This window comes from Arachis ipaensis, chromosome B7 (genome assembly GCF_059453495.1).
Source record: "Arachis ipaensis isolate K30076 ecotype BB chromosome B7, ASM5945349v1, whole genome shotgun sequence".
NCBI lineage: Eukaryota > Viridiplantae > Streptophyta > Magnoliopsida > Fabales > Fabaceae > Arachis > Arachis ipaensis.
This window is the reverse complement of record NC_142442.1, coordinates 79,247,602-79,319,690: the sequence shown is the minus strand read 5'-3', so window position 1 is coordinate 79,319,690 and position 72,089 is coordinate 79,247,602. Positions and strand designations below refer to the sequence as shown.

At 36.1% G+C, this 72,089-nt stretch overlaps 1 pseudogene; it reads left to right on the top strand.

Moving 5' to 3' along the window:
* Nucleotides 1–51,640: 51,640 nt before the first annotated feature.
* LOC148553109 (uncharacterized) lies at nt 51,641–67,974 on the top strand (annotated as a pseudogene).
* Nucleotides 67,975–72,089: the final 4,115 nt, after the last annotated feature.

Genomic DNA, 72,089 nt, shown 5'->3' with positions numbered 1-72,089 from the left:
TATTAATTATGTAGAGTATTGAATTTGACATTTATTTATAAAGAGTACTAAAATTGACCTTTACTAATTTTTTAAATTATTGTAAAAAGATTAATTAATTTAATATTATTCATTGTCATATGATTGGCATATAAAAGATGTAAAAAAATTTATACTTACCAATGGTAGAATGAAAAATCTCTACGTATATTTTGTTAATTTTTTTTTTTATTTTTAATATATTTTATATTAAAAAATATTATTTTTTATTAATTATTAGATTGACATATAACACAATAAATAAATATAATAAATATAGTAAGATACGAACTTTGTCAATTGATTTTTTAAATAATCTGGCAACTTAAGATAAGAACTTTGTTAATTGATTTTGTTAATCTCTTTCTTATTTTTAATCTATTTTATATTGGATAATATTATTTTTTATTAATTACATTTAAATGTCTTAAGATAAAAACTGTATTATATATTTTTCGTTATTTCAACTTTCATGATTATTTCGTTCTCTTTATTTTTCTATGTCATAGGCCAAGTAAGTTTTAATTTATTATTTTTCTTATATATATATTCTATTTAAAAAATTATTTTATTTTTTTAGGTTTTCTAATATGTTTTATTGTATTTTTCTTTTACTTTAAAAATTTTATGGTATGAAGATCTTCCGTTAAACGATTCTAACCATATGATCAAAGAAGAAGTACAAGATAATAAGTTTGAATTTTGGTAATTTACTGAGTCTAATTGAAATAAACACATTGAAATATAATAAACAGAATCGTTAATGCAACATTTATTAATGAATAATTACTAAAAAAAATATTATCTATACCAATATATAATGGGATATGGAATTGTGGTATCCAATTTTTTCTTTTCTTCTTATTTTACCCCTGTTTTCTTTTTATTAAAAATTGGCTTTATCCTATGACAGGACTTAAAAACAGATTTCAATAAAAAAAACTGCTACTACGTACTCAATTCTTTTTATTTTATTTTATTTTTTTAAAAACTGGCTTTAACCCACGACAGATTTAAAACTGATTCACTTTCAACCCACGACAGAATTTAAAGTTGATTCACTTTCAATAAAAAAAACTATTAATACGTACTCAATTTAAATACCGATTCACTTTCAATAACAAAAACTTCTGCGCCTTCAATCGTACTTTATTCAAGAGAGTTAAATATCTGTTTCACTTTCAATCATGCTCTTGCAATCATTTTTCTTCTTTGTGTCTTGCTACTTTATGTTCTGACAAATATAATTGAAAAATTCAACGAATCAGCAATCATATTATATCAACTAATATAATTCCTATTCCAAATCTATTGTCAAGTACATAATTAACTACAATTAGACAAATGGTAAGAGCCACCCATCATCATCATTATCATCATTTTGTTTCAGGTAACATAAAACTTAACATGTATTATGATAATTTAATTTTTTTGGCTATAAATTCAATTTTTGCTTAATATCTGTATTCTACTCTTTGAAAAATCTAGAATTGAAAGCGCATGATAATGGAGTTGGTCCAAATAACAGACGTCATAGTAACATAATTGGTTGGTATTCTATAACAAAATTGATTAAATTAATATATACTATTTATATATTTCTGATGCTTATTATTTAACTTAAAAAAAGTTACATATATAACAGAGCACTCCTTAATAAAAAATACAAAAAGTTACTAAAATTTGGTGTCCAATTTTTTTTAGACTTCGTATATCCTTACATAATTTATTTCATAAAATAAATTTAGTGGACAAAATAATAATTTTTTAATATTTCATCTTTATCATATAGTATATAAATAATTAAAAAATTAAAATAAACAATGTTCATAAAACTAATAATAACAAATAGAATAAAGAGAAAAAATATTAACATATCGCTTATTTTTTGTCATGTGTATTTTTTAATTTGAGTGATTAAATATATTTTACAAAGTAATAACTATAAAATGAAAATAAATTTATTGCTCTAAATTATTAAAAGAAGTATTGAGTACTCTTTAACTAAAACTTTTATTATAAATTTATTACAAAGAAAATATATTTATGTTTCAAATTAATATAGATGCTTGGGATAAAATATTAAAAATAAAAAAATATGCATTTGCATTCTCATATTAAAAAAATAAATAAAGTCATTTTAAACACAAAAATACTACGTTATAAGATAATTATAAAAAGTTGTCAAACATAATAATTTGGGAAATCAAAATAATATTTATATATTGTGTTAAATTAATGTAACATAATTATTTTTAATATACTTTAATTTAATTTTTTTAGTTTTTATTTTAATTTATATATTTTCATATCTTAAAATTTTGGTAATAATATATATATTTTATAATTTTAAAATAAAACCAGGAGAATTCTGACTTAAATACAAACATAATGATAGAAGAAAAATACAAGAATATTGATATTTCATCTCATATATTTAAATACATGGCATAAATAAAAATTAATCCTTCTTATTATAAAATTATTTTCCATTTAAAAATTTAACAAATGCCAAAATTTGATCACAGTAAAATGGGTCATAACTTTATAAAAAATCTAAATACTATATTAAATATTACAAACAGTGATTGGATAAATAATTTTCAAATTCTAAAATTAAAAACATAGATAACGCTTTACATATTTATATGAGTTACTGAATCAATTTTTATTGAATAACTATCTTAAATATCAATTATCAAAAAATGCTACTATATCAGCCAATAGTAATAATAATCATGAGACACGTAACATTATTTATTATTAAAAAATATATTAATTTAATAATATTAAATATGTAATAAATTCCTAATGTGAAATGTTAAAATATAAACACAAAAAATAAAGATAAATTAGAGTATAACAAATAAACTATTTTTTAAAAGATATTTCTGCAATCTTAACGGACAAAATACTCATCATATTGTTAATTTATCATAATAAATTAAAAAAATAAATTTAAAAATGTCACAAATTAATGGACGATATTCAAACTTTGAAAAAAATCAATGAAAAAAATATAATAAAAGAATATTATTTTTAAAATATTCTCTGTTTCAGAATAAAATTAAACACATTTAAAATAATTAAAATCACCTTTATACGCGACATAAAAGTTAACTTTAATCATGATAACTAATTTTAATCTTATGAATTCAAATTATGCTTATTATCTGTATTGCTCTTTAAAAATATAGGTCTGGAATCACATTATAATGAAGTTGTTCAAGTAAAAGATGTGGTGATGTCCTAACTGGTTAGTACCCTATATATTCAAAACATGTAATAACGTCGTTTTAAGTCATTTTGCCTATACATTAAATATTAATATAGAAGATTAACAAAATTAATTAACTTAATTTATGCGATTTGATTTGGTTTCTGAGAACTAATTTTTAATTCTTTTAAGATAATCTAAAACATATTAAGTTTGTATTTTTTTTTTTGGTATTAGTGTAGGTCGAGACATACACCACTGCTACTAATTCAATGACTCAATCAATCTCTTATAATGAACCAGTTACAAACAATACTAAAAGCCATGCAAATATGAAGTTAGTACTCACTTACTCTACTTATATTTTTAATATTTTATCTTCATCGCATAATATTCATTTAAAATATTTTTTGTATTGAATAAATTAAGAGGTTTGATATTGTGCACTACTATATAAAATGCCTAATGTTAAACAAAATTATGAATTCTATAATAAAAAAAATAAAACAAATAATTAACAAATACTATAAATTTTAAATAGGCAATACATTCATAAGACTAATAATAACAATAACTTTGTAATAAACTTTTGGTAACAACATATATCTTTTAAAATTAAATAGTAAAATTAGAAAAGATCTACCTTAAACACAAAATAACAACTATTATAAAATAGTACAAAAATATGTCTTATTTTATCTCATGTATTTATTAATGTATTGTATAAATTATATGGATCCTTTTTATTATAGAATCTTTACCCAATTAAAAATTTAATAGATAGTAAAATTTGGTCATGGAAAAATGTGTTCTAATTTTTTAAAAAATATCAAAATACTATATTAAATATTATAAGTCAATAGGTAACTAAACTAAAAATCCTCAAATTAAAAATATAGATAACATTGTATATATTTTTATGAGTTACCGGATAAATTTTTATTGAATAACTAATTTAAGTACAAACTAAAAAAATGCTACTACAAATATTATTTAATGGCAATAACCGTAATACACATAACATCATTTAGTGATAAAAAATAAATATTAATGAAATTACAGTAACTAAATAATAAGTCCTTGATGATAAAAAAATTATCAAATTAAAATTTAATAATGTATGGAATATAACATAAACACAAAAAAAAACAAAATAAAGTACAATGAATAAACTAATTTTTAAAAATATTTTCGTAATTTTAGCGGACAAAAACTTCATCATATCGTTATTTTGTCATAATAAATTTAAAAAATTAAATTAAAAATATTATAAATTAATTGACGACATTCAAAATTTTTAAAGAAATACAATAGAAGCATTATCATTCTGAAAATACTTTTTGTATATTTTAGAATAGTTGAGAATAAAAATTTACTCTATCGAATATTTCACCTCATATATTACCTAAAACTTTAAACTATGACGATTTTATATTACCTCTTTATTGTGTGGTTTTATAATTTAACATTTTAAAGTGTTTTATAGTAATTTTAATTTCAATAAAATATGATATAAATCAGATCACGTCAATATTAAAATAAAAAAATATTTATCTAATAAATTTGAGAAGTAAATAATATATTAACAGAAAAATAAAATTAATTTCTTAAAAACAATAGAAAAGCGGCTGAACAGGCACGATAGTGCCTGTTGAGCCGCTAGTAATAATAATAATAATAATAATATTGTATGGACACAAGATTAATTAGTTAACCAATTGAATTTTAAATATTATATTTTATTTTTTACTCATATTTTTATTCATTAGTTACTTTACTTTTTATATTTACAATAAAAAATAGAATGTAAAAAAGAAAAAAAATATTGATTTTTATCTATTTTATTTATTTAAATTTATAATTAAATTTGATATAATTGTAGTAAGTATCTATAATTAATAGTAATATGATACTATAACTTTAAGTTGTATAATATAATAAAAAAGAACGTAGCAATTTATATTTACTTCCTATATAGCAATAATATTATATATATTTATATATCTCTTCTTTTAGCTCTTTTCTAAAAATATTGGCACATAATTAATGTAGATATATAACATATATACTGAGCAATTATCTCTATTGAATTAATCATAAAGGTTAATAAAAGATAATAACATAATTTTTACTTAATTGTAGCAAGTATCTCCACTAAAAATTAAAATTGCTCTATTAAAAAAAATTGTATATAATTTGCGTATGAATGAGGCTTGGATTGGAGACTATATATCGATATCAAACATAAAAACTTATTGCACGCATTGTGGAATAAAAAATAAATAAAAAAATATGTATATATAATTATAACAAAAAAATATTTAATATATGTGATTTAAATACTTTTATGTATAATTAATATATATGTATGTATAAATAAAAAAATATTTAGAATTATTTAACAAAATTAATACATACGTATGCATAAATAAAGAAATTACTGTAATTTATGAAGATTATATATGAATTTTTTTTAAATAAATTTATTTTAATTATATTACAATTAACTTATGAATAATATATAATTATATTATTTTATGAAAATATCTTTATTATAGTTATATCAAATCAATATTCAATGCATCATTAAACTAATTATCAATCATCGATATTTTTATTTATTCTAATCATATTAATTGATATAGTTCTAATTCTCATTCATGTGCAATAATTTTATTAGTAGATAGTTGTATCTACAATAATTATTAGTTGTATCCACAATTTTATTAGTAGATAATTGTATCCACAATAATTCATGTTATAATTCTCACTCATTCTAATAATGGTTCGTTAATTATATAGTTCTTTATCTTCTGCTTTAATTAGTGGATAATAATGATAATAATATTGTATGGACACAAGATTAATTAGTTAATAAATTGAATTTTAATTATTATGTTATATTTTTTACTTATATTTTTATTCATTAGTTATTTTATTTTTTATATTTGCAGTAAAGATTGAATTAAAAAAAATAATATTGATTGTTATCTATTTTATTTATTTAGAGTCATAATTAAATTTGATATAATTGTAGCAAGTATCTATGATTAATAATAACATGATACTATAACTTTAAGTTGTATAATATAATAAAAAAGAACGTAGCAATTTATATCTACTTCCTATAGAGCAATAATCTTATATATATATATATATATATATATATATATATATATATATATTTAGTTCTTTCTTATAAATATTGGCACATAATTAACGTAGATAACATATATATTGAGCAAGTATCTCCATTGAATTATTCATAAAGATTGATAAAAGATAATGACATAATTTTTATCTAATTGTAGTTAGTATCTCCATTAAAAATATTGGCTAATTATTATCGTATACAATGAGTGTGTGTGTCTATATATATATATATATATATATATATATATATATATATATATATATATATATATATAAAGAATAATAGTGAATTGTAATAATTATTTATCATCTAAAAGATTTGTACCTTAGACATAGTTCTTTTCTCTGTTTATTATTTTTCGTACCTAATGGCCTACGATTCTATCAACAGTATTTTCTATAGTAGATTATGTAATGAAAAAGTTTGGACAATAAAGGTAAGAGTAATTAACGAGTAAAAATGGTCTGCGAGTGTTGTTGCAAGATCACGGACACTTGGAAGATAATTGCACAATGAATGTGGTATATAGAGAAGTTTTTGAGAGCTTATAATAAAAAAGTAATAACGAAATCTCTTAATTAAATATATTAATTTATTAAAATTTATTACTATCAATTTAAAAAAATTGATAAATTCTAGGTGCTAATGGGATAATGCATTCTTATTGTACATTTTATAGCTTGAGAATATTAAAATTATCATAAAAAAATTCGTATTATTTTATTCTCCTGATAAACAATTTTATAATTACGTTACACGTTCGTGGCTATTCCAATTTATACATAATCTTCTCCGACATGAGATAGAGTGAGAGGGCCTATTCCACCTCAGATGGTAGAAGGGGCAACTCAGCCTTGTCTTTCCTTTTATTTTATGTATATATTTTGCAGGCATCAAATGATAGTGTTGAGTTGTTATTTAGTGGATTTAAATTATTTATTGTTTATTGGAGAACTTTCTGCATTAGAATTCTCTAATAATTTGTTGTTCATTTTTAGTTGATTTTGATATGTTCTTACACATATAACAATTTGTTGGTGGATTTAGGTATTACTAGATTATTTATGGTCACATTCAGTATATATGTTTGATTTATTGAAAAAAAGTAGATTATTAAAATTGTTTAATAATTATTTTAGAGTTAATACAATTAACACTAAATTAAGAAAAAATAAACAATGCATAACTCATTATTTTTTTATTAGTCAAATTATTATAATTCAAATTAATTTTAACAAAACAACTTAAAATTATAATTTCAATTTTATCACGTGCATGGCACGGATAATTATACTTGTTAAATAATTTTAATTAAGGTTGACATTAATAATTAAAAATAAGATTAAAAAATTTGTTTTGGTTAAATATTTGAACAAATTAAATCATTATTAAAATTAAAAATGTCGACATTTAATAATTTAATATAAATTAGAACAATTATATAATAATAAAGTTAGATAAAATTAGACCAAATCTATCATTTAATAATTAATGTCATCGTAAATTCATTATTTTATTCCCATCATTACCATAATTGATAACCTCTTTAAGAAAATAACAATAATCAAATAATTATATAAAAATAATATATTTCATAAAATTAAAAAATAAGATCGAATCGTATTTAATTATATATAATATATGATTAAGTCACATCTAATATATATCATAGCTATATTTATACTGGATTCATTCCCATATTGGATTATCATTGATCACCATTTATATTATCAATATTTACACTATTAAGATTATTAATATTTCATTTCAAATTGTTCATATTCTTGTATAATATTAATTGGACTAACATTATTAGAGAATAAAAAATTATTCTTTTAGAATCTTAGATACTTCAAAAGAAAAAACATACTCTTCAACATTTATATATTTTATATTTTAGAATTATTTCATGTAAAACTTAAATTTTATTATGTAATATTCATATCCACTATTTTCTTATTGAGTATATATTCAAACGAACAAATATATTAGAAGAAATAACCTTTTTAAAATATATCAAAATAAAAAGAAATTATATTAAAGAATCTAAAAAATATTTAAAATAATAGAAATAAACAGTATATTATTCAATACGAAAGCATATCATCTTTAATGTTTTTTAAAATATTTTTTATTATAATTTTATGGTGGTATATAACAATAATAGACTAAGTTAATTCGTTTAATATCATTTATAATATCTTTTCTTATCAATATATATACAAAAAATATACTAAGATAAGATATACATTTATCTAGCTATTAGTATTATTGTATATAATTATCCACAAAATCTACAAAAGACAGGACAAAAAAACAAAGAGAAAGACAACAACCTTCATCCCTAATATTTTATCACTCAATCCACAAATTATAAATTACTACATTTTAATAGCTCGCAAAAAATCTATTTTCTTTTTTAATAAAATAGGTACTTAGACGCTAGTCTCACTTAATACTTAAGGGTACTGCAAAAAGAGGTAAAAATAAAATAACACCAAGAAAACAATATTTAAAATCATATTCATATCATATATATTATTATGTTACCAATCATATAATTAATAATAAATAAATTAAATTAAATAGTCTTGTCTTATTTATAATTATATTACCAATCAATATATAATACTAAATAAATTAAATTAGATTAAATTATGTGATATTTGGATAACTAAATAAATATTAATTCAATTAATTAATTATAATTGATTGAATTTAAAAAATTAAAGAAAATTAATTAAAAAATACTTCCAAAAATATGCCACATCAATTCATTAACTGCAAAAAATAATATAAGATTGAGATAATAAAAACATGATTTTGATGTTATATAAATAATAAATAATTAAAGTGTAAAGGAGCATTTTATATTTTGTTATTTTTTTTGTGTTATTCTTTCAGTTTTATAATTTTGTGAGAAAATAGAAGAATTCTTCAACAAAATCCTGATGTTTTTTGGCTATATTATTTTTAACATGTTTCTTGTAACATCCTATTACACAAAATTTTACGCTAAGCCATAAAATAGAGGTGGTGTGGTATTATGACCTGCAAAATAAAAAAAACATACATATAATAATTAAAAGAATATAGTATTCGAAGAGTCTTGAAGGTTGGTTTAAGCAAATTCGTGAAAAATAAAAGCGCAACACTCAAGATAACGGTTACTTGCGAACGAAGAAAAGCAAAGATACATATATAAAATAAGAGTGGAGTGTAAAGGATATAAAATATTCAAACTCAGGGCTCAAACTGCAAAGTTAAGGTTGGCCGGAAGATATCTACATACATATATACAAGCCCAAAGTACACCAAGACAGAAGACAAAAATTCTATTTTTCCACGTCGACCTCCAATAGGGACAAACACAAGTTATATATATATATATATATATATATATATATAGGAAAGTCTACAAATTTAAATACATAATAACAGTCCAAAATATAATAACCCAAAAGCTAGACTCTGCTTGCTCAGAACTCCAGACGTTCAGCGAGGTGTCTGTCGTCTTGCATCTAAAAATAACAATATTTGTATGGAAAGCTCAAAATTATAATTTAAAACTATAACAGGGTAATCTATCTAGGGCACTGAGGTTCGAATCCAATTTCTAACTTAACCCTTCACAAGTTCTCCAATTTCTCCAATCCTCCAAAACTCCAGTGAAACTGCCCTCGTCACTCCTCCGCCAGATAATGGGCCTCTCAGATGTTCAAATACAATCAATACAAAGAAAGCACATACATATAGAGTACATGTTCGGCAATTAGGCGAATAGCAATTAGACATAAGTGAATAATTAGGCAATCTAAGATAATGAATACTCAAGCAAAACATTCAAATGCATATGATGTAAGCCTGTCCTATGGCTGATGATATCATCTGTCGGTTACATAGTCAGCCCGATATGTTCTGGTAGCTAACCGTGGATAGTCCCTTTGTACGCGCATCCCCAAATGTAAAATTAACCATGGAAAGAATCCCAAGCTGACATGGGAGAGATAATACCCCAAACTCAAAAATATCCATGAGAAGAATCCCAAGCTGACATGGGGGGAGACAACACCCCAAGCCCAATTCATATATATGAGCATGCCCATAGGAGAACCCGATGAGTTAAAGCGTCCAGTCACATCTTACGTACCGAGGGTCAACAATTGTCTCTAATATGCAAGCCAAATAGACTTTCAACTCATCATTTGTCAATTGTCATTATCATCTTCAATTGTCTCACTCATCATTCTCAATATTGTATTATACTCAAAATTGCCTCATTCATTACTTTCGTTATTTCATCAAATCAAGTCTCCCCTTCTTCAACTCCTCTGGTACCAATTCTATCTTCTTTCACTCACTAACTCTTACTTTGTAACCCAAATCCTCATTAATAAATCTTAAACGGAGTTTTCAGAGGTTTGAAAACTCAAAAAAATATTTAATAGTTCAAAAATAGTGAATTTCCATCAAAACAGTGGTTCTGAAATTTTACAGGCTTGTTGGGAAGGTCAAACAGTGAAAAATAGAGTTTTAGTAAAAAACAAAGTGTTGTGCGTACGCACGCAACATAGTGACCTTCCCTTCCGGTGCGTATGCACACTTGCAAAATTCTTAGCATGTGCGTACGCACCCCCCTCTTGCACGAGCCAAAACGTATTCTCTGTTCTGTGCGTATGCACACTAGTGTGCCTACGCACACAGACTAGAATTCCTAGATTTCTACAACTTAGGAAAATTCAATTTTTGGTACATAACTTCCGACATCCATAACTTTCTCTACAAAATTCTATTTTCCACAAGCTTTATACCGTTGTAAAGCTCTTGAAATTATCTTTGTATTTGAAATAAATTTCATTCAAATCCAGAATTTGAGACTTAAGTTATGGTCCACCAAAATTAGTTTAAAATTAAGTTTTTCATAAAAATCACAAACTCCATTTTCACAATTTCCATTTCAAAACCAAAGTGTTTTCAAGTTCCAATTCAAACCAACCATATCTAAAACATACCTAATCACTTCTCGTTTATTCCATGACCCATCATCATCCAAGTTCACCAAATTCATCCCCTTAATTCATAATCAACACAACTTCATACTCAATCATCAATATATCATTATTATTCATGAATATCATCATTTCATCAACCATCAATCATAAGCAACAAACACCAGTGCATTCTTAAACTAATTCAACATTGTTCATTAAGACTACTAAACATTAACATAATCATACACTCCAACCTATCTTATGGTCATCTAACCTAATTTTTCACAAGACATTACATATTATCTACGAGAAACTAAAACCATACCTTGGCCAATTCCTCCCTAGCTCAAAACACCATAAGTTATCACCGTTCCGCAAATGCTCACAGCCCCAAATAGTCCACCAAACAGAAAATTCAGTTACTGCAGCCCAAATTCAGCTTACTGACACTACCAATTAGACTCTAATTCCATCAACATGCCTCAAAAACCCATAATTCACATCTAATACCAATAAACATTACTCAATCAATAGGAATTTTACTATACCACATATTTTTCACAAGGGTTAGAGTTATCTCACCTTACCAATGCGAAATTAAAACAAGACTCAACAATATCTCAAGATTAATATGCTCCTAAACGTCAAAATTCAACAAAAACCTCAACACTAAGGCTCAAGAATTTTGAAATTATAGGAGGAGTAGCTGAGTGAGAAAATGTGACTTACCAACTAAATTATTCTGTGAATTTTGTAAAGCTTGACGCATTGATCACGTGGTCGCAAATGATGCAGCGATTGGAGCTCCGGATCAAAAGTTATCTTCATTTCAAATCAAACCAAGGGTTTGTGATTTTGGAAATGTTCTTCCCCATTTTGGCTGAGCTTTCAGCGTGTTTCATATCATATAGGGAGAGATAATGTGCTAAAGTTTAATATTAGTGGAATTTGGGTTGGGCTTTGGGATTAAGAAAGATTTGAAAATAAGGTAAGAGATTTGAAAAGATTTGAAATTAGAAAAGATAAGATGAGAAATTAAAAAGATTTGAAAAAGATAAGATTTGAAATTGATTTTTTGAAAAAGATCTGATTTTAAAGTTTGAATTTTGAGATTTTAAAATTTTAAATTTTGAAAATTGAAATTTTGAATTTTGAAATAAGATAAGATAAAAAAATTTGAATTTTGAAGAAAGATAAAAAGATAAGATAAGATTTTGAAAAAGATAAGATTTTTTTTATTTTGAAGATATTTGAATTTTGAAATTTAAAACTAAGATAAGATAAGATAAAAAATTTGAAATTAAAATCTGAATTTTTAATTAAATATTTCGAAAAATTGATTAAAAGAGAAGAAAAGATATTTTTTATTTTTGAAATTAATGAAGAAAGAGAAAAATAAGTAAAAGACACAAAACTTAAAATTTTTAGATCAAACGCACCTAGTTTTCGAAAATTTAAAGAAAAACACAAAGGGACACCAAACTTAAAAAAATTAAGATCAAAACAAAAAGAAAACACAAGAACACTTTGAAGATTAAGAAGAACACCAAGAACAAAACTAAAAAATTCAAAGAACACAAGAACATGCAAAAGACACCAAACTTAAAATTTTTGAAAACCAAACACAAAATTTTCGAAAAATCAAAAGAAAGGACACAAGAAGACACCAAACTTAAAGATTGACAAAAGATTTAAACAAAGATTTTATTTTTGAAAAATTTTAGAAAGAAAGACTCAAGGAATTCGAAAATTACCAAGAACACAAACAAAAAGACTCAAACCAAGATCAAAGATTAAACAAAGAAAAGAATTTTTTTTAAAAAAGTTTTTGATTTTTTTTGTGAAAATAACGAAGAATAAAATAAAAAATAAAAGACTCAAACAAAATTAAAGACAATACCTTATCTAGGGAATAAGATAATCCGTCAGCTGTCGAAACTCGAACAATCCCCGGCAACGGCAACAAAAACTTGGTGCACAAATCTCCACACTTTGTACAACTGTACCAGCAAGTTCACTGGGTCATCCAAGTAATACCTGAGTGAGTCAGGGTCGATCCTACGAGGATTGTGGTTTGAAGAAAGCTATGATTATCTTGCAGGTCTTAGTAATGCAAAATCAAGAAGTTGTTAGTTTGAATGCATATGAGGAATAGTGTATAAAATACTTTGTAAATTTAAATGTAACCAGTGATAAGAAGATGGTTAAGGATTGGAGTTGCTTTGTCTTTCTGGATTAACTCTGGTATTACTGTCTCCTTTGCTTGTGAATGATTTCTTCTATGGCAGGCTGTATGTGATCAACGCCGTATGACTGCGGTCATTAATCTCCTCTGCTTCAGATTAAACACCGTATGGCCGTGGTCATCCAATCTAAACGAGGGTGAAGCTCTAGCAGTTCATTCTATTTGAGGATCCTACTCAAAATGCCACAGACAAGGTCGAATTTTTCGGATCAGAGAATGCTGGTTCTTTGGGTTCTAACCTCTACCACAGAGACCCTAATCTCCCCGTAAATCGACTGAACTGGTATCTCGAGAAGTCTCCAACGAAGTCATGGATTAGCCGTCTGAGAGATGTATAATCAAGCTGGTGGTTCGATGCTTTCCAGTCACGTATTTACACGAACCCAAAAGACACGGGTGGTTGTCCGGCACGCGGTCTTAGTATGATGAACAGAGCTGATTGTCACGGATCATCCCATTCACCATGTTGAAGAACGAATATACATCTTAGAATTAAATTAAACACGGATTGAATAGAAACAGTAATACTTTTATTAATTCATAGAACTCAGCAGGGCTCCTCCCCTCAACCTAGGAGGTTTAGAAACTCAAACTGATAGAAAATACAATGATGAACAAAAATATGGTGTAAAGTTCTCCTAGAAGATGTAAATCTAATCCCTTAAATACTAAACTAATGACTAGTAAGGGTAAAACATTCTTTTTAGTGCTAAAATCTACTCCTGGGGCACACTTGGTGAGTGTTTGGGCTGAGCTTTGATGAGATCCACGTGCTAGAAGGCCTCTAGGGCGTTGAACGCTAGCTAGGGGGTCCTCTTTGGGCGTTTGGATGCTGGTATCTTCTCCTTGGGCACTGGATGCCTGAAAAGGGGTAGGAGGCTGGCGTTGGATGCCAGTTTCGGGCCTTCTATTCTGAAGCAAAGTATGGACTATTATACATTTCTGGAAAGCTCTGGAAGTCAGCTTTCTATAGTCGTTGAGAATGCTCCACTTGGACTTCTGTAGCTCTAGAAAGCTCTTCCGAGTGCAAGGAGGTTAGATTCGGACAGCATCTGCTGTTCTTTCTCTGTCTCTAAATCAGACTTTTGCTCCAACTCCTCAATTTCAGCCAGAAATTACATGAGGTTGCATAAAAATACACAAACTCAAATTAGAATAAAAAAATGTGAATTTAACATTAAAACCAATGAAAACTTAATAAAAACTAAATAAAACATGATAAAAACTATATGAAAATGATGCCAAAAAGCGTATAAAATACCGGCTCATCACGTGGCTCTTAGAGCCATCAAAATGGGCGAAGCCCATCGGGTCGGCTTGTTTATCCATTAAATGGGCGGACTTTTGCCTCTAATTCAGGCCCGTTTAAATTTCGGGCTAAACAGACTGAGACCGATTAACCCGAAAAAAATTGCGGGTTAGATGGGCTAGCCCATGGGCTAAACGGGGGCTCACATAAATTTTGTTTTCTTTTTTAAACCAAAATTTTATATTTTAGCTAAATGTCATTCGAAAAATCTGATCCGTACAAAAATAACAGATTTAGAGAATAATTAGGCCAATAAACCATGGACCATAAGCCTAATTGACCAAATACCAATAGTCCAATACTATGCAAGCTAAAAAAAAATAACTCAAAAAATAACACAACCCATATACAATATAAGAGTATAAAACTAAAAAAACTCTCTCTAAGCCAGATAGCCACTCACTAAAAATTCAAACGTACGAAGGAAAAAGAGAAAGCACTCTGGAGTAGCCATAAATCCCTAATTTTTTGACATAGCACCACAGCCTCACAAATTTATGCGTGTGTCCATCCTTCTTCCAGAGACAGTAACTTCTTTGTCGGTGTCATCGATGAGCATTCCCACCATTAGAGCCTTGCGAGGCTCTCATCACTGTTAGCCCCTTAGTTTTCGTTACTTCATCCATTCTTCACTCACCTTCTACTCTTCTTTAGTTTTCGTAGCTTTTGGTCATCACACTCATCAATTTTCAGCCAATTATTGTAAGATTACTTTCTTGTCTTAATAATAAAATATGCATGCTATTTCTTTTCTCATAAATCTTAGGTTCTCAACGTTTTGATAAACAGTCTGACACTAACATTAATTATTATCTATTATATTTTATTTTGGGTTATTTTGTAATAATATTTTTTGTAAATAGTAAAGATTAATCCGATTTTGTGTTTTTATTTTTGGTTAGTGATTTATTTTGGAGTTATGAATGACTATGCAAGAGATATTGTTGATCCAAATGCTGAGGTAGAACAAATTTTCTTGGACTCAAACTCTGATGATGACTTTGATGATCTTTTTGACGATAAAGTCCCGCCGGAAGTCACTCAAGCGACAACTCTTGTAAGTATTTCACCTACTGCTATTGATGTGTCAAATTCTAAAAAGAGAAAAAGGTTAACTACATCTAATGTATGGGATAGTTTTATAAAAATAGTTGGAAAAGATGGCAAAACAAGGTGCAAATGTAAAAGGTATGGAAAAGAATACAAAGGTGGGGATAGTACTCATGGTACCTCTACATTGAGACGACATATTCCTATGTGCCGTGAACTACCCAAATTTCATGATTCGAGAAAAATGATGCTTAATAAAGTTGGGAGGTTAAGGGCTAGACAAGTTGATCTTGTGGTTTTTCGTGAATTAATTGTAAAAGCAATCATAGAACATGATTTACCTTTTTCATTTATTGAATATAAAATAATTAGGGATGTTTTTAAGTACTTGAATCCTGATGTAAGATATTTTTTCAAAACACTACTGTAGCTGATATTTTCAAATTTTATATTCTTGAAAAAGAAAAGTTAAAATGCCAGTTAGAAAAATTTTGAAGTAGGATATATTTAACTACTGATCTTTGGACGTCATGCACAACAGAGGGTTATATGACTTTGACTGCCCATTATGTTGATTCTAGGTGAAAATTAAATTCTAAAATACTCTTATTTTCTCACATGTCCCCTTCACATATGGGACATCAATTAGAAAATAAAGTGCTTGAGTGGTTATCTGAATGGGAAATAGAGAAGAAAATATTTTTAATAACCTTAAACAATCCTTCATCAAATGATAGCATGCAAACTTTACTTAAGCAAAATCTCCTTTTAAGTGATGGGTTATTGTGTAATAGGAACCTTTTCCATGTGAGGTATTGTGCTCATATCTTAAACTTGATAGTTCAAGATGGGTTGAAGGTTGCTAGTTCTACTTTTCATAATATCAGAGAGAGTATCAAGTATGTGAGAGCATCGAAGGCACGAGCTGTCCAATTTAGAGATGTTCTTAAGTCACTTGAAATTTTTTACATTAGAGTGAACTTAGATATGCCTACTAGATGGAATTCTACTTTCTTGATGTTGGAGAGTGCTTTGAGATGTGAGCATAGTTTTGTTAGACTCTCTTTGAAGGATAACAATTTCAAAGATTGTTCATCTGAAGAAGAGTGAAAAAGAGGAAGAGAAATTTGTAAATTTCTTAATCCATTTTATAAAATGACTAGCTTGATGTCTGGTCAATCTTATCGTACTTCAAATTTATAATTTATGCAAATTTGGAGGATTGAGTGTTTGCTGAAAGAATACTCCATTAGTGAGGATGAGCTCATAAGAAATATGGTGCAACCAATGAAAGCCAAATTTGATAAGTATTGGAGCAATTATTCCATGATTTTCTTTCTAGGAGCTATTCTCGATCTTTGAATAAAATTTCAAGTTTTGGAATATTGTTTGAATAAAGTGGATCAATGTACTGCTAATGAGAAATTGACCACTACCAAGAAGAAGTTGTATTTGTTGTTTGAAGCATATTCAGAAATTTTGTCACATAATACCTCTTCTAATGCTTCTAGTGGTCAAACAAGAATTCCAACTTCTAAAGAAGATGATTCACTTTCATTTGATGTGCCTGATGTAAGTTTTATTTCTACTGTGTATTATGTTAATATAATTTTCTTTTATATGTTTCTATCAATATGTTACTTTCTTAACTATTTTATTATTTTTTTGAATATTGTAGGAGTTGAGAAATATAAATTTTTAAACTAATGCTTCACAAAGAAAGTCTTCTTTAGATATCTATTTGGATGAGTCAAATCTTGATATAAATTGTAAAATAGATGTCTTGTAATATTGGAGGTCTCAAGCCTATTGCTTTTTTGATTTAGCTTCCATGGCTTGTGATATGCTTAGTATTCCAATAAGTACGTAGCTTTGGAATCGGCCTTTTTCATTGGTGCACATGTCCTAAATAAGTATAGAAATTATATTTTGGATAACAATGTGCAAGCTCTTATTTGTGGTCGTAATTGGATACATGGATTTGAAGATGATGGTAATTCACTTTTTAAATTTATTTTGTTAACTTCTATTGACATTAAATAATGAATGACTTGCATATTGTATTTGTTTAGTTTTCCACTAACTAATTTTAAATTATAGATGCTGAATTTGAGTGTGAAAATGAAAGTGACAAAGAACATGATAAAGATAAAGTGGATTCAATTAATATGATGCCTAGTATTTTATTAGTATTGTCTAATTGTTTCAAACCATGCATTTTTTAATTCAATTCTATTGAAATTCTTTTTCTGCCACTAAATCACTAACTTTCCATTGCTGGTGTTGACTAATTTGGTGGATTGGATAAAAGATTTTGTAATTACATTGCTTGCTGCGTTTGTAATATATTTGCATGTCATGTAATCTGTTAAACACTTTCTTTTCACTTTTGTGTGGCTTTTTGGTAGAATTATGATGTTTGATAAACCACAATTTTATGGTTTATCTTGTGTTCAATTGAGTGGTTTTTATCAAGCCTTTGCACACTTATTTATACAATTTGCATGAGTTTACAATTCCTTCCTAATTTTGTTCTATGGTTGAAAAACTTACTTCCTAAGCACCTAAATTATGTATTTTAACTCCCCTTTTATACCATTCGATGCCGTGATCTGTGTGTTAAGTGTTTTCAGGCTATATAGGGCAGGAATGGCTTAGAGGATGGAGAGGAAGCTTGTAAAAATGGAAGGAACACAAGAAATAAAGGAGACAACCAGCGAGGAGCGACGCGCACGCATGGCTCATGCATGCACGTGAATTGGAGTTTGCAAGGCGACACGTGCGCGTACCTGACGCGTACGCATGACACGCGAAGATGACCAGCGACGCGTACGCGTGACTGACGCGTACGCGTGACATGCGCCACGTGCAAAAAATACAGAAAATGCTAGGGGCGATTTTGGGCCGAGTTTGGACCCAGTTTTTGGCCCAGAAACACAGACAAGAGCCAGGGGACAAGCAGAGACTCAACACACATTCTCATTCGCATAGTTTTTTAGTTTCAGTTTGGAATCTTAGAGAGAATTCTAATACTTCCTCTAGGTTTTCTTCACATTCATAGTTTTTTAGAGTTTTATGCTTTTGATTTGGATATTGAGAAGAGTCACTACCTCCATTGAAGTTTTCATTATTCTAGTTTGTTTTCTTATTCCTTTACTCTTTTATTGCCCATTAACCCTGTTCAGATACATATGTTTATGATTTTGGGATTTATTAATACAAAGAACTATTTTTACCTTCAATTGATTTTTAGTTATTATTTTATTTGATTTATCATGTCTTCCTTTTATTCCCTTTATATGTCTGTGAACGTTGTATTCATGTCAATGGAGTAGACTCCCAACTTGACTTGGGAGTTGATTGAAAGGAGACCCTTGAGTTGGAATACTCAAGTGTCGGTTTTAATTAGAAGTTGTTGGCTAATTCTCTATTTACTAACTTTAATCCTTCTATAAGGAGAGGATTAGGACTTGTGAATAAGAGTTAGCTCAATTACTTGACTTTCCCTTATTCGGTAAGGGTTAACTAAGTAAAAACAATAACCTTTTACTATCATACTTGAGAAAATCCAACAAGGATAGAACTTCTGATTAATCTTCTCCCAGTCAAGGCTTTTTACTTTGAATGCATAAATCTCTTTTAATTTACATTGATTTAATTTACAATCACTTATTTTTCTGTTCTCCAACTCTTAAAATTTCTCGAAAAATTCCTTACTAATAAAATAGCACTCTTTTGTCAACTCGTTGGGAGACGACCTGGGATTCCTATTCCCAGTATTTTTATTCTAAATTTGTGACAACCCTTTTAAATAGATAAGCGGAATTTTCGTTAGTTAATAACTGTACTTGCAACGCTGTTCTTATTACATATTCTTAATTGGCAATTTTCCGCTCGTTCAATTTTTGGCGCCATTGCCGGGTTGTTGCAATTGTGTGCTAAATTATTGGTTGCTGTACATATTTTTAATTTTTGCATATTTTATTTTATTTTATTACCATGAGCTGTATGTTTCTTTCATTGAATGACGCGTTCACTACCTGACTCGAGCTTAGCCGTGTTTGATCCTGAAATTGAAAGAACTATTTCACGTATTAGGCGAGCTCGGCGTCAGTTAGCCTCTGAGGGTGGTGAAGTGGTTCTTACCAATTCACCAATCTTATCTGAGGGCGAATCTGAAGCGCCATCTGAGGAAGAAACAAGCTCCTCTTCTACTGATTTTGTTGATTTACGTGCAGATAATATGGCGGAGCCCAGAAGGATTACTCTCTAGGAAGTAGGAGCTCCAGACTTTACACTGCAACCGTATCAAGTGCGCCAAATCTGGCTGCAGATTTTGAACTGAAGACTGCGCTAATCAACTTACTGTCCAAATTTCATGGCTTACCTGCTCAAGAGCCTATCAAGCACCTCAGAGATTTTCAGACAGCCTGCTCAACTACTAGGCGTTATGGTGCAGATGAAACTACTATTTGGCTATATGCCATCCCATTTTCTCTTGAGGGAAAGGCAAGGGAGTGGTTCTACACTCAACCTGAAGCAGTCGTTACCAATTGGGATCTGCTCAGAAGGAAATTTCTGGAAAAGTACTTTCCAGCTGAAGTTACAGATAGACTGAGGAAAGAAATTTCCTGCATCATCCAAGGCAAGTCAGAGACCCTTTATGAATATTGGGAACACTTCAAGAATCTCCTAGACTCATGCCCCCACCACAAGATTGACTATTTGGTGTTGATCAGCTACTTCACAAAAGGCATGAAGCCTCAGGATAAGACTACATTAGATGCTACAAGTAATGGTTCTCTTAAGAAGTACAAGATGGTGACAGAAGCTTGGAAACTGATCACCGATCTAGCTGAGTCTACCCGGAATGTCAGGCACATGAATAACCATCCCAAGGCAATTACGGAGGTTTCCTCTAGTAGTGAGACTCCTGCTCTCACACAGACTCTGGGAGAGATGACCAACATACTGAAGTAGCTACAGCTGAATCAACAACAATCTCAGCCTCCCCCACAATAACAGAGTCAATAACTGGTTCCTCAGAGAGTTTGCAGAATATATGCCTGTTATACTCATTACACTGATGAGTGCCCATAGCTCCAACAAGAAGACAACACCTTGGTAGCTACTCATAACTTCTATGACCGCTCGAATCAAGGATACTATCAACAGGGCGGCAAATATAACCAAGGTGAAAACTACAACCAAGGTTGGCAAGACAACTCCAAACAGGGGTGGAGAGATAATTCCAACCAAGGATGGAGGGACAACTACAACCGAGGAGGCAGAGACAATAGTGGAAATCAGAGGTGGAACAACAATAATAATAGACAGTAGAACCCTCCTTACCAACAGCAAAACCAAAACCAGTGCACTATCAATGGTCTTACCTCCACTTTACAAGCTCTCATCTCCCGACTGGAACTGCCTTCTACTCCCAACAATCAACCTTCAAGCTCCAGTGCACTACCTTCTCAACCTTTGCCCAACCCCAAAGGTGGAATTAATGCCATCACTTTGAAGTCCGGTACCTCACTGCCAGAGAGGAGTCATGAGGAGCCAAGCTCAAAGGAAGATACCCAAGCTGAAGACATTATTGAGGTCGAGGATGTTGAAGAAGAAGAGGAAGTACAAAACATGGTTGAAGAAGAAGAGACTCAACCAAGGAATGGAGTACCAAAAGAAGATGAAGTTACCAGAGAGGCCATTCCTATTCTATTTCCACACCTTGCTAGGAAATCCAGAAAGCAGATGGAGCTAGACCCCAAGATGGTGGAGATCTTCAAAAAGGTTGAGGTAACCATTCCCCTTTTTGATGTCATTCGCCAGGTACCTAAATATGCAAAGTTTCTAAAAGATTTATGCATGAATAAAGATAAATTATAGGATTTAGAAACTATTCCTTTAGGTAGCTCTATATATGCTTTAATGGGTAATATACCAAAAAATATAGTGATCCAAGCCCATGCATGGTAACTATTACTATAAAGGGTGTAAAATTTTCTAACTGCATGTGTGATTTAGGCGCGTGTGTTAGTATAATGCCATTATCTGTATATGATGCTTTGAGGCTCCCTCCCTTAGAAAGGTCGGCAGCACGTTTTGTTTTGGCAGATAAAAGCATTATCTCTGTGGTTGGAATTACTGAGGACGTGCTGGTGAGCATTAAGGGGCTTACATTTCCTATTGACTTCTATATTTTGGAGATGCCCCCTAATGACTCAGGAAGACCATCATCCATCCTCTTTGGAAGACCATTTCTGAAAACTTCAAAGTACAAGTTGGATGCATTCTCAGGAACTTACTCGTTTGAGAGAGATGGCAGAGCAGTGAGCTTCAACCTGGATGAAGCTATGAAGCATCCTCCAGAAGATCATTCCATCTTTCAGTGTAATATCATTGATGAAACTGTAGCTGCAGTTCACCAAGAAGAAGTAGAAGAAATGCACATGGAGCAAGGTGAAAGTGTGGGGAAGCCCCCTGAACAAGATGGAGACACCTTGCCGCCATCACTAGCTCCAGATGATCAAGTGCCTAGCTATGAGCAGAAAATGGAGTTAAATCTCCTTCCACCCCACCTCAAGTATGCTTACCTTGAGGATCATCAGAAGCTCCCAGTTATCATTGCAAGGGAACTCACTTCCCAATAGGAGGAGCAGTTGCTTAGTGTGCTGAGAAGACACAAGAAGGCTATTGGGTGGAGTTTGGAAGACATAGTAGGTATCAGCCCTCAAGTTTGTAAACACAGGATACTTTTAGAAGAGGGAGCAAGGCCTGTCCGTCAACCTCAGAGGTGGCTGAACCCCACCATCTTAGAAGTTGTCAAGAAGGAAGTGACCAGGCTGCTTGAAGCTGATATCATCTATCCCATCTCAGATAGCGAGTGGGTCAGTCCAGTACAAGTGGTGCCCAAGAAGTCTGGAGTCACAACAGTAAAGAATGAGCATGGAGAGCTCCTGACAACTAGAGTGCAAAACTCCTGGAGGGTGTGCATTGATTACAAGTTCCTCAACCAGGCTACTCGCAAGGATCACTACCCCCTGCCATTTATCGATGAGATCCTTGATCGTTTGTCAGGTAAATCACACTACTGCTTTTTAGATGGTTACAGAGGCTATTTTCAAATCTATATAGCTCCTGAGGATTAGGAGAAGACTACTTTTACATGTCCCTTTGGAACGTATGCATACAAGAGGATGCCTTTTGGCTTGTGTAATGCACCGGCTACTTTCCAAAAGTGCATGATGAGTATTTTCTCAGATCTTATTGAGAACTATATGGAAGTTTTCATGGATGACTTTAGTGTGTATGGTGATTCATTTAGCCTTTGCTTGGATAGTTTAGCTAGAGTGTTAGATAGGTGTGTTAGTTCAAACCTTGTACTAAATTTTGAAAAATGTCATTTTATGGTAAAACAAGGTATTGTTCTAGGACACGTTGTTTTTAATATATTGGTATTTCTGTAGATCAACAAAGGTAGATGTGATTTCTAGTTTACCTTACCCCTCCTCTATGAGGGAAGTCCGTTCATTCCTTGGTCATGTAGGCTTCTACCGGAGATTTATCAAGGACTTCAGTAAGGTAGCATTGCCTTTATCTAGACTGCTGCAGAAGGATGTTGAGTTCGAGCTGAGTGAGGACTGCATGAATGCGTTTGATAAGCTGAAGATCGCCTTGACTCAAGCTTCGATTGTGAGAGGACCAAACTGGAGCCAGCCATTTGAGATTATGTGTGATGCCTCCAACCATGCGGTAGGAGCGGCGCTGGCTCAGTGCGAAGGTAAGGATCCTTTTATAATTGCTTATGCTTCTAAGACCTTAGACGCTGCTCAGTCTAATTACACTACCATTGAAAAAGAGCTTCTGGCTATTATTTTTGCTCTGAATAAATTCTGAGCCTATTTACTTGGTACTAAGGTGGTAGTGTACTCAGACCATGCAACTCTAAAATATTTATTAGCTAAAAAAGAGTCCAAACCAAGGTTAATACGTTGGAACTGTTGCTGCAAGAATTTGATTTAGAAATTAAGGATAGGAGTGGTTCCCAAAATTTAGTGGCGGACCACTTGAGTCGCCTTGAGTACATTAAGGATGACTCCACTCCTATCAATGATGCTTTTCCATTCTTGCATGCAATATCTGAAATAGTTCCTTGGTATGTACCTGTAGCCAATTATCTAGTTAGTCATACTTTCCCTCCTAACTTTACTAAGCATCAAAGGGACAAGCTAAAAAGCGAGTCTAAATATTATATATGGGATGACCCATATTTATGGAGGTATGGTGCTGACCAGGTAATTAGAAGGTGTGTGCCTTAATCAGAATTCCAGTCAATTTTAGAGGCCTGCCACTCTTCTGAGAGTGGTGGACATTTTGGCCCTCAAAGAACAGCTAGAAAAATTTTAGACTGTGGATTCTGGTGGCCCACTCTTTTTAAAGATGCTACTGCCTTCTGTAAAACTTGTTCCCCATGCCAAAGGTTTGGTAATATATCCAAGAGGGATGAGATGCCCCAACAGCTTATGCTATTCTGTGAAATTTTTGATGTTTAGGGCATTGACTTCATGGATCCATTCCCAAACTCTGGTGGTTTCTTGTATATACTGTTAGCTATAGATTATGTTTCTAAATGGATGAAAGCAATTCCTACCCGTACTGATGATGCTAACATTGTTGTCTCTTTTGTTAGAAACCATATTATCTGTCACTTTGGATCACCACGAGCAATCGTGAGTGATCAAGGCACTCACTTTTATAACAGGAGATTAGCAGGTCTACTGAAGAAGCATGGGATTGTTCACAAAGTAGCAATAGCCTACCATTCTCAAACCAGTGGGCAAGCCGAGGTGTCTAACAGAGAGATAAAGCACATACTGGAGAAGATAGTCAAGCCTCATAGGAAGGACTGGAGCACCAGGCTTGTGGATGCGCTCTGGGCTTATCAGACAGCGTACAAGACACCCATCGGGATGAGTCCCTTCCGCCTGGTCTATGGAAAAGCTTGCCACCTCCCAGTAGAGGTGGAACACAAAGCTTTCTGGGCTGTGAGGAAATGCAACATGGGATTTAAGAAAGCTGGTGTTGAAAGGAAGCTGCAACTAGCAGAACTGGAGACCCTTCGACTCGAAGCATATGACAACTCCAGACTATACAAAGAGAAGGTGAAGGCTGTGCATGACAAGCATATCAAGAGAAGAGAATTCAGACCTGGGGAGCTAGTTCTCCTTTACAACTCAAGGCTGAGGCTCATGCCAGGAAAGCTGAGATCCAGATGGGAAGGCCCCTAGAGAGTAGAGAAGGCAGAGCCATACAGAGTCTTCCATCTGAGTCATCCCTCAAGTTCCAAATTCATCAAGTTCAATGGACATCGCTTAAAGCTGTATCATGGTGAGAAGATGAAGAACAATAAAGAGCTAGAGGTCTTCCTCTTGGAGGATCTACCAACAAAAGCAAATTGAGCTTGTAGACCGTCCAACTTAAGGACATAAAAGCAAAGTGCTAGGTGGGAGACAACCAACCATGGTATGATTGTTCCTTTTCGTTCCTAGTTTTATTTTATTTTGTTTTTCATATTGTTTGTTCATCATTTCTGCATATTCATCTGCATTTTGCATTTTGCATTCTGCATTAAAAAAAAACACAGACGACGCGCGAGCGTCCACGACGCGTACGCGTCATATGTGCATGCGTGACATATAGGATTGAACAGAAAGTTGGGCAGGAGTGGTGCTGGTAGCGTGCCTTGCGCACAAGCAATTCCACGTGTACGCGTCCCTCACGCATGCGCGTCGCTTGCGATTTCAGCATACTACGTGTGCGCGTTCCTCACGCATACGCGTGACCTTGCAAATCGGCGTAAATGTGTGTTTGGCCAGAGAGTTATGATGGTGTGGGACTGAAATTGTGCTGGGAGAACAACTTCCATTACACGTACACGTCCCTAACATGTGCGCGTCAGTTTCCCACAATGGCCAGCCACGCGTGCGCGTCCCTGACGGGCACGCGTCATATGCAATTTTGGCTCTCGTGCGTATTAAGCAGAGAGTTGTCCATGCACCGGGTTGCCTTCGCACTATTTGCACAACCACTATCACGCGTACGCGTCCCAGACGCTTATGCGTTACTTGAAATTAGCACGATCTACGCGTACGCGTGCCGCACGCGTACGCGTCGCATGCAACGCACAATTAAACCACTTCAGCGCCTGAATTCAAATTATCCCTTCCCCAATCCTAATTCTTTTCCTATCCTAATTATTTCTTCCTCCTTTCTTCCTTATTCTTTCTTCATATCTATTACTTCATTCTTTCTTTCTTTATCTTCTTCGTCAGGTTTCTTTTCTTCCTCCCTTCTACTCTTTCATTATTACATTTACTAATTTTTCTTTCTTCTCAATCTTTCTTTTAGCATAATTATCTATGGCTTCTTTTTCTTTTCTTTTTCTTGCATTCTTATATTGGCGTTGGACTTTTATTTGGATATTACCTTACTATAATGAAGCTTGTGGATATTATGAGGAGTGATTTGACAATTGATATTTTAATTTGGCTCTCATATACATTTGGATTATATTATTTTTATTCCTACTATAACTTGCTCACCAAGTGTTTATGAAAAAGCACCTATGGCATCTTGAACTCTATTTTTTCTTCTTTTACTTGATGCCTTTTTTTCACAACCCTTGCACTCCACATGTATTTGGGATTATCATTCACAATTGTCATCATCTACGTGCTCTTTAATTTGGTATATTTAATCATGGATGCTTGAGTTACGCCTCTCATGCCCTTTTTTGCATGCTTTTACTCTCTTGCATATGATTAGTATGAATTGCTTAATTGCTCTTAATTGAGGTCTTACCTATATGTTGTAGCTACCATGTATTTAAGTTATTATCTTTTCTTTGGCATTCATTATCACTTGGAATTTCCTCCCTCCTGTTTTTAGTTATATATATATCTTTCACAGTCTTTCTCTTTCCTTCTTCCTTAGGCATGGGTACCAAGAAAGGAAAAGAGAAGGCCACTGACAAGACACCAGCAAGGAGAGGACCAAGAGAACACTGGAAAAGGCACTACCATCTACCAGTGTAAAGCCGCCAACAAAGCGGGTAAAAAGGATCATTAAAATTGATGAATCAGAGAAAGCCTTTCCCGCACGGGACTCCACACTGTTCACTAACCGTTACTGCGAACAAATGTTCTCCATCGTAGCCGAGAGGAACTACAACAATGAACATCTACTCATTGTTCCAACACACTTTGTTGATTTTGTGGAGCCCCGAATTGAGAGGAGACAGTGGGGATTTTTGAGGAGGCATCCGCGAGAGGCCAACTTATCATGGGTAGTGGAATTCTACTCCAACTTCTACTCGCCTACCCTGCAGACTGTCTTCGTCCGTCAGCAGTAGGTCCCTGTCTCCAAAAGTTCCATACAGAGAGCACTGGACCTTCCACCTAGTCCAGAGGGATGGGATGCATACCAAGAAGCATCTCGTAAGTGCCAAATATATCAGTTCGACTGGGATAGCGTCCTTGGAGTTATAACCCAACCTGGCAGCACATGGATCTACGGGCAGCATCGATCAAAACCCAAGACCATCTCAGCCCAGTCACTCACCTTGGAGGCTCGCGTGTGGGCACAGATTATGTCCCACTATGTCTTTCCGAGCACTCATGAGTCGACCTTCATAGCAGACATGGCTGTTCTCATCTGGTGCATCCTGACAGAGCAACCCCTCAACTTGCCAAGACACATCCGGCAAGCAATGGGACATGTACAGATCACGGATAATCTGCCTTTCCCCGTCTTGATTTCAGATTTAGTCTCAGCAGCAAGTGTGTCCCATCGGGCAGGGGACACGAAGGTCATCATCCCTAGAGCCGACCAGTATGTCCCGAACGGAAAGTACATCAGGCCGCCAGTTCCCTCTGCGAGCTGGCCTACAGGTCTATCTTTGGATACTCCTCCCTCTTCCATTCCACCATCATCCACACCACAAGCACCATCCATCCATCAGATGTTCCTACAGATCCTTGAGAGGTTCGACTGGCAAGATCGGCGGATGGAGAAAATGGAGCGCCGTAACAAGTGCAGATACAACTATCTGAAGGAACTCATAGCTGGTACTCATCCACCTCCAGAACAGAAGGACACCCTAGACTTCCCTTCTTTCAGTAGTACAGAGAGCCATGGCGAACCAGACAGTGGAGGCGATGCTTCTAGCCCTACCTTGCTCCTTACTGATGGCACAGAGGACCGTGCCAAACCTTAAGTGTTGGGAGGTCAGTCCTTGACTTCTGGAGGTAACTTCTCTCTTTTAACACCAACATTGGACTTTTTCTTTTGTTAGATAGGATAGATTGTATAATAATAATAATTGTTTGCATGTATGTTTTACTTGGTTGAAGTAATGAGCCTCTTTTCAAGACCCTTTTTTTTTTATAGTATTTCACTAATTTAAATTGAAAAATTGTGCTAAACTTGTCTGAGGATTGTAAATTGGAACATGGTTGATAGCTAAGAACATACAACCCATGAGTTTTTGAGCTTAATTATATGGTTACATTATTTAACCATGATTTTTATTCTTGTGTGTTTCTTCTCTATGATTGTAATCTATATTTTGTTCCATTCTATATGTCCATTGTTTAGTGTATTTACATGCATACATATGATTGAGGCCATCGTTTGTTATTAGCTCACTTATCCCAAATAGCCTACCCTTTCAATTACCTTTGTTTGCCACTTTGAGCCTTTTAATCTCCTTTTTGTTCTATATTTTACCACATCACTAGCCTTAAGCAGAAAAACAATTAATTACCCCAAGTGAATCTTTGGTTAGCTTAAGATAGAGATTGTGTATTAATTAAGTGTGGGAAACTGTAGGAACTTGGGTTGATGAAAGTGTGCTGTATTTTATTGACAAAAGTATTGGGAATTTGAGTGCATACTCATGTGAAACCAGAAAAAAAAACTCATGTGCATTGATATGTTATGTTACTTTTATGATTCATAAAAAAAATGATAATAAATAAATATTACAATATAAATAAGTAATTAAATAAGGGGACAAAATTACCTCAATGCTAAGTTTAATAAAAGATCAATGCATATGTGGTAAAATTAAGAAAAATTTGGTACATGAGTATGTGATGCAAAAGTGGGAATTTGGGTAGCTAGGCATAATTTTAGAGTTACATAGAGTGTGTGTGTTAGGTGGGAGCTTAGGCTAGTCAAAGATTCATATTATAGCTCACTTGGCCATACATATATCCTCACCCCTATCTTAGTCCCATTACAACCTTGAAAAGACCTCATGATGTTTGCATTGGTATACTAAATATTTGTTGATTAGTTAGATGAAGAACAAAGTTTTAGAAAGCATGACTAGAGAAGAGTAGAGTGAATTAACCCTAGACACTTGAGAGATTAGAGTGCATATACACTACCAGTGAGGGTTCAATGCTTGATTCTATGTTCCCTGCTTTCATGAGCTATCTTCTTACAAGTTTACTTGTCTTTTATTGTGTGATTTAAATTAGTGGAAACTGATTTATGTTTGTCTTGGAGAACTAATTTACTTTTTAACCAAGTAGACAGAATCATCTTAGCATATAGTTGCATTCATAGGTTGCATCTCATGAGTCTTACTTTCCCTCATTCATTCCTTTTGTCTCCTTGAGCATAGCATGAGGACATGCTAATGTTTAAGTGTGGAGAGATTGATAAACCACAATTTTATGGTTTATCTTGTGTTCAATTGAGTGGTTTTTATCAAGCCTTTGCACACTTATTCATACAATTTGCATGAGTTTACAATTCCTTCCCAATTTTATTCTATGGTTGAAAACTTGCTTCCTAAGCCCCTAAATTGTGTATTTTAACTCCCCTTTTATACCATTCGATGTCGTGATATGTGTGTTAAGTGTTTTCAGGCTATATAGGGCAAGAATGGCTTAGAGGATGGAGATAAAGCTTGCAAAAATGGAAGGAACACAAGAAATAAAGGAGACAACCAGCGAGGAGCGATGCGCACGCATGGCTCACGCATGCGCATGAATTGGGGTTTGCACGGCGACGCGTGCACGTACCTGACGCGTACGCGTGACACGCGAAGATGACCAGCAACGCGTACGCATGACTGACACGTACGCGTGACATGCGCCACGTGTAGAAAACACAAAAAATGCTGGGGACGATTTTGGGCTGAGTTTGAACCCAGTTTTTGGCCCAGAAACACAGACTAGAGCCAGGGGACAAGCAGAGACTCAACACACATTCTCATTCGCATTGTTTTTTAGTTTTAGTTTGGAATCTTAGAGAGAATTCTAATACTTCCTCTAGGTTTTCTTCACATTCATAGTTTTTTAGAGTTTTATGCTTTTGATTTGGATATTGAGAAGAGTCACTACTTCCGTTGAAGTTTCCATTATTCTAGTTTGTTTTCTTATTCCTTTACTCTTTTATTGCCCATTAACCCTGTTTAGATACATATGTTTATGATTTTGGGATTTATTAATGCAAAGAACTATTTTTACCTTAAATTGATTTTCAGTTATTATTTTATTTGATTTATCATGCCTTCCTTTTATTTTCTTTATATGTCTGTGAACGTTGTATTCATGTCAATGGAGTAGACTCCCAACTTGACTTGGGAGTTGATTGAAAGGAGACCCTTGAGTTGGAATACTCAAGTGTCGGTTTTAATTGAAAGTTGTTGGCTAATTCTCTATTTACTGACGCTAATCCTTCCATAAGGAGAGGATTAGGACTTGTGAATAAGAGTTAGCTCAATTACTTGACTTTCCTTTATTCGGTAAGGGTTAACTAAGTAAAAACAACAACCTTTTACTATCATACTTGAGAAAATCCAACAAGAATAGAACTTCCAATTAATCTTCTCCCAGTCAAGACTTTTTATTTTGAATACATAAATCTCTTTTAATTTACATTGCTTTAATTTACAATCACTTATTTTTCTGTTCTCCAACTCTTAAAATTTCTCGGAAAATTCCTTACTAATAAAATAGCACTCTTTTGTCAACTCGTTGGGAGACGACCTGGGATTCCTACTCCCAGTATTTTTATTCTAAATTTGTGACAACCCTTTTAAATTGATAAGCGAAATTTTCGTTAGTTAAGAACTGTACTTGCAACACTGTTCTTATTATAAATTCTTAATTGGCAATTTTCTACCTGTTCAATGTTACTATGTTAGTTTATAATACTTTGTTAACTATACGAGGGGAATTAGAAATACTCCTTTAATTAGAAAGATTAGAATTAGAAATATGGAATCACTAATTGGATGTGAATATGATTCTGTTTTGAGTTAAAAGAACAAGTTTAGAGTATAACAGTTACTCAAATCAAATGTGTTTAGTTGTTTACCGGAACTTGAATTTTTTTTGTGCCAAACAAAATTTTTTTGTCAAAAAAGATACACCAGTTTTTCTCCTCAAAATTAGATTTTTAGTTTTTTTTTCAAAAAATTTTCGAAATAGAAAGCCAACAAATAAATGAGTCAGCCCATTTAACCCGTCGGACTGCTATAAACAGTCCGGGCTATAAAATTTTGGCCCACAAACAAAATGGACTTAAATGGGCTAGCCTGTATAACCTATGGGCTAAACGGTCTAGGTTTAAACGGGCTGGACAGGCCCATTTGACAGTCCTAATGGCTCTAATTTTTAGAATTAGTGTCAGACTTTCCCTCTTTGTTCCAATCACATTAATTTGTTTACCTCCCATGCTGGATAATGAAATTAATTAAGGAGTATTCTAATTTACGTAAAAAAAAAAAATTTTATATAATTGATTACTTTTTACATTTTAAATTTTTTTCCAAAATTTTGTATATTAATAAATAAAATAATTTATATAAAATAAAAATCCTAATTATTATAGATAAAAAATAGTAGATAAATTAACTATTGGACCAAGCATTTAGTTCTTAACTCTATTATAATATTTTGACCCAAAAAACTCTATGATAATATCATATATACGTTAATGTGTTATATTGTTTTTTTTTTTTTTTTTTTTTTTTTGCGGGATGTTAAGAATATAAAAAATAATATACTATTTACCAATGAATAATAATTCCATTCAAATTACAAAAACTAAAAAGTATGGTCATATACATGTAAGACGTGTATATCATATATGTCTATGTAGTTTTAGTTGATTGATTAGAAAAAATAATAAAGGATTGGTTTGGTATTATTTTAAAAATATTTTATTTCAAAATGTTTGTGACTATTATAGTTGAATAATTTGTTTTTGGCAAATGAGAAATTATTATATTCAAAATCTTACCGTCCTTTATTATTGTTATTATTATCCATATGTGAGGATTGTATAAACTAAGGACTTGGTTAACATCTAAGGGAAAAAAAAAAACTAAATATGAAACCAGAATTAAATCTTAAAATTAATCAGACTTGTATAGTTGTAACAACAATTAAAATAACAACCAAACTACAAGATATTATATTGACTCCTTCTATTGTCTGAATATTTATTAACTATCGAGTACTATTTTTTGGCATATATTACTCATAACTTCGTATTTCAATTAGAATAATATTACACAACATATGAGAACAAAATAAATTGAGTTTCAATGTCCATAATAATAATAATAATAATAATAATGAAATATGACTATTTTTTTAACTTAGTAAAATAGTATCACAATTAAAAATGACTATTGTTTCCAAGGTTACCTGAAACGGTAATTTAGACTTGAAAGTGAGGTTCATACTTTTTCTGAGATAGCCTTCGACTTGTGCTGGTCCGAAGTGCTACCGTTCGAGTTCCTCATGAGGAGGTGGGGATGGTACATGCAAGAGATTCTGATACTTAAGTTAGCAAGGACTGTAGGTATATTTTTAGTAGATTGGATTCTAAATATACCTGAGTGTGTTAGTGTATTTATAATGGAGAGATAACCACCTTTTTAGAGTATTTCTACCTTTTTGGATGGGTAGCAATTTCTTTTATCTTAAGAGTTTGTTAAGATCTCGCTTCTAGATAAAGTAAAGATAGTAGGAGATATTCCAAGAGGTGGTTACTTACTCAGATAAGTAGGGTTGAACTACCCTTATTGTGCCTGACCTCTATGAGGTCGGGTAAGTAGATGATGCCACCTTTTTTGGGTGAGCCTTTATCCTTATTAGGCCTGGCTTTATGTTTTTGGGCCAAGGTATGAATAGTGTCCCTACTTAAATCCAGGCTTTTATAAGGTCGGGCTCGAGCATTTGTGGCTTCAGTTTTCTTCATTGGGTACTCCGCCTTCAAGTGGTCGAGTGCTTGATGTGTTTAAAAATTTTTAAAACATTGTGCCGCTTAATGATGTAACACCCTAACTATCAAAATGTCACGCTTCCGGCTGCGCCACTCTGATAGCTCGGGTATTACGACAACTCTTAAAATATTTAATACTAAAATACGAGCCTGTTTAAAACTTAAACTGATTTTTTCAAAATATACATCCATACTAATATCAATACTTACAAAGGATACATATGTATATATATATATATATTAATAATTTTACAAGCATTAACTAATACAATTTCTATCCCTCTTACAGAATATATACAGATAAAGGCGAGGGAATAATAAATAATAACCAAAGCAATACAAAACATCACGATAACAACAACTAGGTAAACTCTTCGTGACTTCCTCGTCCATATCCTGAAAAGGAAACACCTGTAGGGGAGTGAGAACATCGTCCTTAAAAGGGTTCTCACTATAGGGTTACAGAATTACTATAATAGGATACGTGAAATTAAAACCGTTACAGTGATTAATAGCCTCCTTATGCATCTTTTCAAAAGTAAATGTTTACTATTATAAATCTGAAATCTTTTCTGAAAGAGGAAACTGTTTATTTCTTAAAAATTTAAAAGCCTTTCAAAAGTTCTTTCCTAACCGCATGAATGACTAACCTGCTCCAAGTATAGGTTCATTAAGTCTATGTTGAACCAGTTTAGTTTTTCATACTTTTCTAAACCAAAAACACAAACCAAACACGGCCTTTGCCCCATCTCATAATCAGTCATGTCCCTAGGCCCAAACAATTCAATCCACAATCAATCCATCACAATCCAACAGAGTTTCCATCACAAACACAAGTAGGAAAGCTCAAGCACAAACAAGCAGTTACATCAAGTAGAACAATTAACAGTTAAACACAATTAATCACAAAGGCAAACCAAGTACAATATGCACACCCAAAAAATATCACATAGATGCATATGATGAATGCTTATCCTAGTGGCTGATGAGTCTCATCTGTCGGTTATAAAGCCAACCCGACAAGTCCATGTAGCTAACCATTGGACTGTCCCTCTGTCGTGCATCCCCAACTCGAGTTATTCACAATCATAATCATAATCACACAACACCCACACTGGTGTTTATCCACAGGGGTGAGCTCATCCGGAACTTTCACAGTGTCTGGCCACACTTACGACATAGGGTCAGTAGAGTATTGAGTCTCAACCTAGAGCACGTGGTGGCTAGCCACTGCTCTTACCCAGGAAAACTCGTATCTCAGATAATTGGAAGTACAACAATCACTTTTTCAACTCAATAATCATCCATATTCAAACTCAGCCATCCGGCTCATAACATATTTCACAATCAACCATAATTCATTATCATATACAGCCATTTCGGCTCATAACATATTCCACAATCAGCCAGAATTCATTATCATATACAGCCATTCTGGCTCATAACATAATAACACTTCCATCATCCAACATCATAAAACTCATAAAATCATCATTCAAGTCATAAATCACTTTTTCTCAAACCACTTTACTTTGAAGTCAAAAATCAATTCTTTCCAGCCTTGGCTTTAAAATTCCCATTCATCAAATCATTTCAGGCTCATAAGCCACTTTTCCTCAAACATAAATTTTTCCTTTTTAAAACATGGTAACTGAGCACGTGGTGGCTAGCCATTTCTCCCCAAACATAAAATTTCTCTTTCTATAAGGCCACTCTCCACAACATTTTTTTCAAACATTTCAGAAAACCACGCCAAATCAAAAGTCCTTTCCGAGAGATTCAAAATCATTCATTCTAAAATAGAATTCAGTAACAAAAGTTCCTCAACAGAGCCCGAAGTCTTTAAGGGAGAATAACATAGCCCATTTCCTCAAATTCGTTTAAAATCTGTAAAACCTCCACTTCTTGATTTGATTAATAAAATAGGATCTAAGTCAAACCAAGTCATGTAATCAGTTACTTCAACCAAAATTTTAAAACCATTTCTTTTTCTTAAACCAAGAAAAACCAATTCCAATTCCATGCTTTAAATCCGGAGTGTTCCCAACTACTCAGAAATTGTTTTAGTTTTGCAAAGCTCAGAATTCAAAGGATACTTTAAACTTTTCCTAAAGCGTAAAAAGATGTGGGTTGTCAATCGAAACCCAAGTTCCTTCAAAGTCACTAAAACTCCTTCACGTGGAAATCTTTAAGTCAATTTCAAAAACCTAAACCCTTTTCATAATTAAAACAGCCTTAAAACATAGGATTCTTCTAAATGATTTGCTCCCAAAGAAGATATAATACTTTTCTTAAGAAACAAGATTAAATCATAATTTTCCTTTCAATAACTCATTTCAAAACAAAATTCACAACTTAAATAATTCAAGCAAAATAGTAAAAGTCTTAAGCTCCTAATTTTCCAAATAACATTTCACTAAAGTCTCGAATTTTATAGGAATTTTGGCAGAATCTCCCCTAAAACTTGGACTCTGCCACCCTTTCTGGGTTCCAACCAAACCAATCCGCAACCCTCTTCCACGGGTTCAAAACCAACTCAGTTCAAAATCAAGTTGGATCCAAAAGTGCGTACCATTTTCATATTTCCAGAAAACCAATTCAAACTCAAATCAATTTCTAATGGATTAAACTCAACTTCAAAACTTTAAAGAAACAACTTTAAAGAAATACTTCAAAATAGTCTATTTCACAAAACCCAACAATAATCCAGTCAAACAAGCATTCACATCCATCCAAGACAATCAAACATTACACAAGACTTATACAATCACCAAAGGTACATTTCTCACATCAGTATCCGTATATAACAATTCTAGATGAATAAGTTCAGTTTTCTGAAAAAGGCTCCTACCTCGATTGTCGAAACTCGAAAACTCTAAAACTCATCACAACTCGTTTTCTCTTGGTCCGCAACTGCGGCAGCCGCAACCTCCGCTCCAAACCACTTTCTCAGCAACCACAACGACTCTAATCGCAACATATAATAATCAGGACTCGACCCCACGTTACCAAAACATAGATTCATTAACCAAACACAACAGAATACGAACGCGAGGCTTTTCGAAACATAATTACTTACTGAAATAACAAAACAAAGCAGCCACAATTCCAAATCGACTGAGCACAGCTCATGGCTCAATGGGTGATGGCGCTGAGGCACGAGCTCCCTCTCCCTCTCCGACGCGAACTCTCTCTCTCTCTCTCTCTCTCTCTCTCTCTCTCTCTTGCGATCGGTTCGATGGCGACGGCGGTGGCGAGGCCCACCGGTGCCAGCGCCCCTCCCTCTTCTCTTCTTCTCCCTACTGCAGCTCTCTGTCTCTCTCTCCCTTTCTGCTTTTTTTTCTTTCTTATTGCAGTGTTGCTGCTGCTGGGTTTTGGGGAAAGGGTTTCAGTGGCTGTTAGGGTTAGAGAGGATCAGGGTTTTGAGTAAAATTAGGGTTAAGGTTAGTTTAGTAATTTCTAATAAAAATGAGAATAATATAGTAATTGAAACCCAAATTAAATCCAACACTAATTATATATAGAATATACTATTTACTCATCAATTTTACAAATTACTTTCAATTAAATGCTCAAATCCAAGATTTAGAGATAATACGATTAATTTTTCTTTATTCATAAAAACTAAAGTATTAAATTCCAAAATCTTAATTAGTTAAATCAATTCATATAAACTTCGTATTATTTTACAATTACTAAACTTTATAATTTAAATATAGAAAAACTCAATAATTGTAAAATTGGATAAGGATCTTAATTTATTTTAAATTTAATTAATCAAAACTGCTTTTAATTATTTTTAATAAAATAATTCTGAAATTAAAACTGTAAATAAATTATTATTTGAAATTTATTCATAATAAGACTTTTCAAAAGTTCTGAGTCTTACAAATGACACGGCGTGCGTTACGCTGTAGTTTCTTTGGGATTCGTGCACGTCATTAATGAGCGTACGGAATGTCTCTTTTGTTCCGTGTGTCTTATAAATACTTCACTTTTTCCCCTTCTTTCTTTTTCCATTTCTGAAACATTCTCTCCCTTCATCCTTTCACTTTCTTTCTTCGTTTTATTCTTCAAGATTTCTCCATCTTGAACCTTTTAGAGGATTTCGTTCGTGCTTTGGAAGGGGACTGTTCGTGTTTTTGCCATCGATGTGCCCTTCTATTTTTGCGCTTCTTCAAGGTTGGTACTCTTTTCTGTATTTTCTTATTTTTCTGTATTCTGGGTTGTATTCATGTGTGAAAAATGTTTCTTGTGATTGCCACTCTAACTTCGGGGCTTTGTGTTCTTGAAAACCTGATTTTTGCTGTTTAAAAAAGATTTGAAAAGATATTACTGTTGCTGTAGTGCTGATCGTGGGGTTCTATATTGTCCCAAAATGATGTCATTTTCATAGAGATAGCTTCATTTATATGTGTAAGAGGCATCGTATAGCTGTTTGTGCTTTGGGAGGGTTTTGCAATGTTGGCCCGACCTCTTTTGGATTTTGTAGATGCCTGTGCTATTGTTGTTTAATGTCCGAGATGTTAGTGTCGATCTGTGATATTGACCCGACTTCTAATTGCTTGGCTTGCTTTGCCCGATTTGTAGTGATTATTTTTTTGTTTTGTTGTGTTGTACGTGTAGCTTGTATGTCTCATTTAGTAGTTTACAGCAAGTCGTCTAAGGTTCCGTCCGACTTGAAATGGGTAGATTTATATGTTCTTACCCCTATCCCTGTGATTGATAATTAATATGCCGAGGCCTTTTGTAGACATCATAGGTTATGTTTAAGTCGAGAGGATGAGAGGAGCTATGAGATTGTCATTGTTGACCCTGAGGAGAGGGTCTGCTTCTCCTGACTTGATAGGTTGGAGCGGTATTATATGCCTATTATTGTTTTTTTTTTCACAAAGTTAGGGGTTACATTTCCTTTTTCTGAGTTTGAATTCGATGTCCTTAGATTTTTCAACATTGCCCCTACCTAGTTGCATCCCAATTCTTAGGGCTTCTTAAAAATATATCAACTTTTTTATCGAGATCTAGATGTCTGACCTTCCCTCAAGGTCTTCTTTTACCTCTTCGTGCTCACCAAACCCATTAGTTCTAAAAAATAAGGTTGGCTTTTTTTTCTGTGCTATCCAGGGTAGGAAAGTTTTCGCTATTTTTAATGAGTCCTTTCATGACTTTAAAAATTACTTCTTTAAGGTCCGAGCTATAGAGGGTGTCCGACCTTTTTTCTTGAATGATGAAGATGAGCCTGTTTTCCCTTTGTATTGGGAAGAAAATCCTGTGATAGTTAAGCATAACTCAGATAATTTAGACGAGGTAGAATCGAGTATGGTCAGGGTGTTTCATGAGTTCTGGGGTTGAGCTCCTTATCTGGACACAAAGAGGTATTTAGGGAACTTAAGCCAGCTTCAGTCCAAGCTAGGTAGTTTTCTCTTCCCTTTATAGATTTTGCTTGTAAATTTGTGTTGATGACTAATATGCTTTCACTTAGGTAATGCAGAAAGGATGCCTCCTAAGTCGGTTGCCATGAAAATGCTCTGTTCTACTGGGGTCTCACCCCTGCCCTGTTATTGACGATCTTTAGGATTCTTCTGACACACTGCCAAACTTGCCTACCACCCAACCTCCCAGGTGCCTTTCCATGTTTAACCTTATTCTTTTTGAAGGAGTCCTTATTGCACCAAAAAAGATGATTCATGTCGAGGAATCTTCAATGGAAATCAAACCACGAATTCTTACTGTCATTCATCAACTAAAATGCCTTTTTATCCTCCATACAAATGAGACATGCCATTCTACACTGCATGGACTAACCAGACAACATACCGTATGCTGAAAAGTTGTTAATGGTTCACATTAATACAGCCCACAGTTGGAAGTTTGTCTTCGTCAAAATATCATACGTTTGTACACCATGATCTGCAACTCTTGTAACTCGTCCACCAACGGCTACAAGAAGATATCTATTTTGGATTTTAGATTGTTGGGACCAGGTATGATGCAAGTTAGGAACATGTATGGGTCCTTCATGCACATTTCGAGACTCAGGTTATAAGGTGTCACGACTTCGGGCCAACAAGAGTATGCGTGTGACGGATGCGTCATGATCCCATCATCTCTCTTGGTGCTACTATGTCAGGTCATGTACAGGGCCGAACTCATCGATGCATACAATCGTTTCAACCTCGGGATTAAGGGCAACTAATGCATCCGTTTCATAGGAATTCTCCTTAACCGATGTTTACCAATCTATTCTCTCTCGATTTGGAATTTCGGTTATCTACAAAATCTGCATTCGTTGGTTTACATCCGTCTTTTAGTACAACATACAACCATTCTAACAACAATTAATTTTAACTGCATTTAGACCCAATTTCAAAAGTAGCTTCTCTGCTTCATAGTAGTTTCTGGAGATGCCAGATGACCCTATAGGTGCCAGTTCGTTGCAATGGGTGGCCCACTTATCAAAAGACCCTTAGGTATGATTTGACTTCGACTTAATACTCATTATTCTAATACACACAGATAACTCCGAATGAATGGATCCATCATACAAAGGGTTTGCAGCAGCTTCTAATAGATGATAAAACCTCTTTGCTTCTGGGTTAGGCTCTTCTTCCAGCTCTTCCAACTCATTAACACCTGTTGTATCATACACCATCTCGTTGTATCTCTCTTGGTTATTCTCCCAAGTAATTTCATCCATGGTTAGGTCTCTCACCACCTAAACCCTCGTTGATTGACAATCGGATCTATTCAAATTAAAGGTAGACCGGTTAATTTCTTGCTCATCTACTTTTCCGTGTTCCGTCCACATCCAATATCCATCGTTGAACCGGTTATAGTAATGTTGAAGCGATATGTCTACAGGTCCTAACCACTTAGTCAGCCAACACTTTTGAGACAGACACCTAGAAACCCCTTTGGACATAAATGGTTCTATGCTAAAAACATGCGCGACAAACGTGTCATCCCCTTCAAATAATTTACGTTTTACACTCCTCGACCATCGTTATCCCTCTCATACATCTATAGATGGTGATTTGGAATCATATCAAAACACACACCCTAGAATTCAACAAATGACAATAATTATCTAAGTTTTTAGAAAAATCAACAAAGTGTCCCCTGTAATCAGAAGCTCCCGCCGTATACAATTATCATTTTCTGACAAACTAAACATGTTTTAAACAATTTAAACGATAATTCGGAAAAACTTCTGCTTAATTTAGTGACATCAATGAAATAAATATGAAAGAGTGTTATCATCGATTAGGAATTTCACACAAATAATTCCGTTGATAGTATAGTTCCCAACCAACAAATAATACTCAATCAAAGTTTAATTTATGTTTGTCATAAGTACAACCCCCAATAAAAACCGAGAGTATTTACACCTCGGGTCGTCTCACAAGGAATTGTAATGAAGTGCTCAATTATTGGCTATGAAGGAATAAGAGGGGTTTGATTTGATGATTTGACAAGAAAAGTAAATAACAAGAAAGTAAATGACAATTAACTAATAAAGGAAAAGCAAAGAACTCTTGGCTAAGACATGGGAATTGAGATCACCATCCTTGTATACAAACCATGTATTGACAATTATGAGGGACCAACCCATCAAGTCTACTTCTATGCTTGAAGTACGTCAAATAGGCTTGATCAACATCAACCCATAAGTCCCAACCTAGCTACTAATTGACTTAGTAGTAGGCTAGCATTAATGGGTATCAAATTGACCACTAAGGATTCTCAAATCACCAATTCAATGAGACTCAATGACTCAAAGTCACCCAATTCCCTTAGCCTAGGCCAAGAGTAAAGAAAACTACTCAATAACTAGAGAAAACATTTTAACAAACACCTAGAGTGCAATAAAAGTAAACATCATAAATTGCAAGAATTAATGAAAACTATATCTAACACAAACAAGAAATCAACAATAGTAACTAAGATAAACATAAAAAGACATGAAAACATAAAATTGCATTAAAAGGAAATTGAAATCAACAAGAGTGCATAAGCATAAAAGCAACAAAATAAAGGAAATGATAAGTAAAACTAGAAGAGAAAAGATGTAATAACAAGAGATTAAAAGGAAAAACTAAATCAAAACAAGAATTAAAACTTGAATCTAAGAAAATTTAACCTAAACTACACTAAATTCTAGAGACAAGGGAGAGCTTCTCTCGTTAGAATTCTAACCTAAAACATGATGAAAACTCTACTATGTCTCCTTCCCCCCCGTTCCCTTGCAATCCTTGGATTCAAAAGTATCAGAAATGAGTTAGATTTGGGCCTCCTTGAGCTCAGAAATCGCCCCAGCGTATTGCCTTTAGTGAGGTCACGTGCCGCTTGTCACGCGTACGCGTCACTAGCAAAATTCATTTTCAAGCGTGCGCATGGGTGACGCGTGCGCGTCGCTGGCAGATCTCCTTCTCACGCGTACGCTTGGGTGACGCGTGCGCGTGGCCTTGAGTTCAGCAAATCCTCATTTCTTCATGAATTCTCCATTTTTGCATGCTTTTTCTTCATTCCGTCAACCCAATCCTTGCCTTCTAATCCTGAAATTACTTAACAAACATATCAAGGCATCGAATAGAATTAAAGTGAATTAAAATTAGCGATTTAAAAGCCTAAAAACTATGTTTTTACTCTTAAGCACAAACTAGGAAAAATTCACAAAATCATGCTTTTTCATTGAATAAATGTGAGAAAAGTTGATAAAATCCCTTGAATTTAACACAAGATAAACCACAAAATTGGGGTTTATCAAACCTTCCCACACTTAAACTAAGCATGTCCTTATGATAAACCAAGAAATACTAGAATTGGGGTACGAACATTTATTCAATGCAAATAAACTATATGGATGCAACTAAATGCACAATTCTTCTACCTACTTGGTTAAAAGTAAATCAATTCTCCAAGAACGTATATGAACATGTAAGGCTAACGTAGTATAATGATTCATGAATCACACCAATTCAAATATCAAAATGAAGTTCAAATGGACTTGCAAAAAGAAAGCTCATGAAAGCAGGGAATAAGGAATTGAGCATCGAACCCTCACCGGAAGTGTATCCGCTTTAGTCACTCTAGTGTATAGGGTTGATTCACTCAATTCTCTTCTAATCATGCGTTCCAAGATTTGTTTTTCATTTAATAGTCAACAATTATTCAATGCATGCATACATTTATCATGAGTGCTTATCATAGGTTGTAATGGGGTTAGGGTCGAGGTAAGGATATATATGTGGCCAAGCGAGCTTGAAATTTGAATCTTTGATTAACCTAAGCTCTCACCGAACACATATAACAACCTATAAAGTTCTAATATAATACCTAGCTACCCATGATTTCCACTTTTTATACACTCATGCATTCTCTTTTAATTCACAACCCATATGCATTGGTTATTATTAGCTTTGCCTTGGGCATTTTGTCCCCTTTTTATTGCTTTCTTTTTCTATATATTTTTGTTTCTTTTATTTTTCTATTTCTTTTTCTAAATTTTTTTTCTTTTATTTTTCTCTTTTGATGAATTATATACAACGATGCCAATGCATATGGTTTAAACTTTCAATACATGAGTATGCATCCAATTCCCAATATTTTCAATAAAAATACAAAAACATACTTTTACCTCTACCAATGTCTCTAAGCTTCCCTCCCGCTTAAATGACACACACCCTCACTCGCCTAAGCTAATCAAAGATCCAAATCAGAGGACATTTATTGTTTTTCACTTAGGGGTATTGATGTGCTAAATTAAAAAACAAAGGGGGTTTATGATAGGCTCAAAATTGGTTAACAATGGTGGATAAAAGGGTTAAGGCTATTTGGGTAAGTGAGCTATTGAAATAATGGCCTCAGTCATATAAATGCATTCATACACAGGACATATAGAATTAAACAAATCAAGGATTGCAATCATAGAAGGAGAACAATGCACACAAGAATGGAAATAAGTAGTTATATGATGTAACCACGCAATCGGGCTCAAAACTCACATGCTTGTGTGTTCTTAGCTCAAAAACCTTTTCCAAAATTAATTCCTTCAAGCAAGTTTAACACAAATTTGTTTTTTCAAATTGGTAGGGTTTTCTAAAAAAATAGTTTCTTGGAAAAAATTATCACCCTAACCAAGTAAATCTAACAAGAAACAACTACCATGCAAAAAGTGTTTAAATGCAAAAACTAGTCTTGCAATGCAAATTATCCTAATTGACAAAAGAAAATTAAGATTTGGATACTGAAAAGAAGGGTTGTTACCTACGGAAGTCGGTAAACGACCTCCCCATACTTAGAAATTTGCACGATCCTCCGTGTTATCAATGATGAACAAAGTGGGTCCGGGAGTGTTACTCACAATGGCCATAGGATGGTGGGACAAGAACGTCTCCTTGTTCACCTTTTGATTACTTCTTTGCCATGATCTGAGGTGGACTCTGGATTGTCGGTTTCCGCAGTATGTGGGTTGGTGAACCTTGCAGGAACTTCCTTTCCTGCCTCATCAATGCGGCTAGAATTCTTCAACCGCTTAGAAAGTGGTTTTGACCCTTGAGAAAGTTATGCTTTGATAGTTGTTCTTTGAGTTGCTCTTTTTGTAGATGGATTTTTGGAGGTCTTCTCCTTTCCTTTTTAGTGGCTGTTCTGAAGGTTACCTGAAACTGTAGGTCGATCTCGGATGAGATCTTCTGTGCTGGTCGGTGCCAATGTGTCCGACTTGTGGGTGGTGCTGATCCTTCGTCACCGGAGGGTGGTGGTACCTGCAAGGGACTCCGATGCTTAAGTTAGCGAGGGTATTAAGTAGGTTTTTAGTAGAATCAGAGTATGAGTTATACCTGGGTGCTCCAGTGTATTTATAATGGTGTGGAGTGACCTTTCTAGAGATAAGATAGTTATCTTATCTTATCTTATCTTTGGGTGAAGTCATCTTATCTTCAAGGGAACTGCCCTTATCTCTCTAGGCTTGGGCTGCCTTTGGATTTGGGTTGTGTTTCTCTGTTTGGGCCCTTTTTGGGCTTCTCCTTGGTGATTTGGCCGAACTCTTTAAGAAGAGGTCGGGTAATCCTGACCTGAAGAGGTCGGTCGACTATCATCAATCAGCCCAGGTCGTACAGCTCAACTCAGGGCATGAATAGTGCCCCTGCTCGAGCGTGGTCTTCCTTTTGAGGTCGAGTCCTTTTTTAGGACTTTGATCCTTCTTTGGAAAAGCTGAGCTCGAGCACTTCGGTTGGTCCCACTGAGGCTTCTTGAATGTGAAGCGTTTTCCTTCACTCCTTTTAGTTTGAAACGCACGTTTTTGTGTTTGTATTCTTCTTGGGAACGTGCGAGGGTTCTTTAATGCCCATTAACTCCTCTTTTTTGCCATTTCCCTCTTTCATATTTTATTTTGAACTTCTAAAAGACTTCGCTTCAGTTTCTTCTTCTCTTTACTTACTGTAACTCCATCTTTTACCCTTTTGTTCTTGCATTTTCTGGATCGCCTGGGACTCTTCATTTTCGCTCGCTTACAAGTTTTCATGTCTTCGCGATTTTCCTTGTTTTTGGAGGTGACTATTGGCGCTTCGTTCTTTTGTTCGAAAGGTGATCGTTTGGTGTGGCCTCGTTTGTTGCTTCAATTTCTCAGCGTTTATTGTCTCTTCCCTGCTGCAGGTAGGTCTTCTTTCTCTTTTCTTTTTCACGTCGTTCTTTTTTATGCTTGGATATTGTGAAAATTTTGATCTTTTTTGCCTTGCTGTGTCTGATCGTTTCTGCCATGTGTGCTATTTTAGGGCTTCTTTAATTTGTAGGACCCTTCGTTGTTTCTTGGTAGTTGACACATTTAGGATTTTGAAATGTTGTTACTGTTTCTGATTGTATCTTTTGATTTCGAGGCTTATGAACTGCTTGATTCTGAAAAAGATTGTGCCTTTGATGATTTCCATTTGACCTGTTTCATGTTGATAGTTTTGCTTTGCTGATAGTTTTGTAAAAAGATGGCTATTTTGATGACTTTTTGATTCGTGACTTTCTTCTCGGAGTGTCGTTTGTTGAAAGAGGGTTTTTTTTCTTGCTGAAAGATGTTAGGATGTAGTCTTGTAGATTTTTTCTCAGTCCTCACTCTGTTACTGCCTCCAAAGGATGCCCCTGGACCTTGGTGTGAGTCTTGGGGTCTCCTTTCACTGTTGTATGTTTTAGTCTAAGTTGTATCCATATTTGTCCGAGATGAATTCTTGATTTGCCGAGTTGCTTTGGTTAGTAATTCATTTTTCTTTTTCTTGCTGTAGGACTAGTTGACCATGTCTTCTCGCAAAAATATTATTGAGACATCCTCCAAAGTCCCCGAGGGCATGTCTGACTGGCTGGACTCCCTCGTCTTGATGTGCATTTTCGTGGTTAATTCTGAATACTGTGTGGAGCTTAGAAAGCATCACCAGATCTGTAGTAGTAGTAGAGATCAAGAGAAGACTATGAATTGGTAGCGCCTGACCTTGATGAGAGGGTTTGTTTTCCTTCTCCGATCCAAGGGGAACGTCCCTTCTTTTTTGCTTATGACTATTTTTTCAGCCAAATGAACATTACCATTCATTTTACATCCTTTAAGACCGATTTGTTGTGGTCGTGTAATGTAGCTCCATCCCAACTTCATCCGAACTCATGGGGCTTTATTAAGATCTTTCAGTTGCTGTGTCAAGAACTAGATGTTAAGCCTTCTCAAACCCTATTTCTTTATCTCTTTGTTTTGACTAAGCCTGGGATTTCTTCAAAAAAGAAAGCTTCTTGGGTTTCTTTCTGATCTGCCCAGGGAAAGAAAGTTTTTTCCATGTATGATGAGTCCTTTAAGGACTTTAAGAATTATTACTTTAAGGTCCGAGCTATTGAAGGAGCTCGGCTGTTTTTCTTGGAGTCAAATAATGAACCTGCCTTCCCCTTATGTTGGCAAAAGAATGTGGTAGTCTCTAAATATTCGTGGGAGATGTTGGATGAGGTCGAACAGGCCTTTATGAATGTTTTAGAGGAGATTTAGGGGCAACCTCCTCATCTTGATTTAATAAACCCCAATTTTGTGGTTTATATTGTGTAGAATTTGGAGAGTTTTGTTAATATTTTTCACACTTATTCACAAGAAATGCATGGTTTTGTGTTCTCTTCCTAGTATTGCTTCATGATGGAAAACATGCTTCTTTTGCCTTTGAATTGCTATATTTTGATCCTCTTTTATTACCATTTGATGCCGTGATGTGTTTATTGAGTGATTTCAGAATTTATAAGGCAAGAATGGCCTAGAAGAGAGAAAGAAAGCATGCACAAGAGGAAGGAACATGACGATTTGGATTTTTGGGAACTTCAGCATGGGCGCGCAAGCTGTATGGACAGCTGGAAGCAGCGTGCAAAGATCGACGCATCCGCACAGATTAGGGAAATCAACGCCGGCGCGCACGCGTCAATGGCGCGTACGCGCAGATCACAAAATCAATTGGCGCGCATGCACGCATAGCACGTACGCGCGATAAGCTGCACGTGACCTCATTAAAGGAAATCGTGCCTGGCAATTTCTGAGGCTCAAGTGGCCCAAATTCAAGCTGGTTCTGCATGGAAAAGACCCAAGAATGCTAGGGGGAAAGGGGGGGATCGTTCATTCACACTTAGACACAATTTTTAGCTAGTTTTTGGTTTTTGTTCTTCTAGAGAGAGCAACTCTTGTTCCTCTCTAGATCTAGTTTGATTTGATCTTCCCTTGTTAATTTCTGAATTGGATCTTATTAATTACTAGTTTTGATTGTTTAATTTGAATTCCTTAGCATAATTTTGTTTAGATCTTGTGTTAGATTTATGTTTTCTCGTCAATTGTCATTTTATACCCATTTCATGAATCTTGTGAATCTTGAATTGCTAATGTTACATTGATGATTTTCATGATTAATTGTGTTGTTTGAGTGATTGTACATTGATAATTGTTAGTGGGTACTTGTTAATGTCAATTTAATTGCAATTTGAATATGTCTTTTAGTAATGCTTACCATATGTTTGATAAAATGTTTCCCTTGATTATGGAGTAGTTCTCTTTACTCTTGGCCTAGGCTAAGGGAATTGGGTAAACTTGAGTCATTGAGTCTAATAGATTTGATGATTTTTGGAACCCTTAGTGGTCAATTTGATAACCATTGACACTAGCCTACTACTAAACCAATTAGTAGCTAGGTTGGACCTTATGGGTTGATGTTGACTAAACCATTTAATATACTTCAAGTATAGAAGTAAACTTAATGAGTTTGGTTCCTCATAATTATCAAGATATGGTTATTAGACAAGGATAGTGACCCCAATTCCCATGTCTAGCCGAGAGTTATTTTATCATTCATATTTGAAAACCCAAAAATCCTAATTGCTTTGTCTTAGTCATAGTTATTTGTTTAGTTTTAGAGTAGACTTATATTGGATGTTATCTTATTAGTTTGGAATTGCTCACATCTTGCTTTAGTTATTTGAATTAGTTTCTTGCACTTCAAGATTACTTGCTTGTTAGGATTCTTAGTTTAATTTCTTGCTCATGACTTGCAACCCCAGAATTTTAACCAATGTTGATGCACATGTTTGCCCATTTCTTATGAGACGACCCGAGGTTTGAATACTTCGGTAACTTTTATTGGGGTTAAACTTGTGACAACCAATTCCTTCAAAATTTGATTTGCGGATTATTTGTCGGTTGAGGGCTATACTTGCAACGCGAAAATCTTGTGAAATTCCTTACCGACGGTATTCCGTGACCATCAAAATTTTGGCGCCGTTGCCGGGGAATGGTTGCAACATACGCCTTGATATTTCAATACTTAGCTATAGTTTAGATTTCTTTTGTTTGTGTGCTATGACTCCCAAGTTTGATGACTTGGTCTCAACCGAATTCTAGCTTAGCTGACTTTGACCTTGAGACTGAAAGAACTTTGTTACACACTCGGCAAGCTAGACGGCAGTTGGACTATACGGCTAGTACTTCGGCCTCTCTTGAGGAGCGTACCGAATCACTAGACATTACCGATAGTGACATGGAGTCTGTTACTTCCGATTCTTCTGTTGGCACTACTAATACATCTTTGCATCCTACAGGTGAACCATACATGGCGGAGCCACGATGGATCACTTTGAATGAGCAAGGAGCTCCGGATATACTTCAACCTTTGCAAGCAAGGTATCCCAACCTTGATCCAAACTTTGAGTTGAAGAGTAGCTTGATACATCTACTTCCATTAGATGTCGTGATCTGTGTGTTAAGTGTTTCAGGTTTTATAGGGCATGAATGACTTGGGGATTGGAAAGGAAGCTTGCAAAAATGGAAGGAAAACAAGAAATTGAGGAGATGACCAGCGAGAAGTGACGCAGACGCATGGCTCACGCGACCGCGCGACATAGAAGAAATCGCAGTGAGGCGAACGCATGGCTCACGCGACCGCGCGGATTGGAACTGCACAAGTGACGCGGAGGCGTGGAAGACGTGCACGTGTGGCAAGGCAAAACGCCGAATGACGCGTCCGCATGAATGATGCGATCGCGTGACATGCGCGATCTGCAGAATTCGCTGGGGGCAATTTTGGGTCCTGTTTTGACCCAATTTTTGGCCCAGAAAAGCAGACTAGAGCCAAGGAACATGCAGAAATGAAAAAAAAATGCATTACAGACAATTCTCAGTTTTAGATATAGTTTTACTCCTCCTCTAGGTTTTCTCTCTACACATTCATAGTTCTTAGGATTTTATTTTTATTGCTTTTCGCATCGGGATATTAAGAAGAGTTATTACCTCAGCAAGACTTCGTCATTCTAGTTTGTTTTCTTTACCTGTCTTTTACTCTTCCATGTCATTTGTTTGTTTAGAATTATTATTGAATTATTTCCAGAGCTTATTAATACAAGAACTATTTTTATTTTTAATTGATCCATTTGATTATTGTTTATCATGTCTTTCTATATTTCCCTTTCCTATGTTATGAATTCTACATTCACAATGAGCGAGTAGTTCCATAACTTGGATGGGAGTTGATTGAAAGGAAGACCTTGAGTTGGAATGCTTAAAAGAAAAATTGTAATTGGATTTATTGTTGGTTTGCCCTCTAGTCACTGACACCAATCCTTTTCAATTGAGCGGATTGGGACTTGTGAATAGAAATAGCTTTCCAACTTGTTTGACTTTCCCTTACCTAGTAAGGGATAACTAAACAGAACAACCCTCAATTATCAATTAATCTTGAGAGTACTCACACAAGAATAGGGCTTCCAACTAATCTACTCACAGCCAAGGCTTTTATTTAAAATTACATAAATTCTCCAATTTAATTTCTTGTTCTTCAACTCAACCCATTTTTGAAAACATCTGATTAATAAAATAGCACATCTTTCTGCAACTCGTTGGGAGACGACCTAGGACTCATACTCCCAGTATTTTAATTTAAATTTTGTGACAACCTTCTAAATTAATAAGCGGATTTCTGGTTGGTTAACAACTGTACTTGCAACGTATCTCTTATATTAATTTCTTAACTCACCAATTTCCGCCACGTCAATTTTTGGCGCCGTTGTCGGGGAGTTGCAATAGAGTGCTAAGTTATTGATTGGAATTTATTTATTTGCATTTTATCTTATTTTGCTACTATGAGCTGCATGTTTCTTTCGTTAGATGACGCGTTCACTTCCTGATCCAAGCTTGCCAGTATTCGATCCTGAGATTGAAAGAACTATTTCACGAATAAGGCAAGCTCGGCGTTGGTTAGTCCTCTCTGAAGGCGGATCTGAAACGTCATTTGAGGAAGAAACAGGCTCCCTTTCTACTGATTCGGTTGATTTACGTGCAGGTGACATGGCAGCACCTAGAAGAATTACTATCCAGGAGGCTGGAGCCCCTGATTTTTCAATGCAACCGTTTCAAGCGCATCACCCAGCGGTGGCTACAGACTTTGAAATAAAAATAGTACTGCTCAAATTGATGCCCAAGTTTCATGGCTTATCTGCTCAAGAGCCTATCAAGCACCTTAAAGACTTCCAAGCAGCCTGTTCTACTGTCAGGCGTGATGGTGCAGATAAAACTTCAATTTTGTTAAAAGCCTTCCCATTCTCTCTTGAGGAAAAGGCGAGAGAGTGGTACTACACTCAACCCGCAGCAACTGTATCCGACTGGGATACACTTAGAAGAGAATTTTTGGAAAAATTCTTTCCAGCTGAAGTTACTGATAAACTGAGGAAAGACATTTCCATGATTGTTCAGGACGAATCCGAGACTCTCTATGAATACTGGGAGCGCTTCAACAATCTTCTGGAAGCATGTCCCTACCATATGATTGACAAGATAGTGTTGCTCGGCTACGTCACTCAGGGTATGGGGCCCCAAGATAAGACTACATTGGAAAGTGCTATCAATGGGTCTATGAAAAAGTACAAGACCACTGATGAGGCATGGCAATTGATCAGCGACTTAGCTGAATCTACTTGGAATCACAGGCAGAAATAAGGCCGTTCAAAAGCTGTTGCAGAAGTATCGTCTAGCAGAGAGACTGCTGCTCTAACTCAGAGTATATGTGAAATGACCAACTTACTGAAGCAGATGCAATTGAATCAACAACAAAGTCAGCAAGCTCAACCTTCTTCACCACAGCAAAGCCAACAGTTAGTCCCACAGAGAGTTTTTGAAATCTGTGCTGATTATAGCCATTATACTGATGAATGTTCGCAGCTTCAGCAGGAAGATAATACCGTGGCAGCCACTCATAACTTCTATGACCGCCCCAACCAAGGGTACAATCAAGGTGGCAGTTACAGCCATGGATGGCAGGACAATTCTAACCAGAATTGGAGAGATAATTCTAACCAGAATTGGAGGGACAACAATAAAAGAGGAGGCAGAGACAATCAGGGAAATCAGAGGTGAAATAATAACAACAACAGGTAGCAGAACTAGAACCAGCCATACAGAGCACCTCACCTGAGGCAATCCCAAGGACTACTGAATAACCAACAGCAGACATCTCAGATCACTTATCCTTCTTCATCTGCTAATGATGAGTTACTATAATCTATTGATCGGAGACAACAGACCATGAAAAATAACCTTAATTCTACTCTAAATGGTCTGAACTCTACCTTGCAAGCTCTTATCTCACAGATTGGATCAATGAATAACTCCAATAACCAGCCTTTGAGCTCCAGTGGAATCCCCTCTCAACCATTACCCAATCCAAAGGGTGGCATCAAGGCCATCACCCTAAGGTCCGGAACCACACTGCAGGAGAGGAATCAGGAGGAGCCAAACCCACCAGAACACGCCTCAGCTGAAGAGGTGGTGGAGGTAGAAGATGTTGAAGAGGAAGAGGACATACAGGACATGGTTGATGAAGAAGAAGTTCAACCATGGAAAGAAGCACCAGAGGACGCTGAAGCTGTGAAGGACACCATTCCCATTCCATTTCAACAACTTGCAAGGAAGCCCAGGAAGCAGCTGGAACTTGATCCCAAAATGGTAGAGATATTCAAAAAGGTTGAGGTAACTGTTCCCCTTTTTGATGTTATTCAGCAGGTACCTAAGTACGCAAAGTTTCTAAAAGATTTATGTATACATAAAGACAAAATTAATGAATTAGAAACTATTCCTTTAGGTAGTTCTATATCTGCTTTAATGGGAGGTATACCTGAAAAGTGTAGTGATCCAGGTCCATGTATGGTTAATTGTGTTATTGGTGGTGTGATATTTTCTGACTGCATGTGTGATTTAGGAGCATGTGTTAGTATAATGCCTTTGTCTATATATGATAATTTGAGGCTCCCTCCCTTAAAAAGGTCGGCAGCTCGTTTTGTGTTAGCAGATAAAAGCATTATTACAGTGGCTGGAGTTGCTGAAGATGTATTAGTGGGCATTAAGGGGCTCACTTTTCCCATTGATTTTTATATCCTGGAGATACCCCAAAATGACTCAGAAAAGCCATCATCAATCCTACTCGGAAGACCATTCCTGAAGACCTCAAAGTTCAAATTGGATGCTTTTTCAGGAACATACTCTTTTGAAATAGATGGCCGAGTAGTAATATTCAATCTGAATAGAGCTATGAAGCATCCTCTGGAAGATCATTCTATCCTCCAGTGTGACATCATAGATGAAACCGTGGCTGACGTTCACCAGAAGGAATTTGAAGAGAGGTACATAGGACAAGGTCCAAGTGTGGGGACATTCTCAGAGGACAATAAAAGTGCTTTACCATTGTCACCAGCTCCAGACACCCCAGAGCCTGACCATGAGCAGAAGTTAGAATTGAAACCCCTCCCTCCACACCTCAAATATGCTTACCTTGAGGACAAGCAGAAGTTTCCAGTTATCATTGCAAGGAAACTCACTTCTCAACAAGAAGAGCAGTTACTTAGTGTGATGAGGAGGCACAAGAAGGCAATTGGTTAGAGTTTGGCATACATAGTAGGCATCAACCCTCAAGTTTGTGAGCACATAATATTTTTAGAAAAGGGAGCAAAGCCTGTTCGTCAACCCCAGAGAAGACTGAACCCCACTATCTTAGAGGTTGTCAAAAAAGAAGTGACCAGATTACTGGAGGCAGATATCATCTACCCCATCTCAGAAAGTGAATGGGTAAGCCCAGTACAAGTGGTGTCCAAGAAGTCTGGAGTCACTACAGTGAAGAATGAGCATGGAGAGCTCATGGCAACCAGTGTTCAGAACGCCTGGAGGGTCTGCATTGACTACAGACGCCTAAACCAGGCCACTCGTAAGGATCACTATCCTCTTCCATTCATTGATCAAATGCTGGATCGCCTGTCAGGTAAATCACATTATTGTTTTTTAGATGGTTACACAGGCTATTTTCAGATTCATATAGCTCCTGAAGATCAGGAAAAGACCACTTTTACATGTCCTTTTGGGACTTATGCTTATAAGAGAATGCCTTTTGGCTTGTGCAATGCACCAGCTACTTTCCAAAGGTGCATGATGAGTCTTTTCTCTGATCTTATTGAGGACTGTATGGAGGTTTTTATGGATGATTTTAGTGTATATGGTGACTCCTTTACTCTTTGCTTGGATAGTTTATCTAGAGTGTTAGATAGATGTGTCAGTACAAACCTTGTATTGAATTTTGAAAAATGTCACTTTATGGTCAAACAAGGGATTGTACTAGGACATGTTGTGTCTAATACTGGCATTTCTGTAGATCCAGCAAAGGTGGATGTTATTTCTAGTTTACCTTACCCCTCTTCTGTGAGAGAAGTCCGTTCATTCCTTGGCCATGCAGGTTTTTACCGGAGATTTATTAAGGACTTTAGTAAGGTAGCACTTTCCTTATCCAGACTACTGCAGAAAGATATTGAGTTCGAGTTCAATGAGGATTGCAAACAAGCGTTTGATAAGCTGAAGACCGCCCTGACTCAAGCTCCAATTGTGAGAGGACCAGACTGGAGCCAGCCATTTGAAATAATGTGCGATGCTTCCAACCATGCAGTAGGTGCAGCACTGGCTCAGCGTGAAGGTAAGGACCCCTTTGTAATTGCTTATGCATTTAAAACTTTAGATGCCGCTCAGTCTAATTATACTACTACTGAGAAAGAGCTTCTTGCTATTGTTTTTGCTCTGGATAAATTCCGAGCCTATTTACTTGGTACAAAAGTAGTAGTGTACTCAGACCACGCAGCTCTAAAGTATCTATTAGCTAAAAAGGAATCCAAACCAAGGCTTATACGTTGGATACTGCTACTACAAGAATTTGATTTAGAAATTAAGGATAGGAGTGGTAACCAGAATCTAGTGGCAGACCACTTGAGTCACCTTGAGCACATTGAGCATGACCCCACTCCTATAGTTGATAATTTCCCATTTGATAACCTGCAAGCAGTATTTGAGGTAGTCCCTTGGTATGCACCTGTAGCTAATTATCTAGTTAGCCGCACTTTTTCTCCAAACTTTACTAAGCATCGAAGAGACAAGCTGAAAAGCGAGTCTAACTATTATATATGGGATGACCCATATTTATGGAGATGTGGCACTGACCAGATAATTAGACGGTGTGTGCCTCAATCAGAATTCCAGTCCATTTTAGAGGCATGCCACTCATCTGAGAGTGGAGGACATTTTGGCCCTCAAAGAACAGCTAGAAAAATCTTAGACTGTGGATTCTGGTGGCCTACTCTTTTTAGAGACGCTGCTGAATTTTGTAAATCTTGTTTCCCATGCCAAAAATTTGGTAATATATCCAAAAGAGATGAGATTCCTCAACAAATTATGCTTTTCTGTGAAGTTTTTGATGTTTGGGGCATTGACTTCATGGGTCCATTTCCAAATTCTAATGGTTATTTTTATATATTATTAGCTGTGGATTACGTTTCCAAATGGGTGGAAGCAATTCCTACTCACACTGATGATGCTAACACTGTTGTTTCCTTTGTTAGAAACTATATCATTTGTCGCTTTGGATCACCACGAGCAATCGTGAGCGATCAAGGCACCCATTTTTGTAACAGGAGACTAACAGGATTACTGAAGAAGCATGGGATAATTCATAAAGTTGCAACCGCCTACCATCCTCAGACTAATGGCCAAGTTGAGGTGTCTAACAGAGAGATCAACCGTATATTGCAGAAGATAGTCAAACCTCATAGGAGAGACTGGAGCACCAGGCTACAAGATGCACTTTGGGCATACAGAACAGCATACAAGACACCCATTGGGATGAGTCTTTTCCGCTTAGTTTATGGAAAAGCCTGTCATCTCCCAGTTGAGGTAGAGCACAAAGCCTTTTGGGCAGTAAAAGAATGCAATATGGGATTTGAAACAGCCGGAGCTGAGAGGAAGTTGCAACTGCAAGAATTAGAAAGCCTTCGCCTGGAAGCTTATGAGAACTCAAGGTTGTACAAGGAGAAGACGAAGGTTGTACATGATAAGCACATCAAGAGGAGAGAGTTCCAACCTGGGGACTTAGTCCTCTTTTACAAATCTCGACTGAGGCTCATGCCAGGCAAGTTGAGATCAAGATGGGAAGGTCCATATAGAGTAGAGAAGGTCGAGCCGTACGGAGTTTTTCACCTAAGTCACCCCTCAAGCTCTGAACTCATCAAAGTTAATGGACATCGTTTGAAGCTCTACCATGGCGAGAAGATGAAGAAAAACAAGGAGCTCGAGATCTTCCTCTTGGAGGATCCACACATAGCCGAAGACTGAGCTAGTGGAGCGTCCAACTTACGGACGTTAAAGCAAAGTGCTAGGTGGGAGACAACCCACCATGGTATGATCGTTCTTTTCTTTATTTGTAGTTTTCTTTTTCCATAACTCTTCTCCTTATCGCACATATAGCTTGCATTTGCATTTGCATACTTTTATTTCTAAAAAAAAAAATTTCACGCGACGCGACCGCATCAATGACGCGTCCGCATCGCAGGTGGCTCAGAAAGAATAAGAGAGCGAACAGAGAGTCACGCAGGAGCGTGGCTGGAGGCATGCCTTTAGCACAAATCACCCCACGTGACCGCGTCGCCGACGCGTCCACGTCATGTGGGAACATTGGCCTCCCACGCAACCGCATCACCCACGCGGCCGCGTGACCTGATAATCGACGTGAAAAGGGTGCATAGCCGAAAGTTATACTAGAGTGGTGCTGGACTGGCGCTGGACGAACAGTCCTTACCACGCGAACGCGTGCCCCACGCGTCCGCGTCATATTCCAATATTGGCCACTCACGCGATCGCATGACCAACGCGATCGCGTCACCCAAAATTTAGCAAAATAAGATTTTGAACAGAGAGTTGTGCGAGCGCGAGGCTGCCCTCACGCCAGTAGCATAAACCGTGTCACGCGACCGCGTGACCGACGCGACCGCGTCAATCTGAATAAGCGCAATTCGCGCGAACGCGTCATCCACGCGTCCACGTCACTTGTGCCGCACAGCTTACCCTAAATTGCCAAAATATCTTATCTTTCTTTTCCCCAAATCCTATTTTCTCTTTTCCTTCCTTATTTCTTCCTTCTTCCTTCTTTCTCACTTTCTACTTTCTCACCACCATTAACAAGGTTTTTTCTTTTCTTCTTCCTTCCTTACTTTTCCATTATCTTTCTTATTTTTATGTTTTCTTCTTTTCTTTTCTTTTTACTTTCATTATCCATATTTTCTTTTTCTTTCTTTTTTTTCTTTTCTTTTAATTGGTGTTAGAAATTTAATTGAGTCATTATTTCTCATTATATGCTTGTGGATTATTGCAAAATTATTTGGCAATTATATATTACTTTTTAAAGGGGTTGCTTGCATGTTCAAATTATTATTTTCAATAGTTTATTCATCATGCATGCTACGTGTTTGTGAAAAAGCCCATATGGCATTATGCATTTTCTACATTATTCTATTCTACTATTCAATGCTTGCTTTTCATAAATTTCCTTTATTATTTTATTAATTTAATTTAATTGTCAATACAAATGTGATGGTTAGTTTGTTACGAGTGATAACATATTTAACAAATTAAATGCTTGAACTATGCTACTCATGCCTTTGCCTGTATGCCAATAAACACCTTGCATTTAATTATCATCAAATGCACTTTCTATATTTCCATTGGTGAACTTTTCACATGTAGTCATGACCATGTGTTAACGACATCCTCTTTACCGTGTATTGATTGTCACTTATACCATCATCTTCCTTGCTCTGTCCCTTTGAATTCATGTTACTTTCTTTTTTTCCCTTTTCAGGATGGCCACCAAGAAAGGAAAAGAGAAAGCTAGTCCCAAACCACCAGCAAGAAGAGGAACAAAAAGAGCATTAATGGCAGAACCTTCTTCAACTACAGTCAAGCCCTCAACAAAAAGAATTAAGAGAATTATAAAGGTTGATGAAAAAGAGAAAGCCTTTCCAGCAAAAGACACTGCGCGATTTCCCAATCGCTACTGTGAGCAGATGTTCCCTATCCTGGCAGAACGGAGCTACAACAACGAATACCTTCTTATCCTCCCGCCCAATATTGCTACCTTTGTTGAGCCGCAAATTGAACGAAGACAATGGGGTTTCCTACAGAGATAGCCAAGGCAGGTTAATCTTTCTTGGGTAGTTGAGTTCTACTCTAATTTTCACCTGCCAATCCTGCAGTCTCTCTATGTACGTCAGAAGCAAGTCCCCATTACAGAGGAGGCCATTCATCAAGCTCTAGATCTTCCCCCTGCTCCAGAAGGATTGGACGCCTTTCAAGAAGCCTCACTTAAGCGCCAGATGTACTAATTTGACTGGGACGCCGTTCTCAGAGTTATCACACTACCTGGCAGCAGATGGATCTACGGATTCCATCGTTCCCGCCCTAAGGGAATATCGGCTTCAGCACTTACCTTGGAGGCTCGCGTTTGGGCACAGATCATGTCCCATTACGTCTTTCCGAGCACTCACGAATCCTCCTTCACTGCAGACATGGCCGTTCTACTATGGTGCATCCTTACAGACCAGCCTCTGAACCTTCCAAGACACATCCGGAATGCCATGGGACACGTACAGATTGCGGGCAACTTATCTTTTCCTGCCTTGGTCTCAGATCTCGTCTCAGCAGCCGGAGTCTCCTACAGAGCTGGGGACACCAAAGCCATGCTTCCATGGGATGATCAATACGTCCCTAATGGGAAATATATTAGACTCCCAGCAGCCACTACAAGCCAGCCTCCTGAACCGGCTGAAGAACTTCCTCCTTCCGCACTACAAGCACCTACACTAACCCAACTACTCCATCAGATACTTGAAAAATTGGATTGGTAGGAACACAAAGCTAAGATGAGAGAGCACCGTAACAAGCGCCGATTCACATACCTCAAGGAGCTGATTATGGGAAGATTCAAGGACTCAGACACCCCGGACTCTACTTCTTTTACCAGCACAGGGAGCCATGACGGTCCCGACTATGGAGATACTGCTACCAGCCCACCCTTGTTCTTGATAGATGGCACTGAGGACGGTGCAAAGCCTTAAATGTGGGGAGGTCTGTCAGTACCTGACTTCCGAAGGTAATTTCTCTTCCCTAACACCAATAAATTAGGATATTTAGTTAGTTTTTATTTTGTAGAATAGGATAAATTGCATAGTAATAGATTAGTTGCATGCATGTTCTACTTGATTGAAAAGACAATAAGTTTCTTCTAAGACCCTATCTTTAGAACAAAATTTCACTAATTTTAATCAAAACTTTTATGTTAAAATTGCTTGAAGTTGTATTTGGAACATGATTTTTGAGCTAAAGAACACACAACCTGTGAGATTTGAGCCCAAATACATGGTTACATTATTTAACCATAATTATTTTATTCTTGTGTGTTTACTTCTCTATGATTGTAATCTACATTTTGTTTCATCCTATATGTCCAATGTTTAATATATTTATATGTTTGCATATGATTGAGGCCATTACTTGTTTAAACTCACTTATCCAAATTAAGCCTACCCTTTCAATTACCTTTGTTAGCCACTTTGAGCCTTTAAATCCTATTTGTTCTGTATTTTACCACATTACTAGCCTTAAGTGGAAAAATAATTATATATCCCAATTGAATCTTTGGTTAGCTAAAGATAGAATTGTGTGTGTTAATTAAGTATGGGAAATTGTGGGAACAAAAGATAATAAGAGAATGTGTCATGATAATATAATGGGAATTTGGGTACCTACTCATGTGAAACTATAAGAATAAAAAATCTATGTGCATTGATTAGCTATGTTTATTTTTATGTTTCTGTTGAAAAAAAATCCAAAAATATTCAATAAATAAATAAGGGGACAAAATTACCCCAATGCTAAGTTAAGAATTCAAAGATCAATGCATGTATGATAAAATTAAAATAAAAAAGTTGATACATGAGTATGGAATGTGAAAGAGAAATTTTGGGTAGCTGGGTGTGAATTTTAAGTTACATAGAATATATATATGTTGGGTTGAAGCTTGGGTTAATTAAAGATTCAATTTATAAGTTTACTTAGCCATATATGTATCCTTACCCTTACCTTGGCCCCATTACAACCTTGAAAAGACCTCATGATGTTTGCATTAATATATTAAATGTTGTTGATTGGTTAGGTGAAGAACAAAAATTAGAAAGCATGATTAGAGAAGGATAGAGTGATTGCCCTATACACTAGAGAGATTAGAGTGTACATACATCATCAGTGAGGGTTCAATGCTTAAAATTCTATGTTCCTTGCTTTCATGAGCTACCTTCTTGCATTTTTATATGTTCTTACTGTATAAAAATTGAATTAGTGGAGTTTGAATTGTAATTGTCTTGAAGAACCTATTTACTTTTGATAAAGTAGACAAGAATCATATAGTTGCATTCATATATATAGGTTGCACTGCATTACATGAGTTTTACATGTTCCTACTCATTTATTTTATCTCCTTCAACTAAGCATGAGGACATGCTAATGTTTAACTGTGGGGAGGTTGATAAACCACAATTTTATGGTTTATATTGTGCTTAATTGTATGGTTTTATCGATTCTTTACCCACTTATTCATATGATTGGCATGCATTTATATTTCCTTCCTAAAATTATTACATGATTGAATATTTGCTTCCTAAAGCCTTTTAATTATGTATTTTAATTCTCTTTCATTCCATTAGATGCCGTGATCTGTGTGTTAAGTGTTTCAGGCTTTATAGGGCATGAATGACTTGGAGATTGGAAAGGAAGCTTGCAAAAATGGAAGAAACACAAGAAATTGAGGAGATGACTAGCGAGAAGTGACGCGGACGCATGGCTCACGCGACCGCGCGACATAGAGGAAATCGCAGTGACGCGGACGCATGGCTCACGCGACCGCGCGGATTGGAACTGCACAAGTGACGCGGAGGCGTGGACGACGCACACGCGTGGCAAGGCAAAACGCCGAATGACGCGTCCGCATGAATGACGCGATCGCGTGACATAAGCGATCTGCAGAATCTGCAAAATTCGCTGGGGGCGATTTTGGGCTCTGTTTTGACCCAATTTTTGGCCCAGAAAAGCAGACTAGAGCCAAGGAACATGCAGAAATGAAAAAAACAATTCAGTACAGACAATTATCAGTTTTAGATCTAGTTTTACTCCTCCTCTAGGTTTTCTCTCTACACATTCATAGTTCTTAGGATTTTATTTTTATTACTTTTCGCATTGGGATATTAAGAAGAGTTATTACCTCAGCAAGACTTCGTCATTCTAGTTTATTTTCTTTACATGTCTCTTACTCTTCCATGTCCTTTGTTTATTTAGAATTATTATTGAATTATTTCCAGAGCTTATTAATACAAGAACTATTTTTATTTTTAATTGATCCATTTGATTATTGTTTATCATGTCTTTCTATATTTTCCTTTCCTATGTTATGAATTCTACATTCACAATGAGCGAGTAGTTCCATAACTTGGATGGGAGTTGATTGAAAGGAAGACCTTGAGTTGGAATGCTTAAAAGAAAAATTGTAATTGGATTTATTGTTGGTTTGCCCTCTAGTCACTGACACTAATCCTTTTCAATTTAGCGGATTGGGACTTGTGAATAGAAATAGCTTTCCAACTTGTTTGACTTTCCCTTACCTAGTAAGGGATAACTAAACAGAACAACCCTCAATTATCAATTAATCTTGAGAGTACTCCAACAAGAATAGGGCTTCTAACTAATCTACTCCCAGCCAAGGCTTTTATTTAAAATTACATAAATTCTCCAATTTAATTTCCTGTTATTCAACTCAACCCATTTTTGAAAACATCTGATTAATAAAATAGCACATCTTTCTGCAACTCGTTGGGAGACGACCTGGGAATCATACTCCCAGTATTTTAATTTAAATTTTGTGACAACCTTCTAAATTGATAAGCAAATTTTTGGTTGGTTAAGAACTGTACTTGCAACGTATCTCTTATATTAATTTCTTAACTCACCAATTTTCGCCACGTCAAGGAGCTCGAGTGTTTGAGGAACGAAGCATATGAGAATGCCCGGATCTACAAGGAAAAGACTAAAGCATTTCATGACCATCACATCCAGAAGAAGGATTTTCAAGAAGGTGATGAGGTTCTCCTATACAACTCGAGGCTTAGATTCATGCCTGGCAAGCTCCGTTCTAGATGGGAAGGACCCTTCAAGGTGAAGGAGATAAAGCCCTATGGGGTGGTGGAATTGTTTGATCCTAAAAGTGAAGCAACTTTCAAGGTGAATGGACATAGAGTGAAGAAGTACCATGGCTACAAGCTCCCAAAAGAGCTAGAGGTGTTCCTACTAACGGATGCACCTAGAGGAGAAGAAGCTTGAGCAACTGACCGTCCAACTTAAGGACGTTAAAGAAAAGTGGTTGGTGGGAGGCACCCCACCGTGGTATGATCTTCCTTGTGTATATCTTCTTATTTTTAGCTCTAGATTTTTGTACATTTTGTGACTTCTTGATGTTGTTGATTGCATAGGAATGCTAGTTATGTTGATTTTGTTGGATAACTAGGATGTTTATATATATTTCTTCATGTTGGTATGGACAATTTGTTGAAGTAGAGAGAATGCTATGTTTTGAATAGTGCATGAATTTGTGAGTATTTTCTTGACTACTAGCTTAAACACCTGCCAAGAATATGTTAGAATAGCCCTTTCTATGTTGAAAAAAAAAGAGAGGAAAAGGGGGCATCCGCGCGCGAGCGCACTGTGCGCGCGCGCGCCGGTAGTGCATTTCTTACTCCTGGTCCAAAAACCCGAGAGTTATGCCCACCTTGTGCCCGCTTCGTGCCAGGCACCCACGCACCAGTGTACATGCCGCCTGCGCGCCCCTTGCAACTTGGCCATCGACGTGCAAGTGCACTGTGCGTGCGCGCGTCGGTTGTGCAATATGAACTCCCTGGTACAAAAACCAGAAGGTTGTGCCATAATTGTGCCTATTCTGCGCCCGCATTGACGCATAGGCATACTTGGCACATCCGCGCCGGTTGCCAACTCGATCAGGCATGTGTCCGTGCACTGTGCGTGTCCATGCCGCTTGTGCTGCATGCCAACTCTGGTACAAATACCCCGAGAGTTAGGCCTACTTTGTGCCAACTCTGTGCCAGGAGCCCAACTATCTTCACGCGTACACGCCCGTGACATGTACGCGACCTTCGCTCAACCCTCATCGACGCGCAAGCGCACCGTGCGCGGGCGCGTCGGTCGCGCAAACTAGTTTTAAAGCTAGCGCGCCCTGTTCTGTCCTTCTCTCACCCTCTTTCTTGTTTCTTTCTTCTTCTTTCTCCATCACTTTTCTTCTCTTCTTCCTTTTCCACAACCCACCACCACCGTCTTCGGCTACTCACCGACGACCATCACCACCTCCGGTGGCACTACAACTCTTCTATCTCTTTCTCATTTTCACAAAGAGAAAATTGTACCTTGATTCTTTTACACTTCTCAAGGTTCTACTTCTTCTATATCTCATCTATTACCTTCTTTGCATAATCTCTTTTTCTAGTTAGATGTTTCTTGTTGATTCACTTATTTTCTCTTTTAGTTGCATGATTATACTACTTACTTTTGTTTGTTTACTATTCCTTTTCCTTGCTTTTCCATGGATGTTAAATTTGAGTTTTAATTTGCTTTAATAAATCTTCTTGTTGCCTTTCATTATCTTTGTCAGTAGGTGATGTTGTATGATGATTGACATTTCATTTTGGACTTTTAGTTGGTTAAGTATCTCATAATTGCTCATTGCTTGATAACTGCACACCAAGTGTTCGAGGAAATACACGAATGCCATTTTGGTTTATTTTAATCATATACCTTCAATTTGGTGCTTCCTCCTCATTCACTTGCTCTCTTCTAAGTGCATTGAATCCACTCTACTTTATGCTTGCTACTTGGATACTCATTGAACATGACTTGCTCTTTGTTATGGATGCTTGAGATCATTCTTCTCATGCCATATTGCATGCCTTACTCCCTCTTGCATCCCATGCGAAGTGTTGTAACCCATGCCTCTATAATCATTTTGTGACACAATTTCTTTTGAGCATTATCTTTCACTTGTATGTTTTTATTGAGATGATCCTTTGGGTTTAATGCTTTCCTTCTTTCCCTTCCTTTTTCAGGATGGCCACCAAGAAAGGCAAGGAGAAAGCTTTAAGGAAACCAGCCATAAAGAGGGCACCCCAAAAGTCAAACTCCAAGGCGCACCCTACATTAGGAGCCTAACCCCTATCTAAGAAGGCGAAGGCACTCGCTCCTATTAACGAAAAAGAGAAGAGCAAACCGGCAAAGGATTCTTCAAGGTTCTCCAACCGCTTCTATGAACTTGTTTTCCCCGCCATGGTTGAAAGGAACTATCATGTCGAGCATCTACTCGCCCGCCGGACAAGGTGGCTCCTTGTATTCTACCCTGCATTGAACAGCGAGGATGGGAGTTTCTTCTGGGAAAATCACAAGAGGTCAACCTCTCGTGGGTGGTAGAGTTCTACACTAACTACCATCTTCCCTCTCTTCAATCGGTACACGTGCACCGGAAGCAAGTCCCAATTTCAGAGGAGGCTATTCAGCAAATGCTTAATGTGTTACCAGTACCAAGTGACATGGATGGCTACTAAGAGGTCTTACATCAACGAGAAGCATTTGGGTTTGATTGGGAGTCGATCCTCCGAGTCATTGCTGAACCAGAGACATTTTGGACCCATGGTCGACTCCGAATGAGGCCCAAGTGCATTGACGCACGTTTCCTCACTGTAGAAGCTAAAGCTTGGGCCCAGATCTTCTCCCACTATGTGCTACCTAGCACTCATAAGTCGTCCTTCACGGCGGATCTCGCCTTGCTTGTTTGGTGTGTTCTCACGGAGAGACCGGTGAACATTCCGCTTCTTATCAAGCAAGCGATGGGTCAAGTCCACGCCTGGGGTAATTTGCCATTTTCAGCATTGGTATCTGATTTAGTTGCTGCTGCGGGTGTTTCTTAGGAAGCCATGGACACGATGGCTATAATTCCAACTAAGGGCGATGTGGTCCCAAGCGGAAAATACTTACAGCTTCCTATGAACAACCCTAGCCTTGACATAGCCCCTCCACCTACTATTCCTTCCACCTCATCGTCACCACCACAAAGATCCACCCATCAAAGGATAGAAGATCTACACCGGAAGATTGATAGATATGAGCGGCGCAACCAACGCCGATACACTTACATCAAGAAGCTTCTGCGTTGTGTTATGCCTAGCATGGAGGAACCCGAAATATTCACATCCACCTCAAACCCAAGTGATGGGAGCTCTGATGGAGGGGATAGTGAAAGTTCCGATCCCGACCTCCCTTTGCGCATTATTGGTAGCACGGAGGACCGTGCTAAATTCTAAGTGTGGAGAGGTCGTTCGACCGATCTCCATGGGTAACAATCTCTTCCCTTCAACACCCATGGATTTACCTTTTGCTTAGTACTTAGTACATTGCATTTATAGTTAGTCTTGCTTGTAAATACCCTTTAAATGATAGTTAGTCTCTATAGAGTTACTTGGTCAAAATAATGACTTCTTCCCCAAAAAATTGTAATTTCGGGGTACCCTACCAATTTTGAAAAATTTTTTGCGGTAAACTTGCTTCAAGAATGTATTTTGGAACATAGTGATTGAGCTAAGAACACAAGCATGTGAGTTTTGAGCCTATTGTGTGGTTATATCTTCTAACTACTATTTCCCATTCTTGTGTGCATTATTCTCTCTCTATGATTGTAATCCTTGCTTTGTCTGATTCTATATGTCCATTACTTTGTGTATGAATGCATTTACATGATTGAGGCCATAATTTCAATAGTCACTTTTCCCAAACGGCCTTAACCCTTTTATCTACCATTGCTAACCAATTTTGAGCCCATGATAAACTCTCTTTGTTCTTAAATAGAGCACATCAACAACCCTAAGTGAAAAACAATGAATGTCCCTAGATTTGGATCCTTGATTAGCTTAGGTAAGTGAAGGTGTGTATCGTTCAAATGGGAGGGTGCACTTGGGAACTTGGGTAGATGTAAAGAGGTGTATTTGTAATTGTAATTGAAAATTCTAGAATTTGGGAACATACTCATGTATAGAATGATTGAACCATATGCATTGAAACTTTTGTACATGAAACCCCAAGAAAAAGGGACCAAAAAAAATAAAAAAAATAGAAGAAACAAAAATATGGAAAAAAGAGAAAGCAATGAAAGGGGACAAAAAAAGCCCCAAGACAAAGTTATAATAACAATACATATGGGATGTGAATTGAAAAGAATGCATGAGTATGCAAAAAAGTGAAACCCATGGGTAGCTAGTATTGTATTATAGTTGTATAGGTTGTTCTATGTGTCTAGTGGGATCTTAGTAAGGATTCAAATTTTAAGCTCACTTGACCATATACATCCTTACCTTCACCCTAGCCCCATTACAACCCATGAATAAGACCTCATGATACTTGTAAGCATATATTAAGTAATTGTTAATTGTTAGATGAAAGACAAATCTTGGAAAGCATGATTAGGAGGGGATTGAGTGACGAACCCTATACACTCGAGTGAATAGAGCGGATACACTTCCGGTAAGGGTTTGATGCTCAACTCCTTGTTCCCGGCTTTCACAAGCGTTCATCTAGCAAGTTATATGCACTTCATAGTAATGTTCAAATTGGTAGGATTTATGAACTACATATCATTTTCACCCCGTATGCTCATATGTGTTCTTGGAGGATAGATTTACCCTTGACCAAGTAGATAGATGATTTTACATTAGTTGCATGCATTCATTTAGGAAATTTGCACTTCATAAACCCTTTCTTACCATGATCTTCGGTCTTTTTATTTTTAATCATGAGGACATGCTTGGTTTAAGTGTGGGGAGATTTGATAAACCCTAATTTTGTGGTTTATATTGTGTAGAATTTGGGGGGTTTCATCAATATTTTTCACACTTATTCACAAGAAATATATGGTTTTGTGTTCTCTTCCTAGTATTGCTTCATGATGAAAAACATGCTTCTTTTGCCTTAGAATTGCTATATTTTGATCTTATTTTATTACCATTCGATGCCGTGACGTATTTGTTGAGTGATTTCAGAATTTATAGGGCAAGAATGGCCTAGAAGAGAGAAAGAAAGCATGCACAAGAGGAAGGAACATGAAGATTTGGATTTTTGGGAACTTCAGCATGGGCGCGCACGCGCACGCGCACCTCGCGCGCACGCGTGGGTATGGACAGCTGGAATCGGCGCACAAAGATCGACGTATCCACACAGATTAGGGAAATCCACACAGGCGCGCACGCGTACATGGCACGCACGCGCGGATCACAAAATCAATCGGCGCGCACGCACGCATGGCGCGTACGCGCGATAAGCTGCACGTGACCTCATTAAAGGAAATCGTGCCTGGCAATTTCTGAGGCTCAAGAGGGCCAAATTCAAGCTGGTTCTGCATGGAAAAGACCCAAGGATGCTAGGGGGAAAGGGGGGGATCATTCATTCACACTTAGACACAATTTTTAGCTAGTTTTTGGTTTTTGTTCTTCTAGAGAGAGAAACTCTTGTTCATCTCTAGATCTAGTTTGATTTGATCTTCCCTTGTTAATTTCTGAATTGGATCTTGTTAATTCCTAGTTTTGATTGTTTAATTTGAATTCCTTAGCATAATTTTGTTTAGATCTTGTGTTAGATTTATGTTTTCTCATCAATTGTCATTTTATACCCATTTCATGAATCTTGTAAATATTGATTGCTAATGTTACATTGATGATTTTCATGATTAATTGTGTTGTTTGAGTGATTGTACATTGATAATTGTTAGTGGGTACTTCTTAATGTCAATTTAATTGCAATTTGAATATGTCTTTTAGTAATGCTTACCATGTGTTTGATGAAATGTTTCCCTTGATTATGGAGTAGTTCTCTTTACTCTTGGCCTAGGCTAAGGGAATTGGGTAAACTTGAGTCATTGGGTCTAATAGATTTGATGATTTGGGAACCCTTAGTGGTCAATTTGATAACCATTGACACTAGCCTACTACTAAACCAATTAGTAGCTAGGTTTGACCTTATGGGTTGATGTTGACTAAACTATTTAATATACTTCAAGTATAGAAGTAAACTTAATGAGTTTAGTTCCTCATAATTGTCAAGATATGGTTATTAGACAAGGATAGTGACCCCAATTCCCATGTCTAGCCGAGAGTTTTTTATCATTCATATTTGAAAACCCAAAAATCCTAATTGCTTTGTCTTAGTCATAGTTATTTGTTTAGTTTTAGAGTTGACTTATATTGGATGTTATCTTATTAGTTTGGAATTGCTCGCATCTTGCTTTAGTTATTTGAATTAGTTTCTTGCACTTCAAGATTACTTGTTTGTTAGGATTCTTAGTTTAATTTCCTGCTCATGACTTGCAACCCCGGAATTCTAACCAATGTTGATGCACATGTTTGCCCATTCCTTGTGAGACGACCCGAGGTTTGAATACTTCGGTAACTTTTATTGGGGTTGAACTTGTGACAACCAATTCCTTCGAAATTTGATTCGCGGATTATTTGTCGGTTGAGGGCTATACTTGCAACTCGAAAATCTTGTGAAATTCCTTACCGACGGTATTCCGTGACCATAATGATACTAAGAGGTTTTTAGGGGGATCCCTCACTTCTCCGAGTTGAGCTAGGTAGTGGTCGACTTCTTTTTACTTGTTTGTCGTTGTTAATTTTGTTCCTTTTCTTCCAGTTTTGTAACTTGTTTTTGCTGTGTTTTTTCAGAGATGGCTAAGAATAATGATTCCATGAAGGCCTTTAAGAAGGCGAGGAAAGCTACAGCTATTCAGAACATCTCGGCTAAGGCCGCTGGGGAAGGATCTTCTCAGGTTCCTCCTAAAAAGCCGATCTTGAGTACTGCTGGGACGAGGAGGGTGATTCCTACTCCTCCGGTCCATTTGGTTGATCCTCCCCAAACTTCTGCTGCTACCTCTTCTCCCACTGCCGGCCCTCTTCCAAAAAGACAGAGGACTGTTGATCCTTTTAATCTGGACGCCCCCGATTTTGATGCTGTGGGGTTTGTCGATCATCAAATTGCCCCTTATGATGTTATCCCTACTGATGATGTATCCATTCTTCATCATCTGGACTTCATTACCCGAAGCGGTATTAAGTTGTCACACATGGGAGCAGCCTCGTTTCGAACTGCCCAGGATCTTCCTGTTCATGCGACAAAGGCTTTTATAAAGGAGGCCAAGTCAGAATTCGACCGGATCAAAGGGTTGAAGGAGGAGCTTGAGGTGAAGGTGGCAAAGCTGGAAAAAGAGCTAGAAGGTGAGAAGATTCGGGCGACTGCTGCGGTGGCTTTTGCAAACCTGGCTGAGGAGACGGTGCTGAAGCATAAGGATAGCTATGTCCGGGTTTATAGTGAGTTGATGGAGCTTAGGGAGAGGTTGGAATCTGCTCGAGCTGATTATGCCGAGCTTCAGGGCCATTTTGTAGGCAGTGTGACTTCTGCTTATGAGAACTTGAAGGATCAGGTCCGAGTTCTTATGGAAAATGGGAAGATCGTCCCTGCCCCGAATGAAGATGATGATGATGCAGATCCCCCACCTGTGCCATCCACCAAGGCTTCTGTTGCCCCGACTTCTTCGACTCCAGCAGCTGAGGTCGACCACTCCGAGTCGGATCCTGATGTCCAGATCCTAAATCGGGCGGATGGGACTGTCGACACTGTCCCCCTTCAGACTCATCCTCCTTCGCCTCGACATGCCGCTATTGGAGAATCTTTGAACCCTTTGTAGTTTTTGCTTATGTGTCTTAATGGCCCGGTTTGTGGGTCTTTGAACTCTATATTTTGTTTGACTGCTTTTTCCTTAGCAACTTTATTTGGAAAAATAAATGCTTTTAAACTCTTGAGGTCGACTTTTGAGTGGCCTTCTGAGTGTTGATTATAGTAGCTTTGTTTCTTCATGATATGGTTATTTGCAGCTTTTTGGCACTTTCAGGAATCTTTTGAGTGTTGGGGTCTGACTGTCCGACCTCTTTTGATTGCCTTTGTGCTTTATTTCCTGCTTTAGTCGAAGCTAGCTTTGTTCGACTATTCTTCTTAGTATTCTTGATAGAATACTTATAGATTGATTTTATTGAGGTCATGGCTTTCTGGGTCCGAATTGTGTCCCTTATAGTGCATGCCTTCTGTCGGTCGACTACTTTCGTTGAGTCTTTACGAGCTATTTTTAGTAATCCATTTTAGTTGGACCTCGCGGGTCTCTTCTTATGGATTTACTTTTTATAACTCTGTTACTTTTGATCGGCCTGGGCCGACTTCTTCATGTCGGTCCCTTCTAAGTTATTTCTAGTAATCCACTTTTGATAAGGGCTGATCGGGCCTCTTGCCATGGATTACATTTTATAACTTTTTGTCGTTTTGATCAGTCTGGTCCGACTTCTTCATGTCGGTCCATCCAAGTTATAGCAATCCATTTTTTCTCAGACCTCATCAGGCCTCTTTCTATGGATTGCTTTTTATAACTTTTTGTTGCTTTGGTCGATTGGTCCGACTTCTTCATGTCGGTCCGTTCTTAAGTTATTAGTAATCCCTTTTTTTAGTCAGGGCTGGCCAGGCCTCAGCTTATGGATTACTTTTTTTATAACTTTGTCGATTTTACCGTGATCGGACGATGAGTTTGATCCTCACTCTGCCGACCTATAGCTTTTTCTTGATCGAGCAGTGAATTTAGTTTTCACTTTCTCGACCCTTGTCGAAATCAAACAATGAATTCGGTTTTCATCGTGGTCAGGCGATGAATTTGTTTTTCACCTTGCCGACCTGTAAAGAGGCTTTGTAGAAGAAATCTTAAAAATTTTATTCCAAAGAGAAAGTAGACAAATAGTAATAATATATATGTGGGTATTTACCCTTCTAAGTCAGGCAGTTTATAGATCTTGGCTTGGTGCCTCGTTAAAAAACCTTCTCAGGAAAAAGAGTGCACCTTGACCTAAGATCTTTATTACCTCCTAACTATAATACCTTCTTAGGTTGCAGGTATGCCATGACCTTGGTAGCTCTCGTCCCTCGAGTTCGGACAGCCTGTAGTATCCTTTTTCGAGTACCTCTATGACTCGGTAGGGTCCTTTCCAGTTAGCTGCTAGCGTCCCCTCTCCTGGTCGACTTGTTCTGATATCATTTCGGATTAGGATGAGGTCGTTGTTGGAAAAATTTCGCTGTATTACCTTCTGGTTGTATCTTGAGGCCATGCAACGTTTTAACACTTCCTCCCTGATCCGAGCTCTTTCTCGGATTTCTGGAAGTAGGTTGAGCTCTTCCTTTTGAAGTTGGGAGTTGGCCTCTTCACTGTAGTGGATCGTTCTGGGGATCCTTCTTTGACCTCCATTGGAATCATTGCCTCCATTTCGTAAGCCAGTCGGAAAGGTGATTCCCTTGTGGTGGAGTGTGGAGTTGTTCGATACGCCCATAGGACTTGTGGGAGCTCTTCAGCCCAGGCTCCTTTTGCATCCTGTAATCTCTGTATTAGCCCGGCTAATATGACTTTATTGGCGGCTTTTGCCTATCCATTAGCCTGGGGGTGTTCTACGGAAGTGAATTGGTGCTTTATTTTCAAGTCGGCCACCAATTTCTAAAGCCTGCGTCTATGAATTGAGTGCCATTGTCTGTGGTAATGGAGTAAAGAACCCCGAAACTTGTGACAATATTTCTATATTGGAATTTTCGACTTCTTTGAGCAGTGGCGTTAGCTAGGGGTTTTGCCTCAATCCATTTTGTGAAATAGTCTATCCCTACGATGAGGAACTTGACCTGTCTTGATCCTTGGGGAAAAGGCCCAAGGAGGTCGAGTCCCCATTTTGCAAATGGCCAGGGTGAGGTTACATTGATGAGTTCCTTTGGTGGGGCGATGTGAAAATTAGCATGTTTCTGACATGGTGGACATGTCTTTACGAACTCTGTTGCTTCCTTTTGCATAGTCGGCCAATAGAATCTGGCTCGGAGTACTTTTTTTGTGAGAGCTCGTGTTCCGAGATGGTTGCCACAGATGCCACTGTGTACTTCTTCTAAAACTTCCTTTGTGTTGGAAGTCGGCACACATTTTAACAGTGGTGTTGAAATCCCTCTTTTGTATAGAGTATTGTTTATGATGGTATAGTATTGTGCCTCCCGTTTTAACCTCTTCGCCTCCTTCTTATCTGTAGGGAGTGTTTCTGTTTTGAGATAGTTAATTATGGGAGTCATCCATCCTTGATCCAGACCTGTTATGGTTAGGACCTTTTCTTCTTCCGAGATTGACGGGTTCTGTAGTATTTCTTGGATGAGGCTTCTATTGTTGCCCCCTGGTTTGGTACTGGCTAGTTTTGAGAGTGCGTCAGCTCGAGCATTCTGTTCTCGAGGTATGTGGCGGACCTCATATTCCCTGAGTTGTCCAAGCTGTTCCCTGGTTTTGTCCAAGTACTTTTTCATGGTGGGATCCTTGGCTTAGTAGCTCCCTGCTATTTGTGAGGTGACTACTTGTGAGTCGCTGAAGATGATAAGCTTTTGAGCCCCAATCTCCTTAGCCAGCTTCAAACCAGCTAGTAGTGCCTCATATTCGGCCTAGTTGTTTGAAGCAGGGAACCCGAATTTGAGAGAAAGTTTGATTTGGGTTCCCTGATCGCTTTCTATTATCACACCTGCGCCGCTTCCAGTTTTGTTTGAAGAGCCGTCTACGTAGAGATTCCATTCTGTGGGAATTCCCGGGGTGTCAGTGTACTCAGCAATGAAATCGGCCAAATATTGGGATTTAATGGCCGTTCGAGCTTCATATTGAAGGTCGAACTCAGATAGCTCGACTGCCCACTATAAAATCCTTCTGGCTAAATCT